Here is a 72,089-nt window from a genome sequence, read left to right on the forward strand (position 1 = left end):
ATTGGTATTATTATTAAATAAATTAAATAGTAGACAATTGTATGGTAATAAAAATATACATGTGTAATAATATGTATGTGTACAAATGTAATATATTTAATTGATATTAAAATAGATATTTATTATTATTTTTATATTAAGTTAAAGATATTTATTAATTAAATAATTAATTTATGAGAATTTTGTTTGACAAACAAATTGAATAATGACAATTGCAAAAAAATATTGGTACATTTGTAATAAATAGATATGTACACTTGTAATAAAAAATAAGTAATTTACTTAATATTAAAGTAAAAGATATTTGTTAATTAAATAATTAAATTATTAGATTTTTGTGTGAAAAATAAAATAAATGGTGACAAATGTATGGTATTGATGGTGTACACTTGTGTGTATATAATTAAATACTTAATAGATGTTTAAAATAAATATATTATAATATATGTTAATTAAATAAACAAAGTAAATAAAAGAATGAAAGAATGAAATAAAAAGAAACAAAGAAAAGAAAGAAACAGAGACATTCGAAACAGAGCAGGAAGAAAAGGGGAAAGAAAATAAAAAGGAAAAACTAAGAGTTTAAGGTTTAAAGCTTTGATTGGTAAGTCATTTTAGTCCTTTCTATTTAATTTTGATGTTTTAGAAGCTTTAAAATAAGATTTTGATGAAATTAAGTTGATAGTTCAAAAGTTCACATGTTTCCAAATAGGGTTCATGTTGGACAAATTATGGAATTAGGGATTTAATTGAATGAATTCTAAGTTAGAATCGATTAAGGGATTAAATTGAAAACTACGCTATAAGTTTTATGTTGTAGGGACTAAATTAAAGGAATTTCGAAATTAGGAAAATAGGCTGGAAATTTTATAGTTAAATATGAGTTTAGACAAAATTTGAATAGAAAAAGAGAGTGAATTGGATTAACAAAGTAAGTAAGTTTAGTTAGGATTAAATTGGGAATAAAGTAGGAATTGTTTAGAAATTTAATTATTTATTATAATTAATACTGTAAATAATAATGTAAATTATTATTATTTTCGTAGCCGACAAAGAACCTGAAGCATTGGCACGAAAAGGGAAGGAGAAAGTTATCGAGGAGTAATCACAAAATTCGGGTTTGTATTACTATAATTTAAATTATTTATTTATTCATTAAATGTTTGATTTAATTTATGTATATGGTAAGTCAATTATAAGGTAAGCATATTTGTTGAATTGTATAAATATTAAATTGAATGATGAATATGTATTGAAATTGAATTGCTTGTGGATTGAAATGGAAAAGTATATTGAATTGAGTTGAAATTGAAATTGAAAAGTGATATGGAATACCCTATTAACTAGTCGGGTTGAGTCGGATATAATTGGCATGTCATAGGATTTGGAAGAGTACGGGAATTATCGGCTTTACCGATCAGACACTTTATGTGTCGTATTTTAAGCACCTCGTGTGTCGTATCAGGCACCTCGTGTGTCGTTTTAGGCACTTTATGTGTCGTATTCTGATCAGGTACTATGTACCGTTTTAGGCACAATGTGCCGTACCAGTGTGTTTGGGTTGGAATCCGTGTATCCGTCAAAGTCCAGATCTGTTAATAGGGTGAACATCTAAAATGAAAAATTTAAAATAAATTGATTGATTATATTATTGAAATATTGAAAGAAATGAGAAAGTTGAATTATGAATTGAAATGAAGATTGAAAATGAAAGGCATGAATTTAATATTCATGTAGTGATTGAAATTGTTACGTGTGATATGTGATGGAAATTGAAGAATAGTTAAAAATTGTATTGTTATTATTAATTAATGAAGTTTAAGAATGAATTGATATTTGAGAAATTGGATAGTTACATGTTCGGTAATTATAATTCTTTATTGCTATTATAATTAGAATTATGGTAATACCACTGAGTATATTCATACTCAGCGTACGGTTGTTTCTGTGCGCAGGTTAGTAAAAGTCAAGTGTCTCGGCTCAGCATCCAAAGCATTCCCGACTCCAACACAACTTGGTGATGTATTTTTTCTTTTGGGTAAATGTGGCATGTACATAGGTGTTGTGTGATCACTTGAATATGTATATTATTTTGGTTGTGAAGGATGAATTATAAGGTTTAGATTGTTAAATGAAATGGTAGAAAGGTATATGATATTTTAACACATAAACATTAAGTTGTTAAATGAATGAAGTCTTCAATCAATTTTGAATGATGCTATGATAGTTATTTAAGTTAAAATAATGTTAATGATATAAATATTAGTTAGGTGAATTTGAAACATTGGTATTGGTTGTTTTTGGTTTGAAATTGCGGGGGGTTTAGGTAAGAATAAGTAGAAATACTGTCGAAATTTTTATAAAAAAATATTTACTAAAATTTTCCAAAATACTCGAACAAATCTCGTTCTACTTTTAATACGTGTTTTGGGCTTCGAGAGTCCAATATAGGGACTTATTTATTAAATTATACTATGAAAGTTATATTAATTGTAAATTATTCCTAAATTATCCGATATGTTCGGTAATGACTCGTAACCCCATTCCAGTGACGATTTAGGGTTAGGGGGTGTTACAAGATAAATCACCAAAATGACCAAATCATTTAAGCAAACATTACTTTCAAGTATTGCATAAAACTTTAAACATGTATTTACAATTATTTACACTTAATATTCATATTCCTTAGAACTTACTAAACAAAAGGAACGCTATCATTAAATTTGCAATCCTAGGTACATGCCAAAAACACAAAAGAAAATGTCACCAACATTGAGTATGGGATTCTTGAGGGATGCTGAGTCCGATTCTACTATTTATCTAACCTGCAACATGTAAATCAATTTACCATTAAAAGGTTTCATTTATTAGCTAAACACAAGAACAATCAATATTAATTGAAATTATAAACAATCAATATTAATTGAAATTATAACTTAACCAAATAAAATTTCAGTTTTTTTGATAATTCAAGTAACCTTATCGCAAGATCTATTAACGTTGAGGCACCCGGTGCCTAGAGGTAAACAGTAAAGGAGATTGCGCCCAGTGCTAGTCGGATTAATCGATAGTATTGAATGTGAGCCCAGCTCTAGTTGGATAAACCAACAATATTTGCACCCAGTGCTATTTGGATATACTGATGATAATAATTGTGAGCCCAGCTCTAGTTGGATGAACCAACGGTGTTTGTGCCCAGCGCTAGTCGGATAAATCGACGATTGTGTGCCCAGCACTAGTTAGACAAGTTGACAAAGATTGCGCCCAGCACTAGTCGAATATACTGACAAAATCCATAGTGAGCCTAGCTCTAGTCGAATATATCGACGATTGTACCATTATTTACTTCCACAAATTCCTCATTCATTTTCCTTAACATTAATTCGATAATATATATACATTTTATATCAAGAGCTAATTTAACATTAATTAATTTAAATAGTAATTAAAAGATTAAGTTCAAGTCCACGAACTTACCCGTGTAGTGACAACCGGTATTCAACGATGTCTACTCAACCACTTTTCCTTTCCCGCGTTTAACAACAGAACCGCTTATTTCTTGCTCTAGATATAATGATATAACTTAATTAATTTAATTGGTTATCTTAAAACATTAGAAAGAAAATAAAATAATTCATATTTAATAGCATTTTGCGAAACTAACCCAAGCTATGGCATTTATGCAATTTAATCTAAATTCCTTAACCTTATCAATATATAGAATTAGAGCTAAAAGAGCTTGTGCTAAATTCCTACTAATTTTAAGTTGGCCTTAAATAACCAAATATTTACTAACAACCCATAAATTTCATAATTACCACAATTAAATCTTTAGCCACAAAACCAACCAAATTACGTGGCCATCTAATCTCACATCATTCAACTTATAAACTCTGCTACTAACAATAAAAGCATTCAAGCATCATTCATGGTACATCCAAAACTCTTAACAATGCCACAAAATATAACTAGTCCATTCAATGTTTATAATAATTTCCTCATCTCCCCGAATATATTTGTATACATATCTATATAATTCCCAAACGATCCTTATACTCTTGAAATTATCACTTAATACCATGCCATTTGGAATTTAACAGTAGCTACATCCTTAACAGTCAATTCCATTTAAACTCATAATACTACACCAAAATGACAATTGAAGTTAACATCCTTTCTTCATTTAATTATTTTTTTTCCAGCACACAAACTTACAAATAAAACAACCCTTGCATGCCAAAAATTCTCCCAACAACATCAAGCTCAATCTAAATATTAAATACATCACTAACTTACAAATTATGAAATTTTCCTTAACAATTTTTCCATAAAGAATCTATGCATAAAAGTTCACCATTAAATCCAAAGAAAACTTAAACTTCATCTATGGCATTATCCACTACTTCCAAAATTTTTAAATTTTAGCATATGGAATAGCTAAATTAATCTATTCCCAACTAAAAAATATAATCAAAATGAAAATCCCTTTGAGAAATACTTACATGCATTCAAGGTTAGCAACAAAAATAACAAAGCTTTTTCCCAAGCCTTCAATGGTTTTCGACAGCAACAAAAAAAGAAGAAAACATCCCTTTCCCCCACTAACATTCTTTTCTTTATTTTATTTAATATCCCTTTATTAACATTTTCCTTTGTTTTATTAATAAAATAATAAATATAATATAACTATCATCTTATAAATGATGATACTCATACTTTTCCACTATCAATAATTTATCAAATTGATCTATTTATTTAGTGATTCCTTTACCCTATTTTCACCATGCAATTTAATATACATTATTTTTTTTTGTCACATACATGATTTGGTCCCGAATTTTAATTGAATATTAACTAATTTAAATTATATGTCTATCATTCAATTCACTTCTAAGGTAACTCTAAAATATTTATAATAAAATAAATAAATAAAAATTATAAACTCGATTCACAAAAATGGAGTCCCAAATGTAATGTTTTCGACACCCTTAACTTTCAGATCGTTACAAAAAATATAGTCGTTGCTTCTTTCTTAAAACGAAAAGGAAAGCACACTAAAAAAGGTAAGACTAAGGTCTCTAGGCCACCACAAGTGGAAAAGAAGAGAACCAGAAAGCCTAAAGCCTTACCTAAGTCTAAATGCTTCTTCTACAGCAAGAAAGGGCATTTTAAGGAAAACTATAAAAAGTGGAAAGAATACCTAGCTACCAAAGGCAAAGGTATGGAACTCTTGGTGATAGAAGCTTGTTTAGTGAAAGATTCAATAGACGAAAGGGTTACTGATTCAAGAGTGTAACACCCCTTACCCGAGTTCAACGCTGATACCAAGTACGAGGCATTAACGTTCACAATTCACATACACATGTACTAAGTCAGATCATATGAGCCCGATAAATTTAAAACTTTTTCGAACTTGTTTAAACTCCTCAATATGGGCCTACGAAGCTTCAAACATCCATTAGAAGCCATTCAGAACCAACTCGGGTCCTTAAACCGACTTTATAAAAATGACCCTTGAAACAGGGCATACGCCCGTGTGGAAGGGCAACACGCTCGTGCGGTTCACTATGACATGGCTGTGCTGATGGCCCGTGTGGTTCAAACGGCCTAAGCACAAGGGGACACGTCCGTGCCCCGAGCCTGTGCGAATTAAATTCCAAATTCGAACCTACAAGGGTTTTCACACGGCTTGACACACGCCTGTGTCTATGGCTCGTGCCACTCACACGATCATGAAACGCCCGTGTTCTAGCCCGTGTCTAAAAACCTTGACATTTTGTTTTTGACGTCACCATCCAATAAATGGGAGGCACACGCCCGTGGCCAGAGGCAGTGTCCTCCACATGACTGAGACACATAGCCATGTCTCTGCCTGTGTGTTTACTACCATGCATACTAACCTGTAAAATTAACGTGCAAGGGACACACGGTCGAACAACACGCCTGTGGGGCTGACCGTGTGTCACACACGGCCTAGACACTTGCCCATGTGTCTACCCGTATAGACAATATAAGGCTATCTACCAAGCCTTTCGCCACCCTGAAATGCCATCTAATGCCAACCAACATATCAAAGTCTAACTTAATATGATTTCTCAACCAAACAACCATAGCTAAGGCCCATATACATTTCTTATATTCAGCCATGCCAACAATTTCACATTCATGAAAGACTATCTTGCATTCATATATAAACTTTCAATATTAGCCATTTTCTATGGCCTTATACAAAATGAATTAAATGCTAAAGTAAGCCAACACATTTGGCCAATTAACAATGACACAAAACTCAAAAGTCAGGGTCCTACACATGCCATATTCAAAATAATAAAACCAACTATACCAAGTGCTTCGGTTGATAGTGTGATCGATTCCTCCAACATCCGATGATCCTCGAGCTAATTAAACGTCACTATAAGAAAATGGAAAGGAAAGAGAGTAAGCATAAAGCTTAGTAAGTTGCATGCAAATAGATATAACAACATCTTTACCATTCATCATCATGCTCATAGTACAAAAGTAGGCATAAGTACAACTTACTCATCACTATCCAATATAATGTACATAGCATATATTGAGCTTACATCTCATACATTTCAAATAGGTACCTATACCACTCACAACATGGTTATACTTTTCTCGTTTAACTCAAACTGTAACCCTCACTGTTGAACCATTTGGAATGCTATCAGATATTCACTAAGCCTCAAACATAGAGTATAATACCGATGCCATGTCCCAGACATGGTCTTACACTGACTATCGAAATTAAGGCCGACGCCATGTCCCAGACATGGTCTTAAACTAGCTCTTACATGTTCGTGCCGATGCCATGTCCCAGACATGGTATTACATTGACATATCTCACAGCCGATGCATGTCCCAGACATGTCTTACATTGGCTTACATCTCGAGGCCGATGCATGTCCTAGACATGTCTTACACTAGCTCTCGTGTAACACCCCCTACCTGTATCCATTGCCGGAATAGGTACGAGGCATTACCGGAGTTTACTGAATATTTTCAGATAATTCTGAGTCATTTATTATTCATATTTTTAAAATAATCATAACCTCTCTCTATTGGGCCCTCGAAGCCCCAAATATACATTAAAAACCAACCGAAATTAAATATGGATCATAAAAAAAATTTCGCAAAATCTTAAATTTTATTTTTATCTAAGTACTTACCATTTCAATGCTTCTTATAATTAAACATGTTACCATTCAGTCAATAGCTTGGCACTTGTCTAAGCGTCAAACAACAATATTGTTAGTATACTTGCACATATTTAATATAAATTCAACATTGATATACTTATTTTCTCAACATGTCACACTTGAGTTTAATAATTGTCTTTACTTACATAATTTCCTTGTATCAACATATCAAAGATAATCATATATGTGAATGTCATGAAATATATCATTCTCTTACCGTTTCTTCATAAGTATATATCAATCATTTCATTATATCAATATTTCATGCTCCATCATTTCCATATATTTTATGTATATTTATTCTAGTAAAGTTTATATCAAACTTAACATAAATTATATTCCATGTACTTATTCTTATTTCGTTTATCTATATCTTCATAATTATTTCATACAACTATTTTGTACATGTATTTCCATATGACCAATTCTTGTAAACTTTTCACACAACCATTTCATATAACCATTCGTCATCTGATACATATTACCTGAATATCAATTGTTCAATAGATGTCATAGCGTCTCCCATCCACGGTCTTATTTATCTTTGACATGATGCCATAGTGTCTTTCAACTATGGTCTTACTCATTTTCTGTCATGTTGCCATGGTATATTTCAACCATGGTCTTATTCATTTCATATCACGTTGCCATGGTATCTTTCAACCATGGTCTTACACATTTCATATTAGGTTGCCATGGTATCTTTCAACCATGGTCTTACATATTTCATATCAGGTTGTCATGGTATCTTTCAACCATGGTCTTACACATTTCATATCAGAGAGCACACTTCTGCGAACCTCATCCTTACAGTGGGATTACCAGTCCAGGCTAAATCCCCTGTAACGACAATTACTCTAATGAGCTTGGATCTGAATTACCAGTCTAGGCTAAATTCAGACCCTGATTCAGATTACCCGTCCAGGCTAAATCCATTTACACATATTCTTCGGGAGGGCTATATCAGGATAGGATCACCCGTCCGGGCCAGATCCTTTTTACCGTCAATTCCTTTTCAAAGATCCATCGAATTTTCCTTTCATTCAACCGGGATTTCTTCCCTTTTTTATCAAATATGTTAATGTTTCATCAATTTTCATACAATGAACATTCAAATCATATTCATATAAAAAACATACATTTCAAGCATTTAAGAATATAATTCAAGTTATACGAACTTACCCAGCAAAATTGCAAAAATATCAAGATTCAGAGACATTTTGGTAATTTACCATTTTCCCAATTTTCACCCAATCTTAAATTGACATTTTCATTCAACTTATTAATTTAGATAATAAAACAATTCATTCTCTTCAATTTGGTCATTTTGACATTTTTACAAAATTGTCCCCTAAAGTTTTACTTTTATTCAATTTAGTCCTTAAACCTAAAACATGCAAATTAGCCATGCTAGCTGAATATTCATATATATTTTCCTCCTCCTCCTCCTCTCCATTCCACATCCTTAATGTATATAACACATTTGTAAGTAACATTATCTATAATATTTATTATTTACTTTTATGAATATTCAAGTTGTTCATCTGTGTCATAGTCACTAAATTATTTATAAATAGAGCTCTAGAACTCCAAATTAATATCCACTAATTTTACATGAAACTAGACTCACATATCTTCTTACCATAAAATTTTCAGAAGTTTTGGTTTAGTCAATAAGTACAGTTTATTCTTTAAATTTACCCTTGTTCTATTGTCTAACAGTTGTGACCCTTCTTCACTAAAAATTAATTATCTCCTCGTACAGAATTCTAATGATGTTCTTGTTTATTTAACTTGAAAATATACTCATTCAAGATTCTAAAAATATAAATTTAAGCCCATAATATTTTTCTCCAATTTTTTATGATTTTTCAAAGTCAGAACAGGGGAACTCGAAATCATTCTGACCTTGTCACACAAAATTTATTATATCTCATGATTTAAAATTTAATTGCTTACATAATTTCTTCTATAAGAAACTAGACTCAATAAGATTTAATTTCATATTTTATTCATCCTATAATTCGATTTATAAAATTTTTGGTGATTTTTCAAAATTAGACTATTGCTGCTGTCCAGAACTGTTTTAGTGCAAGATATTAATTACCATGTTTATAACACCCTCATTTTCTTTTTCTACACTATTTCTTATCACTTTCTCTTATTTTCTCTTCACTAACATGACAAGAACATAACACCATATATAAGAAAATTCTAAATCAACATCAATTCCATGCTTTTTCAACAAAATTAAACTTAAAAATATATTGAAATCTTGATGTTCTTACCTTTTCTTATTGACTTCAATATTTAACTTGATTTTTCTCTCTTCCAACTTCTATTTCTTGAATCCAACTTGATATTCTTGCTCCCCATCATCTCCTTGCTATCTTTCTCTCTTGATGGCTATAGAAATTCTTTCAATTTTTAGGTGAAAATAATAAATTTTTGGTGGAAGGACTAAATTGTAAAGAAAGAAAACTTACTTTCTTCTTCTTCTCTTACGTTGGTTTGCATGGGAAAGGAAAGATGATGATAATTCTTCATCTTTCCTTCCTTTTATACTAAATAAATAATAATATAATAATAATAACTATCTCATAAAAATATTAACAAAATAATATTTATCTAATTAATTAATTTAAAATATCATCAACATAATCATTACATTCTAGAATTCTCTCTCTTACTAATTGACGATTTTGCCCTTCATGATCTTTTAGAATTCCATCCTTGAGTCATCACTTAATTTGGTAAAATTACGATTTAGTCCCTCATAATTTTTCACCTATTCAATTTGGTCCTAATTCATCAATTTTTCTTGGTTTCTAGATCATTCCACCCTTAAAATATTTTCACCATTAGTCCTTCAACTTTTTTATATTTACACTTCAACCCCTTAAATTTTGAGTATTTACTCTTGTGCAACAAAACTTTTCTCATCTTTGCAATTTAGTCCTTTCTTAAATTAATATATCATAATATTCTTCCCAATATTGACATAACTCAAAATTTCCCTTTTTGTCACTTTATTTCCTTATTTTACTATATCACGGATAATATTTTACTGTAAAAATTTTTGGGGTATTACATCTTGTCCCAATGCCGATGCCATGTCTCAGATATGGTCTTACACTGGCTCTCATAATGTGGTCGATGCATGTACCAGACATGTCTTACAGTGGCACACAAATAACCCGAATGTCATGGCATGAATATTTGATTTATTTCCTAAGGTTCAAATGGGAGTTCTACTATCTCAATATTCATCATATATAATCATTTCACCAAACAAACAATTTAGGCTATATCAATTCAAACACATATAAAAATAATTTAGTTGTATTATTTACATACAACTTACCTCGGATTACAAAATGTAGACGACTAGTTCGGCTTAGTCCACTTGTTTTGATTTTCCTCGGTCTAAGCCCAGATTTTGTAATTCTTAATCTAAAATGATAGAAATTCATTTATTTCATTAGAATATTAATCTAGACACTCGAAAATTCATAATTGGGCAAAATGAAATTTTGCCCCTAGACTTTCACAAAATGACCATATTACCCCTAGGTCTGAAAATTAATTTTTATCACATTTTCTCACTGACCAAGCCTAGCCGAATACTTTTTATACTAGAAGCAACCCACAATTCTCATTATTTCACACATTTATCACCTATTTTACAACTTATGCAAATGGTCCCTAATTAGGGTTTCCATGAAAACTATTTCATAAAAGTTGTTTATTACACCACCATAACTCATTTTCTTCCATAAAATTTCATAAAACAACATGAGCACACTCATGGTAAAACCCTAGACTTTCAACCATTTTGCAAAATAGTCCCCTTATTTGGAAGCTCATGCTACAAAGGTTCCAAAAATATAAAAATTATTAAGAAAAGTCATCAAAACCACTTACTTGTAGGGAGATTAAGTGGCTGAAATTTTTTCAAGCTTCCAAAACCCTCCTATGCTTATATTTTCGGTCAAGAAGAAAGGATGAATGAAAAAGATGAAGGCTAGGCTTTAGGGTATTATTTCATTACACATTAGGTCATCAAATACCTAACACTTTGACTATTTTATTTTCTTTGTCTTATGGTCGTCCAAGCTTTTCTAAAGGGTCTAATTATCCTTTAAAGACCCCCAATTCATGATACATGGCAATTTAACACCCTTAGCTATCAAATTGAGACTTTTGCACTTTATGCGATTTAGTCCTTTTTCACAATTGGGCTTACAATCGCTAAAATTAATTCGACAAAATTTTCATACTCTCATATAATCATGCCACAACACATAAAATAATATTAAAAAAATAATTTCTCTGACCTCAAATTAGTGGTCCCGAAACCATTGTTCCGATTGAGCCTAAAATCGGGTTGTTACAGAAAGCCACTAATCATGTTTGTGTTTCTCTATAAGGGTTCGAGGAGACGAAAGATCTTAGAGATAAGATCTTATCGTTGTGAACCAGGAACGAGACAAGTGTGGCAGTTGAAGCAATGGGAGATGTACATCGTTATTTTGATAATTTTAGGAAGATTATTTTAAAAGACGTTTTCTATGTAGCAAGTTTCAAAATGAACTTAATTTCTATTGCATGTTTATATAAAGACTACTTTATCGTGACTATTAATAATGGAATTGCAATATTTAGAAATCACAATCTTATTTTAATGGATGAATACCAAATAATATCTATTTTATCAAACCAAAGATGTACACACTACTTGAGACTGAAATATCAAATAAAAGACTTAAAATTTCTCACCCTAATGAGGCATACCTTTGGTATTTGAGACTTGGTCATATTAGCCAAGAAAGAATAACTAGAGTTGTGAAAGACGACATCTGAAGTTCACTTAAATAAGTTGATCTTCCACAATGTGAATCTTGCTTGGAAGGTAAGATGACTAAGCGATCTTTTAATGCAAAAGGAACGAGGGATGAAAAACCCCTAGAACTTGTATGTATACCTGATGTATTGCAAGAGTGAAACCTTTGATAAATTCAAAGAGTTTCATGCAGAAGTGAAGAAACAATTAGGTTTACCCAAAAAGATACTCTGGTATGATCGAGGTGTGGAATATTTATCTAATGAATTCTTAGGGTACCTCACAGAGAATGGTGTGGAAGAGAAAAGAAATCAAATGTTGTTAGACATGGTACATTCAATATTAAGTTATTTGAACCTGCCAATCTCTTTTTGGGGATACGCTGTACAAATGGCTTGCTATATTCTGAATAATGTTCCAATTAAAGCAGCATCGAAAACCCCATAAGAATTGTGGCATGGCAGGAAACTGAATCTTAGTCATTTTAGGATTTAGGGATGCCCAACAAGCATATCGGATAAAGATGCGAGGAAGTTGGACTTGTGGACAAATTGTAAATGTTTTAGGATATCCAAAGAAAAACAAAGGGTGGTTTTTTTTATAACCCGAAAGAGCAGTGGTTTTTTTTATAACCCGAAAGAGCAAACTGTTATAATCTCAACTCATGCTATTTTTTTTAAGAAAGTTACATGAATGACTTCAAACCTCGAAGTAAAGAGGTACTCGAGGAGATTTCAGGAAATATACAAAACACTATGAAAATGGTTCTAGAAATATCTCCTAATAGTAGTCCTGTAAACAATCATCAGCATAAGGAGCCTCATCGTAGTGGGAAGGTCTCTCGTAAGCATGAGTTCTTCCAATCTGATGGAAGTGTTTTTAACACTGAGTTTGTTGAACATGAAGATAATGACCCGCTCACATATGACAAAGTGATGCAGAGTGTTGATTCTAAGCTCTACGAAATAACTATTAAAGCTGAGATGGAATCTATGTATTCCAACTCAGTGTGAGAACTTATAGACTTACCGGAAGGGATAAAACCTATTGGGTGTAAGAGGATCTACAAGAGGAAAAGAAATGCGGATAGAAAAGTGGAAACTTACAAGTTCAGACTTGTAGCAAAAGGTTATACTAAAAAAGAATGTATCAATTACGAAGAAACTCTCTGTGTGGTTACCATGCTCAAATCAATCCGCATATTACTATTCATTATTGTGACTTTCATTTATGATACAGCATTTTTGAACTACTATCTTGAAGAATGCATCTACATGATGCAGCTCATCGGATATATAGCTGAAGGGAACGACTATAAAGTTTGCAAAATGCTTAGATCCATATATAGACTTAAGCAAACAACCCTCTCATGGAATCAAAGATTCAATCAAGCGATCAAGAATTTTTAATTTGAACAAAACATAGACGAACCTTGTGTTTATAAATGTCTAAAGGATGGAAAGATGGTGTTTCTCTTTCTATATGTCAATGATATTCTACTAATTGGAAATGATGTAGGGACATTCTCATCTGTTAAATTGTGGTTAACCTAATAGTTTAGCATGAATGACTTGGAAGAAACTTAATTCTTTCTAGGTATTCGAATCCTAAGGGATCAAAAGAACAAAGTGATAGCATTATCTCAAGCTTCATACATAGATAAGATATTGGAGCATTATGCAATGACCGATTCGAAGAAGGGAAATCAACCCTCCGTATTGAGATTTCATCTCTCTTTATAAGACTGTCTTAAGACAGATGAATAAAAAGAGAACATGAGAAATGTTCTTTATGCTTCAGTAGTAGGAAGCCTCATGTATGCTAAACTATGCACACGCCCATATATCTATTTTGAAGTGGGATTGGTGAGTCGATATCAGACAAATCTAGGACCAAGACATTGGCAAGAAGTTAAGCATATACTCAAGTATTTATAGAGAATGAGGGATTATATGCTTGTTTATTACAAAGGAGATCTTACTCTTATAAGATATAATGGTTTTACTCTTATAAGATATAATGGTTTTACTTCCAAACGTGTTAGGATTCGAGAAATTTGACATCGAGCTGTGTTTTTATCCTAAATGGCAAGTCTATAGTGTGAATAAGTGTTAAGCAGGGTTACATTGCTAACTTCACTATAGAAGGTTGAATAAGAGGTATGAAAGAAGCTATGGCACTGTAAAAGTACGGATATAGCCAAACCCAAATAAACCACATAAGGACAAAAACACATGAGGAAGACAGTAGTGTTTGATGGAATGGTAGACATAGTAAAAAATTACATATGAGGATAAACCTCAGAGATTTGTTTAGTTGTGAATCTTTTAGCTAAAGAGATTTTTGGAAAACATATGAAGGGGCACAAGAATACAAAACATGACTTATTTACTTCACTACAACAAGTGGGATATTGTTGGATCTGGTGCCCTAAGTGTAGTATTTTCGTCAATATACACTTGTAATTTTTTTGAATAGATTGGTTAATAAAAAAATGCATTGATTTTGATTAATATACTTTGTATTATTGTCCTCAAAATGGTTTTTTCATGCAAAATAAAATGGAAGCAAATGCTGCTAATTGGTTGTCTAATGTTTAACTAACACTAAGCGATATTACGTGGTCGGATCATAATATGGAAAGATAGCTTGTATTAGTAGACGAACCTAAATATGTCCTTAGTCTAATAAAAAATGAGCAAACCAATTAAAAGACTAATATGTTGTCTACCAAGGCTAATTGGAGAGATGCCTTGTCTTATGCATCGGAGTGGATGACTTCCAAAAGATAGAGACAAAGATGTAACTAACAGGATTGACAGTACATTGGACAAGACTCAAGTAGAATAGATCTTAAATTTTTTTATGGATTTATTCACTTGTGATGTTAATAGTGTGACATACCTAAATCATGAATGAATGGCAGACTATGTACGCGTGACTCATACATTTTGATGTAAGTAAAAACCTGAGTTTAAATAGATAAGGAACTGAAAGTTGGTACATTGGGTGTACGATTTCTGTAGTATGTAGTGTCATTTACAATAGTGGAACCATAGCCTAAAACATGGGTAAATGATATCCTTTCATTGGCATTACATGGTTAATGAAAAGTAAACGTGGCCACAGGTCGTCCATTTTTGTGATGGATGATTTGATCACTATTTGATAGTGATTGACTTTTCATGGAAGAAGATGTAATGGTTACCATGAGATAAAATATAATCATATTGGGAGAACGGATATTATCCTAAGGAGATCAATGATATCCTATGAGGGTAACACACTTATAAAAATGTCATTGGACGAGCACTGAGTAGTTACTTTCGTAATGGTACGTCGTTGGGGAGAGCTTAATCACGATACTATAGTGGAATGACTTCGTGACTAAATGAGTTTATAATTAATAGGAGAAACATCAGAATTTAATTATAAATCGTTTGAGCCTTAACTACATATGTCTAATCGGTCCCTTCGTTAGCTCATTGAAATTAGAAATAAATTGCATGTTTGAATAGAAATTAACGGAATGAATATGAAAAGAGAAATAGGAAACATTTAGGAATGATTATGGTTTTCTTCGAAATGGAGAAATGAAATCATTTGGAAATGAATGTAGGTTTCCAAAAATGGAAATGAAAATGGAAATGATCCATTTGCAATCTTTTATTGATTACTTAAAAAATGATCGAAAGAATGAGTTTATATTTTAGGACTATTTTGAAGCAAAAAATGAAAATAAACCATTCGGTTATAGTGAACATGTTGATTTGTGAAATACTAAACATATTTTCTTGAAATTTTACTAGGGGGAAATTGATAAAAGTTTACGAAGAGTAAAATCGTCAAAATTTTGCTAGGGATAAAATAGGGATGAGAAAATTATTTTATATATAAATATTAAATTTTATTTTGGGGAATAGGAAAACTAAATCGAGTTGGATTACATTATAGAGTACTGAGTCAAAAAGGCTTAGAAAGCAATCATAATTGGACCCGATGTGAGAGAGGCCAAAAACTCCTCATGAATGAAGGGGGCGACAACTCTAGTAGGAATACTAGGGTGTGTCGTCGACCTTAGTCCTATTCTAAGTAGGATGTTGTTTTCTTATTTGAACATAAATCACTACAACTCAACAAGGGTTCTACCTTCTCGTCTTATAAATAGATGGCATTGGTAAAGCTATTAACACAACTTTGAAAGATTGTTATTCTACCGAAAACTAGAGGAATTTATTCTTAACTATTATATATATTTTTCAAGAGTAACAATTCTACCGATTTCTATTAAGAAGAGAGAATTTTTGTTTTCACCCTAAAATGAAATAAAATTTTTTCTAGTTCTGTGTTTCGATTCAATTGGTTTGAGCCCGCAGTCGAAGTAGTTTGTGGAATGAGAATAACGAAGAAGATCATTTGGTTGAAAGTCGGTAACAATGAATGTCCGCTAAGTCGAAAACAAAAGTACGAATTTGGTTAAGTTTTATTGCTATAAATATAACAAATCGAGTTGGTTTTCAAAATTTTAATTTTCCGTTGTGCAAGAAATTGTTTTTCAAACCGGGATTTTTCAAACAAGCGTAACTACTAAATTAGTAATTACACTCTCTTGTAATTACAATGAATTATATTCCTTAGACGTGTTTGGCTGACAAAGTGTAATTATATCGCAGTTCCCTATGTCATGTTTGGCAGTACAAATTGTAATTACACCATTACTCAATCTATATTTTTAAAAAATATTAATTACTACAAAAAATTATTAGTACAATAAAAAAATTTCTAAAAAATAAAATCAAGTTATTATATGTATTATGTTAGTCCAAAAAGGTACTTGATAATATGATTACTGATAAAAATAACAAGAAAAATAAACATCATATGCAACTTTACCTAATTGTTCTAGTGTTTCATATTTGTTGAGTTGTTCTCTTTTTAATATTTAACGTATGCTTCTTATCATCATTTGTCTGTCCTTGACCGAGCTCATCATCATCATTTGAATTTCTATCATTAAGATTATCAAAATCTTATTCTTCCATATACTCTTCAAAGCATGGATCATCTCAATCCACCTATGAATGAAGTTATGAAGTATGCAACATGCTAGTACGATCCAACCTTATTTTATAGACTAAGGTGATGTTAATATGTGAAATATTTTTTTAGAACAAAAAATGTCCTTTCATCCACATTTTAAAGCCTAGAATGTCTCAAATTAAAGAGTTTGTGAACCATTCTCTCAAATGATATCATACCCTAAGATATGGTGCAAGAAAATCTATTATATTTGCATAATTATCATTTATCATATAACAATCGGGTACAAGGTGCAAATAGTTTGTAGCTTTAATTATAAAAAATATATAAACATAATTTGGAGAAAGATGACTGTGCCACGGCGTACAAATACCAAGCAGAGAATTAAAACAAAATATAAGGATTTAAAGCGACTTTGACTACAAGTGTGACAAGTCAGGTGTAATTTTTGTAAGTTTTACAGCGGAACACTTTGAGCATTCCAATGATTGAACCCAAGAGAGATCAGGTGATAAAGTGAATGAAATTGATCAAGCATACAACTAAGAAGTCTAGCTACGACAGTTCATAATTCAAAGTTAATTACACTAAACTATACTTAGGAAGACTAAATTGAATAGCATTCAAAAGTATAACAAATATTAATTCGTTGAGATAAAGTGGTTGGTTGTTATCCATGTTGCTAAATTAATTCCAGAATTAGGGATCTAAATTGCTCAAACTCTTGATTGGTCCAATTTTACATCTCAGTCACCATTTTACCCAATTAGATAATTTAGTTTGGTTTATATATCGACCTCACTAAACTAAATCGAGACAATCAAATTAGGTCACAATAGGATCTCCTCTCGGTCTCACCTATCTAAATGTTTGCCTAAGGGCATCAATTATAGGTTTTGAAGATTATTCGATTTAGTTAGTAACTCTAAAATTAATCATGCAACATGTCAATCAACCAACCACCATAAAACTTAGTTCCTTCTCATCATCAAAATATAAAGAACAACCAATCTCATGCTTAAATGATTCATCAAGTAACCAAAAAGAGACAAGGTTTAGAAATGTTTAGTGATTCTTGAAGGAGTCTTCTTTAAAGATAATTACAACAAGAATGATGATAAATCCATAGCCCAAATTAATATTTTTGCATTTTCGATAACTAACAAGATGTGAATCTATTGAATGCTATAAAAGAAAACCCAAAATAAAAATGAATATTATTGTATCTATTTGAAAGAAAACTAAAAGACCAATGAAAACAAAGAAGAAAATAGCAACAAATAACTACCAAGCTAAGAAAGGAAAAGCCTAGAAAGGAAAAAATGGTGAGGGAATAAAATATGTTGACAAAAAGATGATAAAAAATTCCCCCTTTATTGTGGCATAAAGATGCCTTAAATATATCAGATCCCTTAACCTTAACATTGACAAAAATACCTTTAAAGAAAATGATGTGACTTGAGCTAAGTTTGGACACAAAATTGCTCCTGCAGCTTTCTGTACCCGTCAGACTTCAGTGTTGCCACACCCAGGCTTTGGTGTCAGGAAATCCGTGGCATTGGACACGAGCTTGGCTAGGGGTTCTTGGTGTCACGACCTTGACGACAATAGGCATGGGCTTGGCTTGGGGTGTAACAACCCATTTTTCAGCAGCGTCGAAAATAATGATTTCGAGATCACAATTCCGACTAGCGAGTCCATGAACATTAGTAATTAATATTTATGAGTTAAATATAGTATTATGGTGAATTTTTATTGTATATATTTTATTAATTTTTTTGTTAGTCAAGGTACAAGTGGTTATACCGAAAGTCAATGCTTTTGGAAAATAAGGTATTGGGACTTCGTTTTCATAAACTGAGCTCATAAATATTTTTTATTAAATATTTACGGATTTTTTGTATAAGTGGGTTGAAGTTTGGTTTAGTAATTTTTGTGATTTGATAGTTAATTAAAGAAAAATGGTTAAATTATAAAAATAGTAAAAATTAATCATTATGGAATTTTATTTAGTTTAAGGATCAATTATGCAATTGAGCCATATTGCATAAGTGAATGGTGGAAAATGATGGCATATTCCACTTAGTAAAGTTGAAGATAATTAATTAAGTTATGAAAATAATTAATTAAAACATTAAGTTTAAACAAGGTATAAAAGTCAAATAAAAGAAAAGATGGTGGTTGTCATCATCTAAAAAGAGCGATAACTGAAACATGGAGAAAGAAATAAAGGTTTTCAATTTTTAAGCTTTTTTCTTCAATCGGTAAGTGATTTCAAGTTTGTTTTCTTGTATTTTTTATGTTTTTGAGAACGTTGCAATTAGGTTCAGTTAACATGTATCTCCATTTTCAAAATTGTTAAAGTTTGTAAAAGATGTCATTGATGTTTTATTAAATCTTTTTTTGGCTATTTGGTTAGTTTTGAAGCTTAGATATGTTAATGGACAAGTTTATAAAGTAAAAGTTATTAGTTTTGAATTTAAGGACTAAAATACAATAAATTTGAAATGTGCATGAAAATTTTGAAATTATGAGTTCTAAGGGACTATAGGAGGATAGAATTGAGATCCATTTCAAAATCGAAGCTCAAATTTAAAAGTTATAGTATTTTTTATTTTAGGGACTAAATTGACATAAATGTAAAACTTGGAAAATTGTTGTTTAGATAAAATTAATCTATTATATGAATTCAATATGCTATTGAATGATAATTGAAATAGCTAATTGAATCAAATTATGACTTAGATCAAGAATTATAATAGCCAAAGGACGTACGTGGAAAAAGGAAAATTACCAACTAGTCCTTGTTAGCTAACCGCTATAGTTTTGTCAGGTAAGTTCATATTGTATTACTAAATTCCTATTGCTGATGTATTTACTTAATTAGAAAATAGTGATTTTTCGGTGATTATGAATTGTGATGTAATTTGAGGTTAAATCCTGATGAACTTAGTAAAAGTCTTGAATACGAGGTTTCGAGTTAAAGCCCGAAGGTTTCGAGCTCTAGCATGTGTTGTGGACTCAAGAATACATGTACTTTAAGCCTTGACTTGGCTATTTATCATGTATTTTTAACCTAAACGGGTAACCAGACACTTATTCATTATTCATGTAGGACTATTTTTACTATTTAGATTGTCTCATCAAACTTCAAATACATCTCAAATTCATCAATGAGACAATCTAAAACATCTAACATCTTTACAAATTAACCCCCAGGTTAGCTAGATTAAGCTAAAATGATAACAAAAACATAAAAAGTCATTAAAAACGGGCAAAAATTACATACCATGCATGAAAACCAAGCTTGGCCGATTCTCAAGCTAACAACAATGGTGATTTCGGTTCATCAAGGAAAGAAATAAGATGATAGCATTTTTTTTACATTTTTTTACCACTTAAGTCCATCAATTCATATTTTTATAGCTATTTAACACATTTAGCTAATAGAAACTAACTTTTACAACTTTAGCCTTTTTTACCTAATTAACTATCTAAACGTTAAAATTTCCTAACCAAATTTTAGTACGACATTGTAATAACTATATAAATATTAAATAAATAATAAAACATTAACATACTAGTCGAAATTGTGGTCTTGAAACCACTATTTTCGACACCATTGAAAACGGGTTGTTACAATTGTGCCTTGCTTAGGATAATTGTTTTTCATAATGAATTGTGTATGTGATTAATAATTGAGGTAAGTAATCATTTATATTGTATGAGCTTACTAATTATTTTAAATACTTACTCGTGTTACTAATTTTCTATAGATTTTGGATGTTCGAAACATGTCAATTGGCTCAACAAGAAGCACACACCTACTGTCTGTAACACCCCCAACCCGTATCCATTGCCGGAATAGGGTACGAGGCATTACCGGAGTTTACTAAACATTTTCAGATAATTTTGAGTCATTCATTATTCATATTTTGAAAATAACCATAACGTTTCTCTATTGGGCCCTCGAAGCCCCAAACATACATTAAAAACCAACCAGAATTGAATCGGGATCAAAAAAATTTCGCAAAATCTTAAATTATATTTTCATCTAAGTACTTACCATTTCAATGCTCCTTATAATTAAACATGTTACCATTCAATCAATAGCTTGGCACTTGTCTAAGCATCATACAACAACATTGTTAGTATACTTGCACATACTTCATATAAATTCAACAATGATATACCTATTTTCTCAACATATCACACTTAAGTTCAATAATAGTCTCAACTTACATAATTTCCTTATATCAACATATCAAAGATAATTATATATGTACATATCACAAAATATATTATTCTCTTACTATTTCTTCATAAGCATATATCATTCATTTTGTTATATCAATATTTCATGCATCATCATTTCCTTATATCTTATGTATATTTACTTTGGTAATAGTTCGTATTAAACTTAACATAAATTAAATTCCATGTATCTATACTTATTTCATTTATCTATCTTCTTAATTATTTCATACAACTATTTTGTACATATATTTCCATATGACCAATTCCTGTAAACATTTCACACAACCATTTTGTACAACCAATTCATATAACTATTTGTCATCTGGTACATATTACCTGAATATTAGTTGTTCAACAGATATCTTGGCGTCTCTCTTCCACGGTCTTATTTATCTTTGACATGATGCCATAGTGTCTTTCAACTATGGTCTTACTCATTTTCTGTCATGTTGCCATGGTATCTTTCAACTATGGTCTTATTCATTTCATGTCATGCTGCCATGGTATCTTTCAACCATGGTCTTACACATTTCATATCAGGCTGCCATGGTATCTTTCAACCATGGTCTTACACATTTCATATCAGGTTGCCATGGTATCTTTCAACCATGGTCTTACGCATTTCATATCAGAGAGCACACTCCCGCTAACCTCATCCTTACAGTGGGATTACCAGTCCAGGCTAAATCCCCTGTAATATAAACTCATAAAATATTGTCGGGATTACCAGTCCAGGCTAAATCCCCTGCAACGACAATTACTGTAATGAGCTTGGATCTGAATTACCAGTCCAGGCTAAATTCAGACCCTAATTCGGATTACCCGTCCGGGCTAAATTCATTTTCCACATATTCTTCAGGAGGGCTATATCAAGATAGGATCACCCGTCCGGGCTAGATCCTTTTTACCGCCAATTCCTTTTCAGATATCCATCGAAATTTCCTTTCATTCAACCAAGATTTCTTCCCATTTTATCAAATATATCAATGTTTCATCAATTTTCATACAATGAACATTCAAATCATATTCACATCAATAACATGTATTTCAAGCATTAAAGAATATAATTCAAGTTACATAAACTTACCTAGCAAAATTGTAGAAATATCAAGATTTAGGGACATTTTGGTAATTTATCATTTTCTCAATTTTCACCCAATATTAAATTGACAATTTCATTCAATTTATTAATTTAGATAATAAAACAATTCATTCCCTTCAATTTGATCATTTTGACATTTTTACAAAATTGCCCCTGAAGTTTTACTTTTATTCAATTTAGTCCTTAAGCCTAAAACATGCAAATTAGCCATGCAAGCTGGATATTCATATATATTTTTCCTCCTCCTCCTCTCTATTCCACATCTTTAATGTATATAACACACTTGTAAGTAACATCATCTATAATTTTTATTATTTACTTTTATGAACATTCAAGCTGTTCATCTGTGTCATAGTCACTAAATTATTTATATCTGGAGCTCTAGAACTCTAAATTAAGATCTGATAATTTTCACTGAAACTAGACTCATATATATTCTTACCATAAAATTTTTAGAATTTTTGGTTCAGTCAATAAGTACAGTTTATTCTTTAAAGTTACCCTTATTCTGCCGTCTGACAGTTGTGACCCTTCTTCACTAAAAATTAATTATCTTCTTGTAAAGAATTCAAATGATGTTCTCGTTTATTTTTATTGAAACTAGACTCATTCAAGATTCTAAAAATATAAATTTAAGCCCATAATTATTATTATCCATTTTTTTATGATTTTTCAAAGTTAGAATAGGGAAACCCGAAATCATTCTGATGTTGTCTCACAAAATTTATTATATCTCATGATTTACAAATCTATTGCTTACAGCGTTTCTTCTATGAGAAACTAGACTCAATAATATTTAATTTCATATTTTTTTCATCTTCTAATTTGATTTCTACAATTTATGGTGATTTTTCAAATTTAGTCTACTGCTGCTGTCCAATATTGTTTTAGTGCAAGTTGTTTATTACCATTTTTCCCTTAAGCTTTAATAAATAACAATTTCGTCCCTACTCAATTAGCCTCTCAATTGAGCTGATTTTTCTCAATTAACACTTTATTCTATCACTTTAAACTACTTTACAACTTTTGGAAATCATAATTTCAGCACTAGACTTTAATTCCAACATTTTCACAATTATGTCCTCAAATCAATTTCCATTAATTTTACTAACTTAATTCATACTCTATTTCTATTCAAGTTCCATCCCAACTCAAATTTAACTCCTAAATTTTCAGCTTATTTAATTAGTTTCAAAATTTCCTCAAATTAGCCCTTCAACATAAAACTTATGAATTACTTTACAATTCAATCCTTATTTCATTTCTAACTTGAATTTCTATCAATTTAACCCTTATTTCATCATTTTACTCAACATGAACTATCTAAAAATCTAATATCTTTTCAAATTATCAACTTAATTTCATCAAAATCTTGTCCAAAGCTTCTAAAATATCAAAATTAAGTAAAAAGGGCTCAATTGACTTACCTATTAAACTTTCAAGCTTCACATCTTTGATTTTCCCTTTTTTTTTCTTTCTTTTCTCTTTTTCTTTCTTTCTTTTCTCTTTTTCTCTCTTTCCTTCCCCTGCTTTCTGTTTCGTTTGCTTTGTTTCTTTATTTCTCTCCTTTATTTCTTTTTTCCTTTTTTTTTCCTTTTTTATATATACACACATGTATTTATACTTGAATAATAAGTATTATTTATTTATTCATGTGTATATTATTAGTACATTTGTATGCACTTATAACTATACATTTGTCATTATTTAATATATTTATCATATAAAATCTTATAATATAATTATTTAATTAATAAATATCTATTTAATATCTAATACATGTATTACAAATGTATGTATTTTTATCCATACACTTGTATATTTTATTTACTATACATTTGTCTTTATATTAATTTGTTTATCATATAAATATCTTATAATATAATTATAATAAATTAATTTAATATTATTTATTACTAATATATATTAATTAAAATCTAAGTAAAAATCTTAGATTTTTATTTTATATGCTGCCTCACTTATGCTAAATGGCATAATTGCCATTTTGGTCCTTTTTATTTTCTTTTAATCCATAATTAAACTTTCACACTTTATTCAATTTAATCATTTTATCTAATTATCCTTAATTAAGGTAAATTCACTTAATTAAACTCTAATTAACCACTCTGAACTTTTTAAATATTTTTGATAAATATTTACGGATCTTTTTTTTTTAGTAACGAAGTCTCGAAAATACACTTTTCCGATAACCGCAAAATTCGGGTTATTACACTGTCTCTCAATTTGGTAGGTTTTTAATGTTCCAAATTAGTTACTTGTGGCATGTACATAGGATGGCTAAAACTTGTACAAGTTTATGAATGTATTAGCATGGTTGTATATGTTTAAAAGTTCATTTGGTAACCTAATATGTGTGATATGGCTTATGCTAAGTTTGGCATTAGAAAGTTAATGATAATGGCAAGTTTTAAATGATATGTCTACAAAATAGTAAGTGTTTATGTTTGGCATTGTTGAGTTTGTGGTATTAAATGGTTAGGTAATTTGGATTGAATCATAATGATTTGAGTTTGAATATGTGTTGGTGCCAACGAGGGAATATTGGTTGTATGTTTTGGAATAGGTTTGAATGGTATAAAATGGCATTATAGGTCACTTTGATTGGATGGCATGAAACTTGCACAAAAATGGTCATTTATGCTACACATGGTCTACTACACGGCTGTGTGTCACACACGGGTAGATGACACGGTCGTGTGCTCTATTTGTTCAATATGGTTTTGATTCCATACGGCCACGGTTAGTTACATGGCCTGGCGACACGACCGTGTGATCCTGGATTACACGACATCAGTCTGTTACATGATTTGGGGACATGACTCTGTGATATAGCACCACAAGGCCTTAGTCTATCACACAGCTGTGTGACCCTTGTTTTACCTTTTTACCTATCTTTTTGTAAAATTTTCAATTTGATCTTGAATTGGTTTCGAGTCAGTTTAAGAGCTTTCGAAAGCTCGTTTGAGACTCGAATTTGTTTGAAAGGCCTATTAATCATTAGGTTCTACTTGTATTGTTTATATATGGAATATTACAGATAAAAATGTATGTGATTGTTTATGTTTACTGTTGTAGCATCCTGTAGCTCGGTTCGACGATCAGACCGGGTATAGGGTGTTACATGGGGCATTTGGTGTCACGATAAAGCTTCATGACAGTGGCACTAGGTTCCTTCATTTCAACCATTGGTTTGGAGTCGTGACCTCAAGGACTTGTAGTTCAGACTTTAAGGCTTGATGTCGTAACGCCACACATTTAGTGTCGCAACTTCAGTGGCAAATTACTCCAAGTTGATTTTTCGATGAAGTTTGCTTCTTTAAGGTGATAGGGACTCAATGTTGCGACACGCATACACCTATGTCGTGACCCTCACAACAATTGAGGTTCTTATTGATGTTTGCCCTTAGTCATCTCCCTACACAAGTTCAAATCAATCATTAGATTCCTAATAATATAGTTTTACCAATTTGAGTCTCAAAAGAAGTAAAATGTAAGAAAAACTATTATTAACACTAAAAGATAAGAATCAATAAAAAGCATTAAAAATACTCGTAAACTACTTGAGAACAAGCTCATTAAATATTTGAGAGAGCCTAATTTGACATATGAAATTACGATAGATCATAAGACTTATGATAAGTTATAATCTTTTTATAATACGTAAATTAAGTAAAAATAATATAAAATTTATAATATATAACCTTTATAAAAAAAATATAAAGTGTCAAATAACTTTTATAACTCTTCCTTACAAATAATATGATTTTTTACTATAATTTAAAAAAAATATTTTTTTATAAATAAATTATGATGAATAACTATAACGATTTTTTTTAATGAATAAGTATATTATTTTTATAATCTATATTATGGACACATAATTAAGTTATGCCCATACTTCTTGGCCATAATTTTTTATAAATGAATATATTATAATAATATTTTTAGACTAAGAATATATTATAATACTTTTATAACATGTAAATTAATTTTATAATAAACATTTTCACCTTTGAAATTTTTTAAGATTTGAATAATATAATATTTATTATAACTTTATAAAATACAAATAGATTTTTTTTATAATATATTTTTTAGGATTTATAATACAAGAAATTTTTTTTATAACCATCCCAAATACTTAAAACATATTCATGCTTATATTATGTTTTTATAACTTACACTTGTATAAAATATTTTTTTTTAAAATTAGATTCGGGTGTACTTCAATTCTCACCTTTAGCTTAGAATTGGAAAGTTACATGGTTTTTCAAACATGCTACCATTGTGTAATTACAAGTAATTACACCTAAATCTAGTTATTATGTGGCTTCCGAACACTAACTAAATGTTAACTCTGTTGAAATTTGGTATTATTTAATTCTTTGAGACTAATGCTCTGTTTGATAAAGTATTGAAAAAATTCAATCAACCAAAAATTAATATTTTCAGTATTTAAATTTTTTAAAAATATGTTTGATAACCCACAATGAAAACTTCTGGATCAAAATTTCTCTACAAAAATATAGAAAATAATAAGTAGATTACTAGAGAATAAATTCAATAATTTATTTTATTTTTTTAGCATTATATTATATTATATCAAACAATGTAATTATATTTAATATTTAACTTTAAATAAAATACCAAATATATTTTATAACTTAATTTCAACACTGAATTTTCACTACTTATCTCTTTAAAACTTAAAATTTCAATTTATCAAGTACAACCCAAATTAAATAAGTTATGAACTAATTTGATTTTATCCGTATAATGAAGGGACGTGTGAAATACATTCCCCCACAAATAAATGTGGAATAAAATAATCATTACTTGTATGTATTTTCACAACAAAAACAAAAGCCTCCTGCAGGGGCTCTCAGCCAGTCAGCCTTTTAGATTCCCACATTGTATTCATTTTATCCTCGTTTCTCTCCTTTTTTTTCATCCCTTGGCATTTCAGTCCACACGTTTTTCTTTTGTTTCTCATTTGTCAGCCATGGAAGAACTAATCATATCTCCATCTTCATCTTCATCACTAGTTTCATTTTCCCAGGAAACTCCACCTTCAACCCTACAGCAAAGGCTTCAATTCATAGTCCAAAGCCATCAAGAATGGTGGACATATGCCATATTTTGGCAGACATCAACCGACGACCACGGTCGTTTGTTCTTGGCTTGGGAAGATGGACATTTTCAAGGAACCAAAGACACATCTCCCAAATCAACACCCAACAACAACAACAACAACAACAACAACAACATGTACAGCATTCAAGGCTTACATAATGAGCGAAGGAATGTTTTGAAAGGACTTCAAGCACTCATCGGAGACAACCATGATATAAATGGTTCGTTGGTCGACGGCACTGATATTACTGATGCTGAATGGTTCTATGTGATGTCATTGACTCGATCTTTCTCTGTCGGTGATGGGGTTTTAGGCAAGGTTCTTAGTACTGGCTCTTTGGTTTGGTTAACTGGTGCTCATGAGTTGCAGTTTAATGATTGTGAAAGAGCTCGAGAAGCTCAATTGCATGGTATCGGAACACTTGTTTGCATACCAACAAATCGTGGTGTTCTTGAACTTGGATCTTCGGATATGATTAAGGAAAACTGGGAATTTGTTCAACAAGTGAAATCCTTGTTCAGGTTCGATCCAAACCTAATCTCGGGTTCAACCCAGTTCCTTGAGAGGACTATCTCCTTTCCAGATATCGGCTTACTAGCCGGCATTGAAGAAGAAAATGGCGGCCCTGATAATAAAACCATAGAAGATTTAAAGCCAGGGCAGCAATCTTCTTATGTGGACTCAGAGAATTCAGATTCCGATGGTGCATTACTTGCCGTGAATAACACCGAGAAGATCAGAAACCCAAAGAAACGTGGAAGGAAACCTGGTCTCCGACGAGATACACCAGTGAACCACGTGGAAGCCGAGAGGCAACGCCGTGAGAAGCTAAACCGCAGGTTCTACGCTCTCCGAGCTGCAGTCCCTAACGTGTCGCGCATGGACAAAGCGTCGCTGTTATCCGATGCCGTCACGTACATAACCGAGCTAAAGTCAAAAATCGAAGACTTGGAATCACAGCTTCGGAAAGTGTGTAACGAGAAAGTGAAAGTGGAAACCATTGACGCCATGGATAACCAAAGCACAACCACGTCCGAGGAACAAGCAGCAGCCAGGCCTAGCAATTCATCATCGGCTGCAACTGCTAGGTTTAGTGACCTGCAACTCGATGTCAAGGTTATGGGAAACGATGATGCGATCATCAGGGTTCAATCAGAGAATGTGAACTATCCTGGTGCTAGGTTAATGTCAGCACTTCGTGACTTAGAGTTTCAAGTCCACCATGCAAGCATGTCGTGTGTTAATGAGCTTATGCTCCAAGACATTGTTGCAAAGATCCCTTATGGATTGACAAGTGAAGAAGCTATTAAATCTGCTCTTCTCTGGAGGCTACATCAGTGATATTATTATTTAGTGTGTAATATCTGTTTTAATTTTTTTTTATTTGTTTTAGTTTCTGCTTCAAGTGATTTCCCATTGAGCTTTAATATCAAGTAATTAAGGTGAAAATTTCAAGCAAGTGAGCAACCTTTTTTTTCCCCGGTTTAGTTTTCTTGTTGCTGTTCCCCAGGTCCATGAAATGTTTGATCTCGAAAGAGTACGGAAAGAATAGTGATTTTTTAGGCTACTAGCCGCTCAAGTAAATTTTTTTTTTGTCACTAAACGTTAAATCTATTTAATTTTGTTTTTTTATCATGCAACTATATTCGACTTTTGGTTATTTTTATTTTGGTGATAAAAAAAATAAAGTTGAATAATTGGGTTATCATTTAGTATTGTTTTACAGTTAGGTGACAAAAATAATTATAATTGGGTGACATCTATTGTAGTTTGTCTATTTTTTTTAATGTAATTATATTTTGAAAAAAAAGGAATAAGGTAGTATTTAGCATAATTATTTATAGGCTAAAATATGTCATAGGTCTCTGTACTCTTCACAAATTTGGAATGTGTATTTTTCCAAGGAATTTAGTCCCTCGACTTTAAATTTCAAAATTTAAGTCCGATTATTAATATTATTATTTTTTTGTTAAATTTATTAGTGAGACGTTTTGAAATAAAAAAAATACTTACTTGATAGCAATGTAATTTAAAAAATTACGTTGTAAGAGACAATAATTTAACAAAATAATCTTAACAGTTAACAATAGGATTTGAATATTAAAATCTGAAAACTAGAGAGACTAAATTCAAGTAATAAAAGTACAATGACTAAATTTAAAATTTACAAAGAGTACATGAATTTATTACATATTTTAGTATCATTTATAAGGGAATATTTAATATTGTTAGTGAATAATGACATTACATATTATCATTGAATAAAACAAAAAATAGTGGAGGACTTATAAATAAATATTATTTTTTATACAATATTGGGGGTGGAAAATGGGAGTAATAGAGTTTGAACTAACATCAGATGGGTGTCTGACAAGAGTTTTAACTACCGCTCTATGCAAGTCAAGACAAATTGCTAAGGTAAGTCTTTGAAGTGGTTGTCTATGTGCCAATGGAAGTTCCCACTTCGGTCATCACTGCGACAAACATCTTACTTGCCATATTTGAAAGTGGACAATTTTTAGAACAAAACCTTTGGGCTATAATCAATGTTGATTTTTTGGAAGTATTTAAGCCTATCAATAAAGGTCAATCCATTTGGAAAAAACACATCTTAAGGATTAGATCAAATCTTACATATAAAATCTCTTACTTTGTGGAGATTGGATCGGGAGCTTTGAAGATATATCTCTAAATAGTCCACTTTATATTGGTTTTTATTAGTATATTGTAGCTATTGTAGCTACTGTTTAGTAGGGATTATGTTTATGTACGAAGTATCGAAGGCACTTATCATGTAACACCCTAGCTAATTTAATTTTGTTTCTGTGAATTTTGTCATTAATATGTATCTACTTTAGTAGTTAAGTGATTGGAAGGTGTGTATGAGGTCTTGGGTTCAAGTTTTACTTTTGGAAAATTCTATTATTTTTTTATTCTAGCTTTATCCCTGTTGGGTGAGTTTATGTTATATTTTTTTGGTAAACTTATATTAGAATGAGCCTGATGGTTTGAGTGGTAAGATGTTAGCTTGCTCTAAGGTCTCGTGCTTGAATCCTCATACGAGCATAAATGTTAATTTTTTCTTCGGTTGCATGATAGAGTTTGGTGGAAGTGAAACTCTGAGTTAGTTGGGTTGTTAGTGGGATAGTGGGGAGATAAGAGTTAGTAGGAGTGTAGTTCAAATTAAATAACTTTAATTTATCTTTTTTTTTCTTTTCTCAAAATTCCCCTTATTCTGAGGTTTTTTTTTCCTTTTTTGTGCTCTGTCTATTTTCTTTCTTTTCCCATTTGACTCTGCCATAATTCTTTAATCATATTGCTCTACTTCGTAATCGCAGTTCCTTTGTTCGATTCGGTAAGTGGTGGGTGACTTTTTGTATCCTGTTTTCACTTTCGTTCTCTGTTAATCAATTGTGGAGTTTTCTTTTGAAAATGCGTAGGGGTGTGTAGTTAGGAGTTTTGATCGTTATGAATTTTCTTTCGTAGGAGAAGACATTGAACCTGTGAATTTTGCTTCAACTGCCTAAACCATGATAGTAGCTATTGTTAGCGACGGTAAGTTTATGTGTGTTATTCGATTTTATGTGGTTAAATTTGTAAATTACTTGCTAATTAGTCATGGGAATACTGTTTCTAGGTTCTGGTGGTCTTAGGATAGCTTTTTCATTGAAAACGAACCAGGTATGTAACGAAAACATGAGAAAACGAGGTTTGACAAAAGCCAAAAAAGTGGCTTGTCGACGCAACATGACTGTGTGACGGGCAAGTGTGTGGTCATATGGGTCACACGGCCTGGGCTAATTTCGGCGTGTGGGCACACGGGCGTCTGGGCCATGGGCCAGGCCATGTGGGCTACACGGGCATGTAGGCCCAAAATTCTAATTTTTTCCTAGGGCCACACACTTCGTTCTAATCGACTATGGGCCTTCCGTATGGTCTGTAAGGGCAAAATAAATCCTAATACATGAGATCTGCTATTTTGAAAGACCGGTTGAGTATTGAGAAGTTTATATATATGATTTGACTACTTTGTAATAACATGTATGATATCTGTATATGAGTATGCGGGACATGTTAATTTTGTTATATCTGTATATGTGTATTATGTATTTGTATATGGGGTGGGATTTATATATGTGGAGAAAGTGTTCTGTGAGGGACATTTCGTCGATATACTGGCAACTTGGCTGCAAAATATTCTGATAATTGTCGTAAAGACACTATGTGGTGTGTAGGGATGGGTGGGTGTTTTTTCCCCACACGGTGTGTTGGGATGGTCGGAGATAGTGTGTAGAGGATGCATGCGGGTAGGACTTTGCATATCTCTATGTATCTGATAATCTGATTATGATATTATCTAGTTCTGTTAAGGACTTATGTCCGTATCTGATCTGCTACATGAGAAATATGAGTTTATGTGTATGCGTGTCTCTGTTAAGTTACACACTGAGTAGTTGAAAACTCACATCTCTTTGTCTGTTCTGTTCAGGTAATCCTCACACATAGGTGGGTCAGTATGACAGGGGCTTAGCAGTGACCACTAGTTTAGAAACTATCTCTTAATTATCGGTTTTACTTTAATTTCTGGTTTTCCTTGAGAGTTTTGTAATTTTGGGACTCTCCAGACTTTTTGATTTCTTTTGATTTTTGTTGTTGACTTTGTTTTGATTATGTTTTATGCGACGCACAACCAACAAATTTTTTTTGTAAATAACGGTTCTACGCAAACCAACTTTTTGGAAAATACAAACTTGGTTTTCGACGTATAATAACACTTAAGATTTTCGCTGCGAATTAAGTTTTTCGGAAAAAACAAACTATCGACGATTTTAGTAATGAATATGTTAAATAGATATGTTTTATAATATATGGACTCCTTTCTAGCAACATACTAAACGAGGTTTTTAACATGTTAAGATTGGTTTTAAAACCCTTCTTCGTAACATTCCCAGATTCAGCCATAACGTCTAAGTCAGGTTTGGGGTGTTACATTTCAGTTGACAGTAAAAATAATTTGTTGTTTGGTTTTACAACCTAAGTTCTTTGTGATGAATTTAAAGGCGAGAGATCTTATCTTTAGATACAAAATCAAATGAAATTAAAAGCGAGAGATCTTATCTTTAGATACAAAAGTAGTGTTGCTATACCGGGGGTGTGATAGGACTAGATCACTTGTTGTATTGGGATTAAATATAGTGGATTATTCTCATTGAGCCATGATCAATATAGCTAAGAATATAGGGGGTGTAAACTCTATTTAATTATACTAGGGTTTGTCGTCACTCTTTTAAACATAAGGGGCTTTTGGGTCTCTTCTATATTGGGTCCAATTATAAGTACTTCTTGAACTTTTAGCCAGTACTTTATAATTCGATCCAACTCAGTATTTTTTTTCTATTTCCTAAAATAAATATCTCACCCAATTAAATAATTTTATCAACCCAATTATAATTTTGCTAAAATCATGATGACTTTACCGTAAAAAAATTTATGAGAAAATATATTTAATATTTCTACATTCAATGAGTTTACTATGACCAAATGATTTATTTCCATTTTTGAACTTCATTTAATTTGAATTTACTTGTGACGTTCATTGTATGAAATATCTAAATCCTGAGTGGATGAAGGACTATGCATGCATGACTCGTACACTTTAATGTAAATAAAAACCTGAGTTCAAATAGATTAAGAACCAAAATCTAGTGCGTTGGATGTACGAATTCTGTAGTGTGTAGTGTCTTTCACAACTGTGGAATTCATAGCCCAAAACATGGGTAAATGATATCCTCTCATTGGCATTACATGGTTGATGAAAAGTAAACTTGGCCACTGGCTGTCCATCTTTGTGATGGATGATTTGATCACTATTTGATAGTGATTGACTTTTCATGAAAGAAGATGTAATGGTTATCATGAGATAAAATAGGATCATATTGGGAGAACGAATATTATCCCAAAGAGATCAATAATATTCTATAAGGGTAACACACTTATGATAAGGTCATTGGATGAGCACTGAGCGAGTTACTTTTGTAATGGTATGTCGTTGGGGAAAGCCCAGTCACGATACTATAGTGGAATGACTTCATGACTAAATGAGTTTATAATTAATAGGTGAAAAGTTGGAACTTAATTATAAATCATTTGAGCCTCAACTACATATGTCCAATTGGTCCCTTCGCTAGATCATTGAAACCAGAAATGAATTGCATATTTGGATAGAAATGAACGGAATGAATAGGAAAAGAGAAATCAGAAACATTCAGGAATGATTACGGTTTTCTTCAAAATGAAATTATTTGGAAATGAATGTAGGTTTCCAAAAATGAAAATGAAGAGAATTTATACTCAATTATTACATATATTTTTTCAGAATAAGAATTCTATCGGTTTCTATAAATAAGAGAGAATTTTCATTTTTACCCCAAAAGTAGAGAAAAAAATTTTAGTTCTGTGTTTCGATTCAATTGGTTTTAGCCCATACTTGAAGTAGTTTGTGGTATAAGAATAGCGGAGAATATCGTTTGGTTGAAAGTTGGGAACAACAAACGTTCGCTAAGTCGAAAACACAGGTATGAATTTGGTTAAGGTTTGTTGCTATAATTATCACAAACTAGGTCGATTTTCAAATTTTTAATTTTCCCTATGCAAGAAAACCATTTTCAAACAAGTATTTTTCCAACAAATACTTTAGTGGAATGATTTCGTGACTAAATAATGTTATAATTAATAGGCGAAAAATCAGAATTAATTACAAATTATTTGAGCCCTAATTATATATGTTCAATTGGTCCCTCTGCTAACTCTAGATAACCAAAAATGAATTGTATGTAGAACCAACAAATATGAAATGAATGAAAATGATGAACTAAAAGAAATAGATCTCATGTATCACAATCTGTACTGATGCGTTTTCTCGCTAAGTATAAAGGATGACTAAGAAATTAATTTAAGTTCTTCAATTATTATTTAATTAATTATAATTAAATAGTTAAAGTTCAAAGATGAAATTAAATTAATTAGTGATTATGGATTTGCTGAATGAAGGAAATTAAATGTATTTTCTTTATAGATTCTATTATGGTAAAGTTGCTATGAATTTAACAGAATTAAAATTGGATTGAGAAAATTATTCAAATGATAAATTAATTTAGTTAATTTAATTAATTGATTAAATAAATAATATTTTGGGTAATGAAAAATAAATATTGGGTTAGATAAATTAAAAGTGTTGAATAAAAATCTAGGAAGCACATATAATCTGACCCAATAAATGAAAGGCCAAATAAGACCTTATGACATGCAAGGGGCGACAACCTTATTGTTAAGCAATTTACAAGGGTGTCATCGCCTCACTCTTCTACATAGGGTAGAAGTTATATTTTCTATTAAAATATTATTATTTAATCAAGCTTTATTTGAACAGAACTTTTGTACTAATTCTCTATATATAGGAACTATGTTAAAGCAATTTACAACACTTCTCATACGATGTTATTTTGCTTGAAAGTAGGGAAAATTTATTTTAAAGAATAAATTCCATTTTTTGGAAAAAAAGAGGCATAATTTCGGCTATAGAGAGAATTAACTTTCCTAGTGAAAGTTTGTTATACCAAGTTTTATTTGCTAATATGTTTTGATATACAAATTAAAATGTTTTTCAATAAAAGTTAAAGTTGAACAAAGTTGAACAAAGTTGAGCAAAATTGATAATATCATATTTCAAAGGAAGTCTAACAGATATAATTTTGAAATATTATTTTGAAATCTTAGGAAAACTTTTTGAATAAACTTTTAATCAAGTTTAAAACAATTTAAACAACCTCGATTCATTTATTCACACTTGTAAGCTTTCATTGTATTCATTTCAGCTCAAGTATTTTTTCTTGTATTTGTGCTTATTTGCAAATATTCTTATCTTGTAAGGGCTTGTTCTTAGTTTGCTTATTTGTTATTTTCTTTGAGAGGGTTTTGTCATAAGGTTTGGGTAGAAACGTTAAGAGAGTTTGTAAGCTTAAACCTTATCCTTAAAGGTTGTCAAATTAGTGAATTTGAGAAAATTTTTAGTTGTGGAAAGTTAAGGTAGTGGAGTAGGTAAATGGGGCAGAACTATTATATATTGACGTGTTTATTGTCTCTATTTATTTTCTTAGCAACCGCAATTTTTTAAAAAACCAATTCATCCCCCTCTTGACAATTTCGAGTTGATTTGTCAAGCTAACAAAATTAATAATTTTTTTCATTCTGAGTGATTAGTTTGATATACTTTGAACTCACACTCAAAGCAGTTCATAGTTCAAGAATAGCAGAGAAAGACGTTCAATTGAAAGCCGATGTCGACTTTAGACTACCTCATACAAAGCACAAGTGCTTTTTGGTTAAGTTTATTGTTATAGATAACATAACGGCTCAGTTTTAAAGAAAAATTTTAAACTTCTGTTATACTTGTTGATATTGTTTTCTAAATTGATTTTTCCAACAATGAGTGGGGAAGTTATTAAGCTTTAGCTTAGATGGCATCGTTACTATTACAACAATTAGGAGTACATAAATTCAAACGCGATTAAATGTGTTTTTTTCCTTTAATTTAAAGTTTGAGAAAGATTATAAATAGATTTACAATATTGGTTATATTATTATTTATTTAGTTGAGATGTCACTTGATTTTGATATCCAACTCAGTCAAGTATACCATTATTAATATAGATTAATTACTAATTTAATATGTAAAAATATTATCATATATATTTTATTGTAATTTCAAGAGTAAAAAAAAAGTCAGATATATTTAATTGATTCTATTCTAAATTTAATTTATTCAAACTTTATTTTATTATTTTTTTTTTGAAAATTTACTTTTTGTTTATCCTTCAACTTGATTCGATTCCAAATTTAATGGATATTAATATAAATATCAATACTTCAAGTAAAAAAAATTATATTTATATTTAATAAAGTAAAAAATATCAAATTGGTGGACGTATAGTTTTTACTTTGAAACTGGTATATATTGGTACACAGGGGCGAAGCTAGGGGGCTGGCATGTGCCTCGGCCCCCCTAAAATGTAAAATTACATTTTATGCCCTCAAATTTTTTTAAAAATTTTAAATTAGTAAAGGTAAAATTACACTTTGGTCCCCCTAAAATTATAAAAATTTGATTTAATCTTTTACAAATTATAAAAATATAAACTATAAAAAATTAAAAATTCATCCGGCCCTCCTAAAAAATTTTTCTAGTACAATTATATTTTGGTGTACAATTTGAAATATATTAATAATTTTAAATATATTTTTGTATATGACATATATATGGAAATATATCTTAAATGCATACATATAAATATGTTTATATAAAAATATTAATTTTAGAATAATTAGTTATGTCCAATAATTTAATTAAAAGTAATTATTAAAAATAAAAATAATTAAAATATTAAAGTTTTATACTAATCAATACGTACCGATGTAGATGGAAAGCCTGCATCAATATAGCTAATACCAATAAAAATTTAGACCAAAATAAAAAATAAAAATAACGTTTTAACAATCATTAATACACATACCCAGATTGTCTCCTAAAGGTCCCCTTTTCCGTTTTGTCCTTTTTTGGAAATAAAATTTAATTTCCCTGCCCAAAGAGATAAACAAGCACAGGCAGATTCTTATGGCGGCTTCAAGGTCTTGGCTATCAAAATTTTGAGAAATTTTGATTTTTTTCTTGAAATTTTAAGGAAAAATTTAATTAGGTTTTTCAAATTCTTTTAGAAAACTTAAAACTTTTGAAAATTCTCATTAATCATATAAAATTTTTAATTAAACTCTTAATAATTTTTTTTAAAAAAATTCATTAAACTCTTAAAATTTTTAAAAACTTTACTAAATCTTCTTAAAACTTTATCCCAAAATTCGCCAGCACGGCAAATTGTGAGGATATTGAAAGGAGAAGAAGTATTCACCCTAAAAACAAAATAAATTCTGCCACCATATCCTATGTATCCAATTGCTTAAAAAATGGGTCACTTTCTCCAGCTTTTACCTTATAAATTTTAAATTTATTTTAAGAAATATACTGAAAAAAAATAATAAACGTGTTAATCCTGCTTATTATTGCCTTGTAGCTATGAACCGAAATCCCCTCCCCTGCATCGGATAGTTGTCACTATTCGTAACCCTTCAATAATAGAATGCCATATCATTTTCTTAACTGTAAAGTATTTTTTCTCAGTTGATTTTTAGGATTTTATATTTGCTTTAAAAGAATTCTCAAAAATAAAAATTGTAATACCAATTAAATACGCTTTAATATTTTTTTAATTTATACAAATTAAAAATAAAAATAGTTGAAAATTGCCTCAACAAATTTAATATATCAAGTTTTGAAAATTTTATGTTCCAATTAAATTTGAAATATTTAACCAAAAAATTAATTTTTTAATTTTTTTATATATAAATTACATAATAAATATAATAAGTATTATATAATTAAATCAAGCTAGATTTAAATATTCCTGTTCAAAGATTGAGCTATCCATCCAAACTCAAAAATCTCTACAAAATTTGAGAGGATTTGAGTTAAAATATTATGACAAAACAAAATTTAGGTGAATTTGAGCAAATTTTGAGGCTTATATCCCGAGTCAAGTTAGGCTTGAACAACTATATATAGCATTAACACTATGCATAGGCCCAACTTGAATCTAACTTGATTCAATTCATAAACCTCTCCAGATTTAAAGTTCACCATATGAATCTCATCTTTAAAAATATATATATTCAAATTTAATTTTTTTCAATTAATATATACTTTAATCTTTTTTAATTGATGGAAAAAATATTGAATCTGAAAAATAATTTTTAATAAAATGAAGTTTATAGGTTAAAATTTTTTTTAACCTAAAAATGTTTATAAGTCGAGTTGAGCTAGATTCAGGTCAGGCCTATACATGGTGTCAATATCATATATAGTTGTTCAAGCCCAACTCGACTCAAAATAAAAAGCTCAAATTTTACAAAAATCCATGTATATTTGTAAATTATTAAACTTTATATTTGTCACACTTTTTATTTTTAAAAATACCTAATTATATTTTACTACTATTATATTTTTACTTTTATTAAATTTCTAAATATAAATAACTTAATATATATTTTTATTTATATTATAATATAATATATTGAAATTTTTATATAATATAAATAATATAATATGTAAACCAAATAAAAAGTAACATACTATAAACATGAAAATAGGTAAGTTAGGTCTTGGGTTTTAAATATGAAAATCAAACTGGCCTAATCTTTTTTCTGTGTTTTGAAAATGTATGTTTATTTAATTGAAAATAATTTTTATAAGATATTTTCAAGAAATTTACTAAACAATAAAAAATATTTTACACAAATTTTTCTAAACACCAAAAAATATTAGATTTTTTTGAAAAGTAAATCATTTTCTATAATTCATTTTCTAGAAAGTCATTTTCAGTCAAACAAACAAAGCTTAAATTTATTTTTTTAATGTAATAATTATAAATGTAACTTTTTTAATCATACAATACTTATTATATTTATTATGTAATTTATATATTAAATAAAAACTTAATGACTTGAAAAATTAATTTTTTAGTTTAATATTTCAAATTTAATTGGAAAATCAGTTTATCAAAACTCAATGCGCTAAATTGATACGAGGAAATTTCAACTATTTTTATTTTTATTTTGTATAAATTTAAATATTATGATGTACTTATTTTTTATTTCTAATTTAATATCAAAATTTTTAATTTTAAAATTTAGATTCTTTAATCATTAATATAAAATCTGAAAAATGAATTGAGAAAAAAAACATTTTTTATAGAAAAAAATACTTCACAATTGAAAGAAAACGTGGCATCCCACTAAAGAAGACGTGGCATTATGTTATTCAAGGGCACTCATCCGGGCAGGGGATTTCAGTTCTGTAGCTATGCTCTATCTGTACTATTTCAATAAAATAAAATAAAAACTACCATATTTACCACCGAAAAATTTATGGTCAGATCAGGGACCATTAAGATAGTAAAAGTGGATGTAATTGACGCCATGGATAACCAAAGCGCAACCACGTCGGAAGAAGTAGCAATAGCCAGGCCTAGCAATTCATCATCGGCTGCAACTGCTAGGATTAGTGACCAGCAACTTGATGTCAAGGTTATGGGAAACAATGATGTGATGATCAGGGTTCAATCAGAGAATGTGAACTATCCAGGTGCTAGGTTAATGTCAGCACTTCGTGAATTGGAGTTTCAAGTTCACCATGCAAGCATGTCGTGTGTTAATGGGCTTATGCTCCAGGACATTGTTGCAAAGATCCCTTATGGATTGACAACTGAAGAAGCCATTAAATCTGCTCTTCTCTGGAAGCTACAGTGAGATTATTACTGTGTTTGTGTAATAGCTGTTTTTAGTTTCTGCTTCAACTGGTTTCCTTTTGCGCTTTAATTTCATGTAATTATGGTGATAAATTCAAGCAACTCTTCTTTTTTTTCCCTCCCATTTTCTGCTTAGTTTTCTTGCTGCTGTTCTCCAGGTCCATGACATGTTTGATATCGAAAGGCTAGGGAATCTACTCTTATTGTGTTTATGTGAACCTGCAACAGCAATATATAGATATATATATATATATGTATGTATAATACGAATAGAAGGGACAATAATCAACATATATAGATATATATATGTATAGCAGTATTTGTTTTTTTTTTTAAAAAGTGGTTAGACTTAACATAGAATGTTTAAAGGTGTAAATGGTTAGAATTATAAATAAATACTAGTTATTAATATTTATTAGTATTTATTTATAATTAATTATATTTAAATAAAATTATTTGTATTTATTTTTAAATTTTTTATTTTATTTAATGATAATATATTAAATTATTATTTACAAGTTGTAAGGAGCTCAATACGTTTCAATTTGAATATTGTGAAAGAAAAAAGAAGCAATGTTGAGAGAACTTATTTTCCGTCTAGGGTAATTTAATTCTAAATTTAATCAAATCTAATATAAATTAACATCCAAAGAAAAAAAGAAATAATAATATCTATACTTATCGAAATAGTCAATAATATAGGGATAGATATATCATTATTGTTGTGTTTTAACATACTGTTTAGAATTTATTAATAATTTCTAAATATTTTTTTATGTATATGATATATATATATAATTCAAGTATATATTTATATGAAAACTAATTTTAATTAAATTTAATTATACAAAATAAAATAATTAAGATAAAAAATTTTTAAAAATTAATTTAAACTATTAAAATATTGTATCAACCAATGTAAATCGATACGCATTACTATAAATTGAAACGAATTGAAATATACAAATAGAATCGATAAGTAACCAAAATTTATCTCGAAACAAAAATTAAGGATCCCCTCAAGGTCCCATTTTCTTTTTCTTTTTTCTCAAAATAAATTTTGGTCCCTCAATTGATTAAAAGATATTGAAAAGGAGAACAAGCAATTACCACAAAAAAGAACAGATTTAAATTCTGCCACCGCACCTTATGTCCAATTGCTTAAAAGATGGGTCACTTTCTCCCAACTTTCACCTTATAAAATTTAAAATTATTTTACAACATAAAATTTTTAAAAAAATAAATGAAAAAAAGGTGTTAATATTATTTCTTATGAAATAGTATTTGATACATTTATTTTTAAAGTACATAAAAATAGAAGACTTATAAATAAATACTAATAATTTTATTTAAATATAATTAAATATTGATAGTAATTATTATAAATAAATATTAATAAATTTCGGATTTAAAATTTTAAGATTAAAGTTTAGATTTAAGGATTTTAATATTTATTTATAACTACTTTCCTATTTTTTGTTTTATTTAATGATAAAATGTTATATCATATAAGACTTATATATGAATGGTACATCAAATATAATTCCACCTGTTATTGCCTTGTAGTTATCCTATGTCTGTATTATTTCAATAAAAAAAACCTGATAATAATAAATTTATTAAAAAAAAGCAAAGGAAAATGTGTGGTGAAATCAGGGACCAGATAATAAATGCAAATAAAAAAGGTTTTTATTTTTTTCAAATTAGATTTTTTTATTCAAAATCAGATATAATTAACTTACAAGTTTAGTTCCCATATTTCAATATATTTTGATTTATTCCTCATACTTTTTTTAATATTAAAATTTTAATTCAGAATCAAATAATATATATTAAATTTATTAAACTAAATATTTATTTCTAAAATTTTATGCAACAAAATAATATTACATATAAAATGTTATATTAACTGATTATTTTTATATAATATTAATAAAAATACATTAATTTAATTAATAAATTTAACGATAAAAATTTAATTCATAAAGGTATAAAAATTAAGAGTCAAAACTACAACCTTAAAATTCAAAATGTGGTTGCAAAATTTGACCTTTATTTTGTTTTTCACCATTATAAGCTTATGCAAAATGTGATTGCGAAATTTTGCCTTTATTTTGTTTTTCACCTTTATAAGCTTATTCAAAAATAACTGCAAATTTTGACCTTTATTTTGGTTTTTTTACCTTTATAAGCTTATAATTGGGCTAAGGAAATATGAAGCCAAGACTTAGAGAGGTGTAAACACAAAATTTTAATCATTTGCTCCTTAAGACTATTCGCCAAATTAAATAAGAAGTAACATTGCAATGAATGAAAATGATGAAACAAAGCCATATAGACAAATGCAACAAGAAGCAAAAGCTAAAGTATCCAACCTAAGAGAAAACCAGAAAATGATTCTTAAGCCCACCAAGCAGCCACAAGAAAACCCATTACCACCGAGCATAGAACAGATTAAGATTAAAGAACTCTTTGGATAGGTGCTGCGTTTACTTATGGTTAACGTAAAGATAGTAATGGTGGTGAAATTAGATACTATAGCTTGAGACAAAAAGAAAGCTAAACGCACAGCACCGCATTGAAAGTAAATGCCCATCCAAAAAGGCTTTAAGTTTGTCGATACCAGTCTTTGCTATGAACAACACATTACTGATATTTGTCTGATAGAATTAAAAATTTTTCAATTAATAGTTGTTTGCAATGTTAGTAATTAGACATTGCTAACGTATATAAAAAATTTAAATAGAAAGTTTTTTATGACTTAGGCAATTGAGTTGAGTGCCTAATCTTCTGGATAAGTGGGTTTACTAATTAAGTTTTATTTACACACACATAAGGTCAAAAGTTGGGAATTTAAGCATTTTAAACAAATTTATTTGAATAAATATAATTTTAATTTTTATCATCAAATATATAAATTCTCTAGAATTTGTTAATTTAAATATATAAATTTAAATAATTATTTAAATTATTTAAATGACGGAAAAAATCGATGATTCAATGTTAATTTAAATAATTTATATATCATTGTAATTTATATTATATTTGAGATTTTGATTGAGTTTATGTTACCCACTAATAATTCAATCGTAAAATTACTATAAATTCCTTATAAACAATCTAAAATCTATAAATCCGCTTGTGCTAATAAATTTGTGGGACTCATTGTATATAAGAGAATAGCTTATATTAATATAATCATAAAATATATAGTTTTTAGGTACTAATAAAATAATGTCACATTATCAATTTTTAAAGACATATAAATATTATTCTACACTCAATCACATATGATATCATTTCTAATTTAATTTAACTTTAATTAAAACAATTAAAATTTAGAGGAAGTTGAAACTATATACCAAGAAAAAACATAACCAAAAATAAATAAAATTTGAAAATACTTAAATCAATAATTAAAAATTAAAAAAACTGATAAAAATCATAAGCACAAATTGACCCATTAAAAATATAGAAAAGAAAAACACTAGTAAAAAATGAAAATTTGAAAAATTATAACCACCATGGTTTTATCAAAATTTGAAATTTGATTAAAATTAAAAAAGAAAAAAATTATCTGCCTAAAATTTAAAAGAATTAAAAAAAAATTGGCAGCATAAAAATAAAACACGATATGAAAGCAAACAAAGCCTAAATATCAAACTTTGATACAAAGTATGGGGACTGATAGGAAATTTTAACCAAATAAAAATGATTTTTTTCCGTAGGTTGAAATATTTGTCTTTTAGGAATCTATTTTATGAAATTAAGAAATGGGTTTCATGCATGAATGGCTATCTTAAAACGTGGTACATAGTTTTTATACAAGGATAACCATGTGAAATAATTGGCCCATTGTGATTATGGGGCCATGTGGTCACTATCCACGCCAAACATGCAAACAAAAAGAAACATTGAACTCTTTGTAAAAGACAGCCATTACTATTGCTATCCTTAGTCCTACACAGGATTGCTATTTAAGTGATTAATGTCTTTTTGGTTACGGTTACAATACAAATGATAGAAGTTGGGAAATAAACAACAATCATGCATGTATAAGGTTGGATTTTAATATATATATAACAAATAAATTAAATTGATGAATGTGTTATTTCACGAAAGAATGTGTGTTTGATGTTTTGATTGTATCGGTATTGTTATATTCAAGTTTCTCCATCATCGAAGATAAAGTTTAGTACAGTTCGATATAATTCGATCTCGTCAAAATTTTAGTCTTAATCTCGAGCATGATGCTATATGAAATAGGCTCATGCAATCCCTATAAGATATATAAAGAAAAGCATATTTACTTGTACAGTTGTTGATACCTATAATAAATATATAGATCCTACTCAAAAATATAAATTTAGTATATGGCAGTGAGTAAGTTTGTATCCACATAGACTGATGATAATTTTATTTCGTTAATAATAACAAATCAAGCAAAAAAAAGTTTATGAAATTAAAAATTAAAATTATGTAAAATGAAAATAATTAAAATTAAAGGAAAATCAATGATATAAAGCTCTAGTAAAAGGTAAAAGCTCTCCATTTGGTTTATTAGTTTGATTATCGATGCAAAGATAATTTCAGTATTTTTTAGTTGTCAACGTCTCACGCCTAACAACTATTCTCTCCTTAGCCTGTTGATAACCAAGAAGAAACTTGTTGGAATTATTCCCTTTATCAATAAACAACCCTATAACTTAGTGCCTAATATTTAGCTTACTAATTAGTGCCTAATATTTAGCTTACTAATAGCATTAAGAATATGAGAGACATAATTCTAACTAACAAACACACACAAGTGATGACTATTTAGATTAGATGGCATGTCCACACAACTAGATTGGATACACATAGCTTACATCCAATTATGTTGTTTTTCACAAGCATAAGAATCAATTAAACAATTATGGGTTTAACTATTCTAATTGACAAGGCAAATATTAAGTTACCAAATATGGGTCACATACTTAACACATCCGAATATTTGTAATTAAATCAAAAAAATGAAAAATACTATATATATATATATATATATGAAGAGCAATTAGATCTCGCAAACTTTAAGAATCAAACCTTGAAGTTCATTTGACTAAAAAGAGAATTTAGCAATGCAAAAAATAATGAAAATTGCAATAAGATTAAAATTGGTCAAAAGTAAAATTTGTCTCCCAACCTCCTAGTAAAAGATCTTGTTCATAAAGTTTAATTGACCTAGATTAGGTTTACACGCTTCTGTGAGCTAAAAGTCTTGAAAAAAGACGAAAACACACTTGCTTTTCAGAGTTGGAATGGTTAATTTTGCCTCACAAACAAGCGCCGGCGCTAGGGCTCACAAAGACTCACATCCAGCACCAAACCTTTCATCCAACTAGGTCATGGCTCCAACTCTCTAAGTTACAGTCAAATTTCCTTCCTTCCATATTCCGTGTTTTGCTTGGTTTAAATTCCATACTTGCTTCCAATGGTTCCCGAATTCCATCCCAAGCTCGGATGCACCTGATTAAAGTCTTAAAACACCTAATTAATTAACAAATACTAAATTATATAAAATTAAAGCATAAATAATTAAAAATGCTAATGTATGCAAATGTGACACTAAACATGCAAATTAAGCTAAAACATGATATTTTACTTGAGAATCAATGAAAAGTAAAGTAATAAGGACCTAACATATATGAATTATGAGTAGTTATCCCCAATACTGTCAATCCATCACCTTTTCATTCCCGACATCTCTCCAGTTAGTTACCTCACATTAACTAAAATAGTATTCCTAGCTAATAACCCGCCAATGTATCGTTTGTAGTTATGGGGCAGTGTACTTGATGACTAAGACCCACACCAAGCCACTTATTATACGATCACATTGTAAGAACTCTCTCCCAACCTCTATATATCCTAAACCTTCGTCATCAGTGGCTCTCCACACCACATACAGTGTGAACCACTATAATTGTAACATCTCTGGCACCCCTTAAGTCGGGAATAATATTATTTCAAGAATATACGTGTTAGAATTTTTAAAGTAAATAAAATATGAATTATTAGTGTTAGTAGAGGGTAGTTGGAGACTAGTGGGAAATGAAAAGACTAATATATTGGAAGAAATTAATCTAGAGTATAGACTAAATTGTAATAGTGTGAAAAGTGTTAGGGAAAAAGTATGAAAATCAAAAGCGTAAATGATTGAATTGAATAGAGTGGAAATGGGGGAAGGACTAGGAGTGTAATTATAACATGAGAATGTCATGAATTATTGAGGGAATTGTAGAGGAAGTTCAATGGCAAAATAGTCAATATATAAATAAGTATTTATGAGAAAAAAATCTTATAAATTAGTGGAAAATTTTGAGCCATTGGATGAAATTAGAAATTGAGAACAAACATGGGCCATTAGATGAATATTATGATGTTGGGATTATTTTATTATATTCTTATAATTTAATTATTTAATTAATAGATTTTTATGATGGAAAAATCTAGAATTTTCCATCATTTTTCCTCCATTCTCACACCACCTTCATTCATATATGAAGGAAACTTTCATTTTATTCCATTTTAGTCCTTTCCACCATAATTAAGAGATTGTCAGCAGTAAGATACTAAATTGGGATTGAATAGGGTATTTCCGTCTTCTATTATTTTGTTTATTGCATATTCATTCCTTTTACTCATTACTAAAATCTACAGTTCCATCTTCAATACATTTCCTAACAAATTTATTTCACTGACAATGATACTGTATAATCATTTTGTGGCCTAATTGAATATTTGCTTTTCCCCGAATGACTATCTCACCTTCAAGGATGCCATTGAAATAAGTGTAAAGAGGGGACAATTAGAAAGATTCATGGAACAAACACCTCACTCCCAGGAACAAGAGAAAGGGGAGGCATCAAAGTAAGAAGGGTCCTAAACGTCTCAAAATATTGAGCAGACAAACTCTCCCCCTCCATGGCGTTTCTGTTCTGCATGTTGCCAATTTACAAAGGAATTTACACAAGCAATACCAGGAAAAACCAATGAACCTTCGACTGGATCACAATTTAGATTACAAGCTGCAATTTTTTTAGGTTATTAAAAAATGACAGCTCCAGAGGTAGTAACCACATGCTTTTGTACCTCCTCTTACAACAAAACTATCCTTGTCTTAACAGCCTGTTTCTTTAATTCATTAGCATGCCAACAACCTCTTAAAAAGAGTTAAAACTACCTAAACTGCTACATTAAAAAGCAATAAGAAGAATTTTCATTTTACAACAGTCTATGAGAAGATCACCAGGGGAATACAAATCCTATTGTAAGAGAAACCTACTATCAACAGCCACATGGTATCCAAACAAAATGACTGATTAGGACAGTCACTTTGCCTCATCCGCTCCATCACCGCCACCATGCCCACCAGTTGTGCTGCCCTGCCCATTACCACCAGCTTCGGAGCCCTCTTGCTTGTTTCCAGCACGTCCATCACTTGGGCCTGAAGGTTGAGGGGGACCACCACTGCTGCCGCCTCCAAGGCTAGCCTCTGAATGCATGGGATGCATGCTATTATTGGGTCCCCCAGGCCTGATTCCCATTTGACCTTGCATTGCTTGTTGATGCTGCTGATATAGGAGGTGCTGAGGGTCCTGCATTTGATGCGGACTATTGAATTGCAATGGCACCTTTTGAGGGTACATGCCAGGTTGCTGTGACATTGCAGCAGCTTGAGGATGTTGCATAAAATATCCTCCGGGTTGCATTGCTGGATGCGGTGCCATCTGCATGATGGTAAACATGTGACGAAACAGTTTTACAGCAGATAGATTAGAAGAAACAAGTTATCTTAACACTCACCTGAGGCGACATTGCTGGCGTTGATTGAGGTTGAGCATCCGCAATTGCAGCTAAATACATCAAATTCTTTTGCAGCTGAGCTTGATACCTACATCAAATACACTGCCTAAATATTGCACATGTAAGCATGTGTGCACGTGTGAATGTGCCAAACCAAACATGTATAGGAAGAAAAACCGGCCAATAGGAGTAATTCTATGGGATAAAATTAAACTGCAACAATTTAACATTCAAAAGTTTCTATTACATCAATTTGATAACCTATTGTCCGTCTTCCTGGTACTGTCTTGGTTGAAAACCCGCTAAGAACATTGGCTACATGGACAAGGGGAGAGAGGCAGAAACCAGGCAAGGGAAAACCCACAGCATTATCAGTGACACTGTAGCATAGGCTAATGATTGCCAAACAGTGAACATACTAATGCAATAAACTTGGTTCCTATCATGAATCCTTGATAGCAAATTACGCAGAAAACAAAAGCTAATGTTATCAGGATGATAAATAATATAGCGATCATTAGCTATAAATGCTCCTGAAGCAAGTAAGATAGATGGCAACAATCACCAAATTGGGTTTGGAGTAAGGATTTTACCTTCCATAAATGCATTACAAGCCTCAAAACATATCCATGGAAGACTTATCTCACTTTGGATCTAGAAACATCTCAGTTCTAGCCCCACTTTCTACTAGAAACATCTTACAGTTATCTAGGATGAACAATTTACAACTAATTGACAGTAACAATAAAAACTTCAGTTTGAGCTACATGAACAGCAATATAAAAGTAGAAACAGCTGTTAGAGAAACAAATGTTTGGCAACAGTTCTGACATCCTATGGCATCTAGCACTTTCAACAAGCCACTTCCAACTTAAAGCAAACATATATTATAAACCTCAAACATCAACTTAAAGATGCTGCAAGCGCCACTAAGGTAGATAAAAGGAAAAAAAACAGAAATCTATAAATTACTTACTGGGCGCATTCAGCGAGTTTTCCAAGATTCTGATTGTCCAAAATTGCCAAAATCAACTTCTTATTCTCATCAAGGTACTGTTAAGAATGAAAATCAGAACACAAGAACTTAATGACTATTATATTTATACTAGACTCGATTCTTCAGCATTAAGTGACAGATATTGTGAATATGGACAACACATAGCTACAGAGGATGAGATCATTACAGTAAACATCACGTAGAATCAAAAACAAAAGAAACAGTAATGCTATAAATTACAATATCTAGGGGTTTTATCGAGTTTATCCACTTCTTAAATTCTTCTCAAGTTTTCTCAATCTTGGATTCCAAGGACCTAACAGAGGAAAGGATAGCCCCATAAATAGGAAGTTCTGGATAAACAGGATAGTCGGATTTCAAGGATGCCTTTGAGCAGATCTTTCGGTTTTTGTTTTCAGATCATTAGATTCAAAAAAGATATTTCATTGCATTAAAGAGTTAGAAGTTATATCAACTTTCTAGGAAAAAATATAAAAGTTCCATGGTGGTACCCAGTAAAATAATGGCAGCAAATCACCAGTTTTTCACCAAAATGGAAAATAAAAAAATAAATAATCTCGTTCAGTGTAATTATGTAAAAGAGAAATAATGTTTAACTCAAAAACTAACACAGAGATTATTTTAGTCTGACAATTTAAGCCTTGAAACTCCAAAAGCAAAGAAATCGAAGGTCAAGGTGGATATCGTAAATTGAATCTAAAAGACATTAGGAGACTTTCAAGAAATTTACACATGCCATAAACGACAGAAACTATAAATAGGAACCAAAAAGAATCTATAGATAAAACACTGAGAATGAAAACAACAAGGGTAATAATACCGTTCATTCTCCCTCAACATCAAGCATAAACATTTCAAGCGCCATATGCATCTCACCATTCAAGATAGTCCAAGTTTCTAGCTCTCCACAGAAGATACAAAATGACAGACAAAAGCCCCAATATAATCAACAACATCGCCTCTAACAAAAGGGATAACCATATTGCCATGCATTACCATTAACTTCAATTCCTTCTAAAAACGAATACCAAACCGCCGTTATATCTCAAATAACTACCATTAAAAGCGCAATCAATTCACAGAAAGCACAACAACAACACTTCCATATCATAAAAGATATGTTCAAAAACATCCAAGAAAAGGGCTTCATTTGTTTTTCTTTCAGAACAAGTAAAAAAGGGCTTCTTCTATCTCATACATAACTTAAGATTACCCAAAAAATATTAGCAGTTAGAGGTCAGAATCACCTTCCTCAACAACCCCATAACTATATCATACTAGTATTAAACACAATACAAGAACAATAAAAGGGAAAAAAATATAAACATAAATATATATATATACATATACCTTCTGAATCTGTTCAGTAGTGATATTAGTAGGTGGATATGAAGGCATCACAGGAATCATTTGCGGTGGCTGCGGCATCTTTGTGTGAGCTTTTACCTTACTCCAAAAGAAATCCTAAACCTAATCACCCCGAAAAAAAACCCAAAAAACGAAAAAAAGAAAACCCTAAATCAAATATAGCTAAATATTAAGAAAAAAAAGGAAATAAATTAAGGGCATGTACTATTTTTACCTTGTTTGAGCTGATGAGTATGAAGGAATTCTTGTTCCTTTTTAAAATTTAATTTAATTCTTGAAATAGAGTTTTTACTTAATAACAACGATGATTCAGGAATTTAAGAGCAGGCATATATATAGAACCTAAACCAAGGGCAAAATGGGATAAAATCGAAGAAAAGATGCTAGATTTGGTCGATGTTTTGTTGTGTTGTATGTTTGTCGAGGATGGAATCAATTTCTAACGATTTAATTAAATAAATTATTAAAATTTAATTTTTGTAGTTTGATTTACAATTTAGAGGATGTTTGTTTACACGGAGAAAGTTTTACAAGAAATACTTTTTGTATTTTTTTATATTTGTTTTAAAAAATAATTTAATCAACGAAATAACTTATATATCAACGTAAAATAAACTATTTTTCGAAGAAAAACTTGAAGCCCAGAAAAAATTGTTAAAGTGTTGATCAGCTGGGCTAGACAATTTTTTTTTATGTCAATATTATTTCGGATAGTCAATTTGAGTCTACTGTTGGAGTACCCGCAAGTGAAAAATGTTTCTTAATAATGGTTTTGTCTCTCTACAATCTGGAAATGCAACTACAGGAAAAATAGTACGTGATAAGATCTAGTGATGTGTTTTTGGTTATAACAATTTTCTAGTGAAATGCCCGATTTTTTATTTAGAACTTTGGGGAATCTTGGAGGGTATTAAACTCACTCAGCGTGGAGGCCATGACAATGTAATAATCCAAACAGACAACTTGGAAGTAGTGAAAGCCATACAAGGAAGCTCCTCCAGATCTATGAATTCTGCATTGATCAGGCAAATACAATGCATTTTGGCACAAGAAAATCAGTGGCGTTTCCATTATATTCCTAGAGAAAAAAAATCAAGTTGCGAACTACTTAACGAAGTTGGCATTGGTTAATAAAGAAGATTTATATGTTTTTTATTCTCCCTCGAAGGAAACTTTGGCTTTCATCGAATCTCACAAGATTAGGGATTCTCTTACCATCAGTATCATTTTATGTAATTTTGGCTTGTATCTCTTTTTACACAAAAAAAAAATTCTCTAAAACTCTTTTGAAAAGCGTAAATTATTTTTCAGAAAAAAATTTATCTATTGGTAATTTTATTTTATATAAAAATTAACTTAAATCAAGCTTAATATTATTATAGTAATAATAATTTTTATTTTTATTTTTAAAAATATTAATATATTAATATAAATATTATATTTTTCAATATTGTTGAACATACATATTTAATTATTTATATATATTTAGTCATATAAGAAATTATTAATATAATTTATTATTTTAATAAATTATTTGATATTTTAATTTTATTTTAATAATAAATTTTAAAAATAATAATTTTAAATAATATTCTTCACATATTATTGCAAATATTCAATATTAATATTTTAATAATAAATGTTTTGTAGTATAAAGGTTAAAATATGTTATAAGTCTATGTACTATTCACAAATTTACAATTTAGTCTCTGTACTTTTATTTTCAAGAATTTAGTCCCTCTACTTTTTAGATTTGAAAATCAAGTCCAATTGTTGACATTGTTAATTTTTTTTTATTAATTTTGTTGATGTCATATTTTTAAATAAAAAATACTCACTTGGTAGTCATGTAACTAAAAAATGACTTGTAATGAACCTAAATTTAACAAAATATTTTTTTAATATATGCAAAAACAATATAAAATATAAATTTATAGATATAAAATAAACTCGATTAAACAATGAAAAGATAAGAAAATCTCAAATGTATGTTTGTTTCATTAAAAATAACTTTTATGAAATATTTTTAAGAAATCTGTTAAACAACAGAAAATATTTTACACAAATCCATCCGAACACCAGAAAGTATTAACTTTTCCAAGTAAGTTATTTTTTGGAAAACTATTTTCAGTGAAACAAATAGACCCTTAATTACTCTAAAATCTTTTTTCAAATCAAATTTTGATTTAATTGATTGATCTAATCCAATTAAAGATAACCTGTGGAAAACTCAAACTTATTTTTTTATTAAATAATTAAAATATAATTGATAAATGATATATCATCAAAAGATATTTGTTAAATAAAACTAGAGAACTTTTTTAAAATAAAAATTTGGTGGCATGATGATCAATATAAATATATAACAAGTAAAAAGAAACCTTTAACAATAGCAAACACCACTTCTAATTATATTTATCCACTGATCCTTAAACCAACACAGAATCTACTTCCAACTCATCTAAAAAATGTTTGATTTTAGGGTTTAAATTAATATTATTTAATAAACTTTAAAAAATTATAAATTTTCACATCTATAAATTTATTTTTTATGGTCACCATTTGGCTAATGTAAAAATAAAAATAACTAAAAAAATTAATATAGTTGGCTGCCCAAAAAAAGATAAAATGGAATAGTTGAGTTAAAAAAAAAAACATTGTTGAATGTGACTACTAAAACTGATCAGTTTTAAGTTTGCTCGAAAAGTGAGAGGATTTGAATTAAAAAATATGGCCTATTTTCTAAATAGACCGGGTCTCGGGTAGGATTTTTTTGCCCGACCCAGCTCGAATCAACTTATATTCTTTTTTGTTGTTATGTGTTGTTGTTATTTTGCTGCCATTTTGTTACTATATTACTACTATTTTATTATTATTTGGGTATTGTATAACTCTTATTTTATTATTAATTTTTCTATTTTTTAGAGGCATTTGCTTGCTAAGTTGTAACTATCTTAGTATTATTTAAGTATGAAGAATTTTTTTAAAATGTATTTTCAATTTGTTGAAAAACATTCATTTTAATGCTTTTAGTATATTCGATGTATTATATTTTTAAAAAAATATATAAAAAAATAATATAAAAAATTAATATGAACAGATCGAGTCACACACGGGTAACATTTTTAATTTGGGTCAGGCTTGGAAAGAATTTTAGGTCCATTATCAGGTCAGGTATAAACTTAAAAAATGGGCTTAAAATTTTGTATCAACCCGACTGACTTGGATGTAGTGACTACTAATGTAATTTATCTAAATTTTAAATATAGAATGAGTATAGGGATTGGAAACAGAATTTAACCTTTGTTTTGCACGGTGCCACGGTTGCGTGTTTTTTTTATATTTTTTTTAAGAAAAGAAGATTATAATGTCAATTATTTGATTATAGGAATTTGTTAAAAATTCACTTCACTCGAATAAAAACGATGATTATGCTTTCAAATTTTTCAAAATTAAAAAAAAAAGGGACAATATATTTAAAGATAACATGAAGAAAACATAAAAACTTAAAAGTGCCATTTATGTTAATATTCAAAATTCTTAAAATTAAAAATAAAAACAAACTTGTAAAATATTTAATAGTTTTTGGAAACATGTGAATCATTTATGATGTGAATTAAAGAACCCAACTGCATTGGTAGGGCCTAACGGTTCAACCAGGACCTAGCTAGGTCCCTACTTATATTCATTTATATAAATTCAAGCTTGGTAAAAGTTATCATAGCAATCTTTATATTAGTCCTTGTTTGTTAGTTAAATGAACAAAATGGGAAAATATTATATCGGTCCTTTTATATTTTATAAAATTATAAATTAGTAAATAATCAAATTACATTTGGGGTCCCAAAAATGATAAAATTTTAATTTAACCTTTTAAAAATTACAAAAGACATAAGCTAATACAATGATAAAAATTACATTATAACTCTCATAAAAATACATAACTCAATTTCGGTCCAAAAATAATTTCTAGCTCCTTCCTTGTTCTACTTCCTTTTCATATTTATTGTTCGTCATACATTGCAATACATTTTTCTAGACCAAAACCTTGTAGAGTGAATCAATTCCCTTAAACAAGCAGTTTAATTTGTTCTTAGATTTTTCAAAGAGAGAGTGCTTGAAAGACACTTGTGTTTAACCTAAGTAAGATGTTCTTTTTCAATAACCTCATATTTGTAACGATTCAATTTTTAGTAGTGTCAAAAAATACGATTTCAAAACCTTATTTTCATAAATCGAGTCAGTAAATATAAAATAGGAATATTTACGAGTTAATATAAAAATACAATAAAGATCGGTAAAATAGTTGAGCCAAAAAAATAGTTAATTAAAGTTTATGGACTAAATTGTAAAAGTACAATCGTTATTAAGTTTTAATTAAGAAATAGCTTGGGGACCTAGATGAAAATTATCCAAAGGACTAAAATGGTAATTATACCATTATTTTCTTATAGTTAGTGGATGATGATGAAATTTCTATTTTGTTTAATTGATAATTAAATTATTATAATTAAACCATAATTAAGTTAACTAATTAAGATTAAAATGCTAATTATGGTATAAATATTAATTTTAGTGGAAAAAGATGAGAAATATCATCATCTTCTTTAGTTTCTCCACCATCAACAATTAAAACAAAAGAAAAAAAGCTTCAACCTTTAGCTAACTTTCGACCATCAATTCAAGTAAGTCCCTAAGCCATTTTTCTTTGATTTTTATAGATTTATGATAATGAGAGCTTGATCTAGCTAGCCCATGTATCATTTGTTTTCAATTGTTAAGCTTTTAGCAAGTTGTCATTACTAAGAAATTGATGAATTAGGCTTGAAATTGATACAAATTAAGCTTAAATCATGATAATGACTAAATGTAAAGCTAAATAATTTGCTACTTAAATTTGTAACATTAGGGACCAAATTGAATAAATTGAAAATATTTTATGAAATTGTGCTATGAATAGATAGTATAGGGTCCCTAATGAAAGAATGTGAAATTAAATTTTGATTCGATGCTAAATTTCGAAATATATGCATATCTTAAGTATAAGGACTAAATTGAATAAAATATAAAATATGCTTGACTTTGTATTTGAATACGAATTGGATGAAATTTGATATCGTTTGTTTATTAAATTATCATATATAGCTAAAGGTAACGTAGGGCCATCGAGAAGGAAAGGAAAAGATATATTCATCTACGAGTGACGCAATGATTCAGTTTGTACTTTTATGATTCGAGATCATTATATTTATATTCATATACATATTGAAGGCACGATTGACTATTGAGGTAAACCTATGATTGTCGTATGAATTGATTTGCATTGAATGATATCAAATATCGGCATATTAGACTGAATTGAATATAGTAGAAAAAAAGTATGATATATTTGATAAATGGTTTGTGATACAAAATGGTGATGATAATGCTATGATTTATGTTGTGTGGCATTGGATGTATATATCTATTGATGATGAGATGAATTGAGAATGATGATATATGAATTGGATTATATAATGTAATTAGGACATTGGTTACTCCATTAGATGTTCGAATGGGGTCGGATATAGTTGGCATGTCATAAGGTCGGCTATAATGATTTGAAACCATTGTTGCCAAGCAACCTGGGGTGGTAGAAAGTACATATGCCAATAGTCGTCGTTCTCGGACAACTCGGGATGACAATATAATTAGATCATGGAAGTCATCGTTGTCGGGCAACTCAATATGATAGAATAATCAGATTGTGAAAGTCATTGTTGTTGGGTAACCTGGGGTGGTAGTATGTACATGTTCCAGTGGTCATTATTGTCGGGCAACCTGAGATGATAGAGTTATAGATTTATGTATTCATTCAAAGTCTGTGTCTGGTTAATAGAGTTATAAAAATATGATTTGGTTATATGATAATTGAGATATATGTGATTGAATTAATATGCTTGTATATATATAAAATATGGAAAATGACAGCATGCGAAAAATCATGTGAACCGGTTATAACGAGCTCTAAGGGATGAATTGAATTTGAACAAGTCAATAGACTCAAGAAAGAGAACTGAACCGTCAAATGAATGATTAAATACTATTGGATGAAAATGAGATTGAATGTCATATTGATGCATACATGAACATATGAAATGGAAATGGAAATTATTACATTTTTGTTGATAAGATGCATAGTATAAAATATTTAGTTTGATCATCAATTGAAATAGTGTAAGAGAATGATATTTAAGTATTGAACATGTAAATTGATATGGCTGAATTATAGCATATATTGATTGAATTATTATAGTGAGTATGCTCATTTTATTACTTAAATCATGAAAGTATCACTGAGATTTACCACTTAGTGTACGATTTGTTTATTCCGTGAGTAGGCTTAGGACGATCTCGATGTCTTGTGACATGATTCAACATCTAGCTAGTAGTCCTTGACTCAAAAATGTTTGTATAGTCCATTTTCATTTTAATATATGGCATGTACTTAGGTTTCGAGTCAGTTTTTTATATTAAGTGATCATGTTTATATTTATATTAGTAATGGTTAATTGACATGGTTAACCGGTAATGTATATGCTATGTTTTGAAATTGTTGAAGTTGAAATGAGTTTGATATGCATATATGATATTAGGTTGAATGTAATGAGAAGGTACCAAATGGTCAAATGGTTAAAATGTAGTAATTTTCATAGGTAACAAAGTAAAAATGATGTGTTGTATAATGTATATGTATTGTTAAAATGGTTAGAAATTGGCATGTGGATATGGTATTTTGCTTGAGTGACTGAATTAAGGATGCCTTGGATCTTTCTAAATCAGATTCTAGAATATCAAAGAATCTAGACTCGTTACCTATAAAAAGATATGAACCAAAGGTATAAGAAAGAAAGTAGTCGCCACACTCAAGAAAAGAAAGGTTTTGAGTGATAAGACATAGGTTGAAACACCATAAAAAAGATCTTAATAAGTTCTAAAAAGTTCGTTAAAGAACCAAAAGAGAAAACACTCCCTAAATATTTTAGGTTCAAAATTGTTGTTGCAAACTTATATCCCTTTATTTATACTTGGAACAACTCTCCAAGAATAGGAAAAATCATATTTAAAGCACTAAATTAATATGTGCATGAATCCAACCATACAATGAATCTGACTTAACTAGCCATACAATGCATCTAAAAGCAACTAAATGAATTTAATAAAAGATAAATATGTCCTATAGATGATTTGAACAAAGGCCACAAATTTAGAAGCTAAATAGCCATTTCAATTTTCCTTTAAAACATTAAATAAGCCTTGATTTTTTTTGGTCCAATCTTGGACTTTTTCTTTTCAAAATTAGCTCATATCCTTTGGATTAGCTTATTAAGTACTTCCTTGAACCATCTAGCTTTTGCTCTTGTAATTGACCCATTTGGAACTTGTAATGGATCTTTAAGTGTTGCTCATTTATTTTCATCATTCATTTCCTCTTGAAAAGGATTTGTCCTCAAATCTTCACCTACATCAAAAGGAGATAAATTAGAGGCACAAAAACTTACACTCACATTATACTTACATTAAACTTTATCACATTTTTCATTATATACTTAACACCACCATCCATTACTATTTTCATAGTGGTTTAATTTCCACTTAAGTCCCTTGTACATGTTTTACTTAAAGATTCATTAACAATTGAATTTTTACTATTTTTACAATTTAGTCATTTTACCTTAATTAATCATTAATTAGATAAAATTAATTATTTGAAACTCAATTTACTTCTAAAATAACTCCCTAGATATTTAATAAAATTATTTATGACTTTAGTTTACGGAAATGAGGTAATGGAATCATGTTTTCTGACATTATAGACTTTCGGGTCGGTAACGTCCCCTAACCCTATACCATCGTCGAAACAGGGTTACGAAACATTACCAGTCAGTACAGTCCAATTTCAGTCATTAATTAAAATAAATATTCATACTCATCCTAGTTTTAAGATGTCGTCCCTTTAATGGGCCCTCGCGGTCCAATATGGACAGTAAATTCAATTTGGAACTAATTTAGAATCAATACGATTTTTTTTATATTTCAAAATTCATACTATATACCGTTATCAACCATAATTTACTTAGTTCATCAATACTTTTACAACTTAAATGACTCTCATTAAACATCCTAGGTACATGCCATTATCAATACTCAACATACTTTACCTCATTGAATTCGAGATCGGCCTGGAATGTTGATTCGACAGTCTAGCCTTAACTTCACCTGCGCACAGAAACAAACCGTACGCTGAGTATACACTCAGTGGTATTTCTATAATCCGAACACTTGATAATATAACAATTAAACTTAAAATCACAATAACAAATATAACTATTCATTTATTTATTTTATAGATAAGTTTCATTTAGTTACCATAAAAATTCTATACAAGCCATATAACAAACACAACAACATATTTGCTCAATTCTTTTCATTTGCTTACCGTATAAATTCTTTACAATATATTCACAATTCATTTGTATTCACACTTTACTTCTTAACAATATACCATTTTAATTCATTCTAACATCAATCATCATCCATTTGAACTTCACTCATTTCATGAACCTTTTGGTTCATGTTTTCAATCTCATATCTCAATTTCAATTCTCAATTCAATTTCTCATTTCATTCCAATAGCTCAATCAATCAAATTCACTCGATTTATCTTTTCACTTATTTACCCCTATTAACAAGACTCGGACTCTAATAGATACATGGATTCCTCCCAAACACACCAGAATATCCAACCCAAACACACCAAAATATCCAACCCAAAAACACCCGGAATATTATAAATCCTCCATAACACACCAGTATATCATATCCTCCCAAACACACCAATAAGGCATTAAATGCCTCTTCAGATAAACCGAAGTATATAATAACAGAAACATCTTCTCGGCCGAACTACAAATCTCCTCATCACATCATAAATCCAATGGCATGCCATTTGTATCCAATCTAGTCCGATACTGTTAATAGGGTATTCGATTCACTTTCTCAATTTAATAAATCTTTCATCAATATACCATTCTAATAATCACATATATTCACACATTTTCATAATTTCATAAATTTTCATTCAATTCAACAAATATATTTCAATTATTCACATTAATTCATAATTCAATGCAACTCAATTCACTTTTCAATATCAAATATTCAATTATCACAAATCTCATATATTCATATCAATTCCCTCATATTCCAATCAATATAATTTTTCAATATAACATTCATTCAATATTCAAATTTTTACATAAATCATATATATAATATATATTTCAATCAATATAAATTCAATCAAAATGATTTCAATCAATATAAATTTGATAAATTCATCACATACCAAAATCAATCCATTTCGATTGTAAAACATCATAATTCTAACACTAACAATTGTCATATGTATATAAATATAACAAATAATGACTGAGTTCGGATTATAGAAATACAAACCGTAATTTTTGAGCTAACTCCCGTCGACTTTGTCTTGTCCTTCCTTAGCCGAGATTTTCGGTACCACATTGACTACGAAATTAATACATTTCATAATCATTAATACATTACTAATTTATATCTTGAGTTACAGAATTCTAAATTAAGATCCGTTAATTTTTCCTGAAACTAGACTCACAAATCTTCTTACCATAAAATTTTCAGAATTTTTGGTTTAGCCATTAAGTACAGTTTATTCTTTAAATTCACCCCTATTCTGCTGTCTGACAGTTTCGACCCTTCTTCACTAAAAATTAATTATCTCATAGTACAGAACTCGGATAATATTCCTGTTGATTTCTCATAAAAATAGACTCATTAGGGATTCTAAAAATATAAATTTAACCCTCTAATTATTTTTCTCTAATTTTTGGTGATTTTCCAAATTCAGAACAGGGGAACCCGAATTCATTCTGACCTTATCTCACAAAATTCATTATATCTCATAATTTACAATTCAATTGCTTAAAACATTTCTTTTATAAGAAACTTAGACTACTGCTGCTGTCCAAAATAGTCTTAGTGCAAAATGTTGATTTTCTACTTTTAATTTCAATTTAATCCTAACTAAATTCACTTACTTTTCTATCTTAATTCATACTTTATTTCTACTCAATTTTTAACCAAACTTAGACATAATTATCTATTTTTCATCATAAAACCATAATTTCGAAATTCTTTCAATTTAGTCCTTAAAGCATAAAACTTATGAATCACTTTACAATTCAATCCTTATTTCATTTCTAACTTGAATTTCTATCAATTTAGCCTTTAATTCATCATTTTACTCAACATGAACAATATTTATAAATCTAATAACTTTCAAAATATTAACTTAATTTCATCAAAACTTTGTTCTAAAGCTTTTAAAACATCAAAATTAAGTAAAAAGGGCTAAATTGACATACCTATTAAAGTTTAAAGCTTCAAAACCTTGATTTTTCCTTTTTTCCCTTTCTTTCTTTCTTTCCTTTCTTTCTCCCCTGTTCTTCTCTGTTTCGTTTGCTTTGTTTTTCTTTTTCATTTCTTTTATTTCATTTATTTCTTTATTTTATTTCTTTATTTTATTATTAAACTATTATAATATTTATTATTTATACATGTGTATATTTATTAATACACATGTATTAATTTTTCACCTTACACTTGTCATAATATTTATTTATTTATTTATTTAATATAAAATAATATTAATATAATATATTTTAATTATTATTATTTTACTTATATAATAAGTAAATACACATGTATAATACATGTATAATACATGTGTACCATTTATATTTGTACACATTTAACTTATTTTAACCATACATTTGTCACCTCTTTTTGGCTTATTTCTTATTTAGTCCCTTCACTTTTCTTTATTCTATAATTAAACTTTCACACTTAATTCAATTTAATCATTTCCACTAATTACTCTTAATTAAGCTAAATTTACTTAATTAAAGTCTAATTAACCATTCAATTGACTTCATAAATATTTTTAATAAATATTTACGAATCTATTTTTTTAGAAATGGAGACCCGAAAATTCACTTTCCCGACAACCGTAAAATTTAGGTCATTACAGTTACGAATTCCAAGCTCTAAAAACAAGTCATGGATGCCAAGATGAATTCTATAGAATCCAATACGGTGTGGGAACTTGCAAGCTACCAGTTGGGATTAAACCCATAGGGTGTAAATGGGTCTACAAGAAGAAGATAAATGTGGAAGGAAAAATGGAAACACATAAAGCTAAACTTGTAGGAAAAGGTTATACACAGAAAGAAGACATTTATTACGATGAGACCTCTCTGATAGTCATGTTCAAGTCTATCTACATACTCTTATCCATTGTCGCTACTCTCGATTATGAGATCTGAAAAATGGGTGTCAAGACAACATTCTTGAATGACTATCTTGAAGAGACCATTTACATGGCTCAACCCACTGTCTATATTGTCAAAGGAAATGAGCAGAAAGTTTGCAAACTGCTAATGGACTTAAGTAGGCATCCTGCTCATAGAATAAAAGATTTGATCAAACGATCAAGATTTTTGGGTTGAGCAAAAAATTAATGAACCTTGTGTTTATAAGCGCATAAAGGACAAAAAGATGGTCTTCCTCATTTTGCATGTCGACAATATTCTACTTATCAGAAACGATGTAGGAGAATTGTCATTGATCAAACTATGGTTATCTCAGCAATTTAGCATGAAGGGCTTGGGTGAAGCCAGTTATATTCTTGGAATTCAAATCTTTAGGGATCGAAAGAATAAAATAATAGCTCTATCACAAGCTTTATACATTGATAAGGTACTAGAACAATTTGCAATGATAGATGCAAAACCAAGCACTCAGTTGGCCACATATGGTTTTCATTTTTCTCTAGATGACTGTCTTAAGACAGTAGAAGAAAGGGAGCATATGAGGAAGGTTCCATATGCTTCGACAGTTAGAAGCCTTATGTATGCGATGCTTTGCACACTTCCATATATCTGTTTCGCCATAGGAATAGTAGATGTAGTGAAAGTAGCTTCTAAAGATAACCTTATGGATCCATTTGCTAAGACTTTTGTAACTAAGAGTTTTAACAAACACGTCGAGGATATGGGAATGCGAAACATGACACATTTACTACACTAAGACAAGTGGAAGATTGTTGTGAAATGTGTCCAATTTGTAGTAAACATGTAACTATTTTCTGTGTATTTGAACGATAAACGAGGTTATTATTTTTCACACACCTGAATTCAAGAGAAGTTGTATAGGAAAATTCTATGAAGAAATTATTTCAGAAGATTTCTAGAGATATTTTTCTTATTTACAACTTGACCCAGAAGTGTAGAGAAATTGTGAATTTACCCCACTGGTAATTTTGTGGAAATTTATGATTCGAAGCGAGCCCACACTCAGCAAACGTGAGCTTAAGGATAACAGAGAGTACTACTCGACCGAAGCGTTCATCCTAGACGAATAAAAAAGGTACAATTTTAATTAAGTGTATTACTTCAGATATCACAACCAAGTTCTAGTTTTTGAAAAAAAATTAAAACTCTAATTTTTCCTTAAATTTATTTTTTGTTGCGTTTTCCAAACCTTTTTTTTCAGTAGTCCCTTCCCAAATATTTAAAGCATTTAACATCTTTATTTCTAAAAGGTTCAAATTCAATTTTACCTTTGTTTTGGGGGTCTCTATTTTTATTGTCTTTGGAAACTTCAAACTTGTTCTTGGATTGAGGTTTCTCATCCTTCTTGCTCCAATTCTAATTCCATGCTAAAGAAGAACTTTGTCCCATCCTTGTGGAATCCTCCTCTATGTTAGCCTGAATCATAGCTATCTCCATCTCTTTATGGTAATCTTCAACACTTTTAGACCCTTGAGTGAGGCTTTGCAGTTTTTGAAATAAGTCCTTCTAATAGTGACCTGGAATGAATCTTTTTCTCGTGATAGCTTTCATTTCCTCCCATGTCTTAATAGGCCTCTAACCATTTCTTCTCCTGCTCAAAATCATTCGATCCTACCAAATAATAACATAGTTAGTGACTTCAATGGTACCTTTTTCCTCTTAGAATAGTTGTGGTAATCAAAGACCAACTCAATCTTCTTCTCCCACTCTAAATACGCTTCAGAATCATTTTTTCCTTAGAAAGATGGAATCTTCATCTTAGTATTTCCAAAATTGTCATCAATTCGATCTTCAGCTCTTCTACCTCTATTCCCATGACCGTATCTTCCCAAGTTAACAATAGAGGCGCGATCATTTTCATCCTCATTATTGCCATAATAATCATTATAGCCATATCTATTGGGATTCCTTTATCTTTGTTGCATATTAGGAGCTATAGGTGGTTGCCCTCTTTGTGTTCTTTCTTCTACCCTATTCATCCTTTATGTAGTTGTTCTAATTTCGCCCCCATCATCCGTCTTATCTTTCCCACTAAGGCTTGAATTTGTAAATTTGGAACACCACATTCTTCATTTGTGTCTTTTTCTTAATATTAGGACATGATTAAAAAAAATCAATGTTGAAAATTACCTCATCCAATCCCTTACGTGTCTCACTCAATAATGATAACACTCATACTCGTGTTTGCTCAAATTTGGATTTTACCCTCTTATAATCTCACACTCTCTTGCATTTTCCATTCTTAAGTTCCCTCTTTCTATTCTTTATTGAACTTAATTGTGAAAAAATAAAATAAAATATAGAACACACAGATTTTTACGTGGAAACCCTTTCGGGAAAAAACCACGGGCAGAGGAGAAGAAAATTCACTATGCCAAATTTGAATGATTACAAGAGGATTAGACTATATCTATTTATAGGCTTGTAAAGCTATATTCTAGTAAGACTCAAACACATTATTCTAATCAATATAAAATAGATGGAGTTTAATAAGGTTTAAAAAAACCTTATTCTAAAATAAAATAAAAGAAGTGTAGTTCTGTATGGATTTTACTTTTATTTTATTTTACCACTGTATTTTATTTAAATAAGGATTCGGGTCATTTAATTCTAACAATCTCCACCTTCACACGAATTCTCAATGAACAAGTTCTTCATCGCGAACTCTCAACGAACAAGTTCTCCACCTCTTCCATAAAACCCCTTAAGGGTTAACTTCAACAATGAACGCCAAACAAGTCTAAACAATGCTCAAACTTGGTTATAGGAAGTGACTTAGTCATCATATCTGCAAGATTTTCATGAGTACTAATTTTGCTCACAACAATATCACTATGAGCAATAATATCACAAACAAATGATACCGAACATCAATGTGTTTTGTTCTCTCATGAAACATTTGATCTTTTGTAAGGAAGATTGTAGTCTGACTGTCACAAAATACTGTACTGATTTGAAGGCTTTCATTGAGTTCACTAAAGAGTCCCTTCAACTAGATAGCTTCTTTACAAGCCTCAGTAATTGCCATGTACTCAGGTTCAGTAGTAGACAAAACGACTATAGTTTGCAAAGTGGTTTTCCAACTAATTGTACAACCTCCAATTGTAAAGACATAACCTGTGAGAGATCTTCTTCTATCAAGGTCTCCAGCAAAATCAACATCAACGTACCCAATGACTCCATCTCTAGTTCTTCCAAACTATAAGCAAACATCAATAGTACCTCGTAAATATCTTAAAATCCACTGAACTGCTTTCCAGTGTTCTTTACCAGGACTTGCCATGTATTTGCTAACTGCACTAACTGCATATGATAAATCTGGACGTGAAAAAACCATAGCATACATGAGAGATCCCACTGCACTAGAGTATGGAACATGTGACATGTACTCAATCTCATCAACTGATTGTGGAGACAAATCCAGTGAAAGTCTAAAATGGGCTGCTAAAGGAATACTAACAGGCTTAGCACTCTGCATATTGAACCTGCAAAGAACTTTATCAATGTACCCTTTCTGACTTAGGTACAATTTACTTACTTTTCTATCTCTGAGAATCTCCATACCAAGTATCTTCTTTGCTGGTCCTAAATCTTTCATCTCAAATTCTTCATTTAGTTGGGTTTTGACCTTTCTTATCTCTCCTTTATCTTTTGCTGCTATCAATATGTCATTAACATAAAGAAGTAGATACATAAAAGAACCATCACTATTTTTCTTAAAGTAAACACTACTGTCAAAACTACTTCTTTTGAAATCATGAGAAGTCATAAAGGAATCAAACCTCTTGTTGTCTTGGTGACTGTTTCAAACCGTAAAGAGACTTTTTCAGCAAGCAAACATAGTCCTCTTTTTCTGAGACTGTAAAACCCTCTGGTTGTTGTATGTAAATCAAGTTCTTCATGCAAAAATGCAGTTTTTACATCTAACTGCTCAAGCTCCAAATCATGCATGGCCACAATACCAAGAAAAGCTCGAGTCGAACTATGCTTAACAATTGGGGAGAACACATCTATGAAGTCCACTCTTGGAATTTGACTGTAACCCTTTGTAACAAGCCTTGCTTTATATCTGGGTTCTTCAACTCCTAGAGTCCCTTCTTTCTTTTTAAACAACCATTTACAATGAACAGCCTTTTTACCTTTAGAAAGTTTCACAAGATCCCATGTTCTATTTTTGTGGAGTGATTCCATCTCCTTTTGCATAGCAAACATCCACTTTTCTGAGCCTTCATAGCTAACCGCCTTAGAATATTAGATGGCCCTTGATTCGCATCTATATTTTCAGCCACGTTTAAAGCATAAGCAACTAGATCAGCCTCGGCATACTTCTTTAGAGGTTTAATTTCTCTTCTAGTTCTATTTTTGGCGATAGAGTATTGCGGTAAAGAAGCAACTCTATTCTCAATTTTTGTACTGGCTTGAGGAGTCGACTCTGTATTAATCTGATGCTCCACCTGCTTTTGATTTTCTTTATTGGAAGAGTCTTTAAGAGATAAGTTAGGTAGCATAGCAGTTTCATCAAAAACAACATCTCTACTAATCACTACTTTTCTATTTTCAGGACACCATAACTTATACCATTTTACACTAGCTTTATAACCAAGAAAAACACATTTAATGGATCTCGGTTCTAATTTTTCATTATCAACATGAGCATAAGCAGGACACCCAAAGATCTTTAAATCAGAATAATTAGCAGGATTACAAGACCATACCTCTTGTGGAGTCTTTTTCTCAATGGCAACGAATGAGGATCAGTTGACCAAAAAATATGTAGTAGCTGCTTCGGCCCAAAACGACTTTGGTAAGTTGGCATTTGACAACATAAATCGAACCTTCTCCATGATCGTTCTGTTCATTTGTTTTACAACGCCATTTTGCTGTGGAGTATGGCGAACTGTGAAGTGTCTTACGATCCCTTCTGACTTGCATAATCTATTAAACTCATCAGAACAGAACTCTAAGCCATTGTCTGTGCGGAGGTATTTTATTTGTTTTCCCGTCTATTATTCAATCATAATTTTCCAATACTTAAATGCAGAAAACACATCACTTTTCTGCTTCAAGAAGAACACCCAAACTTTTTTGAGAAAATCATCAGTAAAGGTTAGCATATAATTAGCTCTACCTCTCGAAGGCACTCTAGATGGCCCCCACAGATCAGAATGAATATATTCTAACGTTCCCTTTGTGTTATGGATTCCTCTGGTGAATCGAACTCTCTTTTGCTTCCCAAAAATAGAGTGCTCACAGAAATTCAGTTTGTAAATTCCTTGCCTATTAAGAAGTCCTCTTTTGCTCAATTCTGCATTCTCACTCATATGCCCTAGGCGCATATACCAAAGTTTAGTAATATCATTATCTGACAAGGAAAAAGAAGCGACAGCTGCATCACCAGTAACAGTAGACCCTGCAAAACATATAACTTGACAGTCTTTCACTGCCCTTTTATCACAACAAGGGAACCTTTGGAAATTTTTAAAGCCCCACTTTCAACTGCGTATCTGTACCCTTTTGAATCAAGAGTACTCAATGAAATTGAATTTCTTTTCAATTCTAGAACATGTCATATGTCACTAAGTGTTCTGACAACTCCATCAAACATCTTAGCTTTAATTGTTCCAACACCTGTGATTTTACACGAAGTATTATTTCCCATCAAAACAACACATTCAGACACTGTTTTGTAAGTTGTAAACCAATCCCTATTGGGACTCATGTGGAAGGTGCAGCCTGAATCAAGTATCCACTCCTTGCTCACTTTAGAATTGTTAACTAAAGCGACTAGAAGTTCACCATCGTTGTAGTTTTCTACAACATCAGTTTCACCAAAATTTTTTGGTTGCTTTCCATTTTGATTCGTAGCCTCCCTTTTAATCTTATTCTGTAGCTTATAGCACTCAGATTTGATGTGCCCTTTCTTCTTGCAGAAGTTACAAGTTTTACCTCTGCTTGAAGACTTTGATCTACCCTTAGATTTATCGCGAGGATTCCGTTCCTGTGTCCATCCACAATCATCATCAGTATTCCAATCTTGTCTCCCACGAATAATGAGACCCTCTCTCTGAGAGTCGGGTTTAACCTTTCATCTTATCATACAAGGTCAAAGAATCATAAACCTCATCAACTGTGAGAGACTTGCAGCTATATAAAATCGTGTCTCTAAAGGTTAAATAAGACAGGGGTAACGAACAAAGTAGAATCAACCATAGATCTTCCTTATCATACTAAACCTCTATGGCCTCCAAGTTTGAGAGAATTTTTTTTAAACACTGTTAAGTGTTCGTGTACAGACGCACCTTCCTCCAAACGATGAGCATAAAGACACCGCTTCATATGCAACTTGCTTATTAAAGTTTTCGACATACATATTTTTTCTAGCCTCTTCCATAATGCAGCAGCGGTCTTCTTTTTCATCACATCCTGCAGAATTTCGTTGGAAAAATGCAGATGTAATTGTGTTAATACCTTTCGATCCTTACGCTCCTTCTCTTTATCTATTAATGTCGAAGGCATCTTATCCATCCCTAGCAGGGCATCCTCCAGATCCATCTGCGCAAGAACTGCTTGCATCTTAATCTGCCACAATGCAAATCTGGTGTTGCGATCCAACAGCGGAATTTCATACTTCAAAGATGCCATTACCGTGATCGAGATGAACAACCCGAAAGTTCTGATACTAATTTGTGAAAAAATAAAATAAAATAAAGAACACACAGATTTTTACGTGGAAACCCTTTCGGGAAAAACCACGGGCAGAGGAGAAGAAAATTCACTCTGTCGAATTCGAATGATTACAAGAGGATTAGACTATGTCTATTTATAGGCTTGTAAAGTCGTATTCTAGTAAGATTGAAACAACTTATTCTAATCAATATAAAATAGATGGAGTTTAATAAGGTTTAAAAAAACCTTATTCTAAAATAAAATAAAAGAAGTGTAGTTCTGTATGGATTTTACTTTTATTTTATTTTACCACTGTATTTTATTTAAATAAGGATTCGGGTCATTTAATTCTAACATTAATGAACCTGAATAATTATTTTTATAGCAATAAACAACTGAACAAGCAACTTACAAGAAATGAGAAGTAAAGAAAATTTAAGATAAGATAGAAACACACTTTTGAGAATGTAACTTCAACTGATTTTTTTTTCGAATAAAGATAAATAATAACCTAATTTTAACACCGTAAGCTATGATATCAAATGGTGCGATTTTTAAGTAATTTGAACCCAAAAAGAGTAATGAGACCCAAAAATTCAATTTAGAACAAGGATGCCTTTGGATTGTTCTAAACCAAATTCTAGAATATCAAAGAACCTTGACCATTATAAAAAGATATGATCCAAAGGTATAAAAAAGAAAGTAGCTGTCATACTCAAGAAAAAAAAGGTTGTGAGTGATAAAACATAGGTTAGAATGCCATAAGAAAGATCTTAATAAGTTCTAAAAAGTTGGTTGAACAACAAAAAAAAAAAGAAAATACTCCCCAAATATATTAGGTTTAAAATCGTTTGTTGCAGACTCATATCCCACTATTTTTACTTGGAACAACCGTCCAAGAATAGAAAAAATCATATTTAAAGCAACAAACTAATATATGCATGAATCCAACAATACAACGAATCTAGAAAGAGATAAATGGTTGCATATGACGAATATGACTTAACCAACCATATAATGCATCTAAAAGCGACTAAATGACTTTGATAAGAAATAAATATATCCCATGGATGCTTTGAGCAAAGGTCGCGAATTTAAAAACTAAATAGTCATTTCAATTTGCCTTTATAACATTAAATATGCCTTGATCTTTATTTGGTCCAAAATTGGACCTTTTTTTTTTCATAATCAACCCATATCCCTTGGATTAGCCCATTAAATGTTTCTCTGAATCGTCTAACTATTGCTTTTGTAATTGACCCATTTGGAACATGCAATGGATGTTTTAAGTGTTGCTCATTTATTCTCATCAGGGGTGACATACTTGAAACCGTATTTAGTTAATCCAAACTCGAGAGAGTACTTGGTGTATCATTTTCAATCACAATTTATATTTTTTTTATTCATATAATAACAGGAAAAGAAAAAACCGATCATAGTTGTCACTGGTTTTTTATTTTATTTTTTGCAGTTATTCATGTTGGCTTAGCAAGCTTGAGAGAAATTTTTTTTTTTTGGCACTTATCAACTTATGGGAGAAATGGAGAATCTTATTTTACGTTTGAGTTCATTCAAGCTTTATTTTACAATGAAATTTCATAACAAACATAATTTAGTAAAATTTGTATTTAAATATTATATTTTAATTAGGTAAGATAATATAACACACTTTATATTCCATCTCGTAATTTTATATTATCATAATTCCTTGAATCATGTAATCTTGTAATAATACACTATTAAATCTATTGCAAGTTGCAACAACTAACAACAAAAACAAATAGTATTGAATTTGGATATCTTTGGCCAATTAATATTTAAATTCCAAGGAATATGATGGACCACCCGACTCATGTAAAAAGCCAGAAATGTCCTCCATTTTCTGTTACCATTAATTAAGTACTAATTAATACTTAATAAATAACTATTGTTATTATTATTTGGAGGTGTGCTTTTCAACACGTACCATCTTTTGTATTCAAAGATTCAAGAGTAAAAATAATAATAAATGAATTTGATGTAAAAAAATAAAAAAAAAATCAAATTTTCTAAAAATCGAAATCAAATTAACTTTATTTTGATAAAACCAAATCCATATTTTTGGATGGGTCCGATGAAATTGAAATGAAAAGAAATTTAAGATTTGAAGATAACATGGTATTAGGGATTAATATTTTTGGGTTTAATTTAATTTTTTGGTATTGATATAAATTCTAATTTAATTTAAGTTTTTCAATACCAAAACTTATCCTACTTCACTGCCTTCCTAAACTGTTTGGTTTAGTGTATACAAATTAATGGATAATTTAAAAAATTATTTTTTTTATTCTTGCTTTGTTGAATGACTATGAAGGCCAAGGTAAATCCCATTATTACACAATCAACCCCAAAGTTTTCCCATTCTTTTTTACATGGATAAAAATATCAAAAATTTCTTACTAAAGCAGTATCAATGACCCAATGTTGACCATCAGTTCGGATGTTGAGATGATTCATTTGCGCAAACAAATTGACTGCCCTTCTTACCCCATGGTTATCCGCGGCGGTAAAATAATCATGCCCAAAAATCACCCCACCGGGTTTCAATATCCGATACGCTCCGTTTATATCTCCCCAAGCGGATATGAAATCATGACCCGCATCTATTTCTAATAGATCCGCCATTATTCCCCATTCACATAGCTTCTCTAGACCCGATCTTGTCGAAAACGGTACGGGTAAAACCGACCCGGTTGCGTTGAAATAAACCACATTTTGCATGAACTGTTGAAGCAACATAACGTCGCCGTTTATGTCGTTAATGTATTTGAACCGGTCTCTGAAACCCGGCCATCCACGGAAATCGTCGAGGCATAGTATCTGTGTTTGGAGTCCGAGTTTCCGAGTCACGTTCACCATGTGAAGAGCTGACGCGCCTAAGAAAGTTCCCACTTCGACGATGAGTTTGGGTTTGACTCGTTTTATTAAGTGCTCGAAAACGTCACCGTTAGATCCCCAACCTCTGATTCTTTTTGGTTTTAGGATGGAACGGAGGTGGGGTGGTGGGAAATCGGTGTAAGGGGAGGAACCTTTGAAGACTCGTTGAAGAATCGTTGGGAAGACGAGATGGGGTGGGAGAGGTGAGTTGGAACAGTGAGGGGCGACTCGGAAGTTGTCGAGTTGGGTTGGTAAGCTAGCGAGTTGAAAGACAGAAGGCGGCGGAGGAAGTGGTGGTAGTGGTGCAGGAGGAGAGGAGTGAGAGAGGTAGCCCAAGGTGTAACTGAGCAAGACGATGATGACATACACGGTGGTATAAGTGAAGAACTTGGTGGTTATAAAAAGCTTGTTTCTTTGGTGGTTATGGAGGTGAACAGGGCGTTGTTGGTCTTCTCTCATGGCGGTTTCTGGTTTTTGCTTTTTCTTGCTCAGGTCTTCTAAAATCAAAACACAGAACAAGAAAGTTAAAGAAAAGGCCTTTCCTTTTCCAGCATTGGTTCCGTGCCAAATGTTTTGAGAGTGATTTTTGTGCTTCATTTTCACCATTGAAAGCTGACATCTAAAGAATATGTTAAAGAATTTTCAAGTTGATTTTGTTTTCTTCTTTGTACTTTGATTCTAATCTTAATTGTTAAGAGACATAGCATCTATAGCTCATTTTACCATGCTCGATGCGTTTGTTTTACAATCAATGAAGTTTTGCTTTTTGCTTTTTTACTAAAAGATGCATTTCTAAAGGCCGAATACAATGGAT

At 30.4% G+C, this 72,089-nt stretch overlaps 3 protein-coding genes across 3 annotated transcripts; 1 reads left to right on the top strand and 2 right to left on the bottom strand.

Annotated features, from left to right (window-relative positions):
- Positions 1 to 27,289: 27,289 nt before the first annotated feature.
- On the top strand, positions 27,290 to 29,076 carry LOC121210908 (transcription factor bHLH14). The gene has a single exon (XM_041082847.1). It carries the CDS (start codon positions 27,297 to 27,299, stop codon positions 28,956 to 28,958), a length of 1,662 nt encoding a protein of 553 aa, XP_040938781.1. The 5' UTR covers positions 27,290 to 27,296; the 3' UTR covers positions 28,959 to 29,076.
- A 17,970-nt stretch (positions 29,077 to 47,046) lies between these two features.
- LOC107923263 (GRF1-interacting factor 3) lies at positions 47,047 to 50,988 on the bottom strand. Its single transcript, XM_041082848.1, has 5 exons — positions 50,476 to 50,988; positions 50,244 to 50,363; positions 48,852 to 48,928; positions 47,876 to 47,963; positions 47,047 to 47,799 (listed from the first exon to the last, which is right to left on the bottom strand). Exons 2-5 carry the CDS (start codon positions 50,319 to 50,321, stop codon positions 47,401 to 47,403), a joined length of 642 nt encoding a protein of 213 aa, XP_040938782.1. The 5' UTR covers positions 50,322 to 50,363; positions 50,476 to 50,988; the 3' UTR covers positions 47,047 to 47,400.
- Positions 50,989 to 70,661: 19,673 nt separating this feature from the next.
- On the bottom strand, positions 70,662 to 72,080 carry LOC107923274 (uncharacterized). The gene has a single exon (XM_016853488.2). The coding sequence runs from the start codon at positions 71,879 to 71,881 to the stop codon at positions 70,784 to 70,786; it is 1,098 nt and encodes a 365-aa protein (XP_016708977.1). The 5' UTR covers positions 71,882 to 72,080; the 3' UTR covers positions 70,662 to 70,783.
- Between the last annotated feature and the right edge of the window lie 9 nt (positions 72,081 to 72,089).

This window comes from Gossypium hirsutum, chromosome A12 (genome assembly GCF_007990345.1).
Source record: "Gossypium hirsutum isolate 1008001.06 chromosome A12, Gossypium_hirsutum_v2.1, whole genome shotgun sequence".
In the NCBI taxonomy this organism is placed as follows: domain Eukaryota; kingdom Viridiplantae; phylum Streptophyta; class Magnoliopsida; order Malvales; family Malvaceae; genus Gossypium; species Gossypium hirsutum.

Excerpts from the sequence above, each read along its gene's own strand:
- LOC121210908 (XM_041082847.1), top strand. The coding sequence starts at position 27,297 with ATGTGGAATAAAATAATCATTACTTGTATGTATTTTCACAACAAAAAC.
- LOC107923263 (XM_041082848.1), bottom strand. The coding sequence starts at position 50,321 with ATGCCGCAGCCACCGCAAATGATTCCTGTGATGCCTTCATATCCACCT. Across the intron at positions 47,964-48,851 it reads AAACTCGCTGAATGCGCCCA|GTATCAAGCTCAGCTGCAAA; the intron begins GTAAGTAATTTA and ends TATTTGATGTAG. Across the intron at positions 47,800-47,875 it reads CGCCAGCAATGTCGCCTCAG|ATGGCACCGCATCCAGCAAT; the intron begins GTGAGTGTTAAG and ends ACCATCATGCAG.
- LOC107923274 (XM_016853488.2), bottom strand. The coding sequence starts at position 71,881 with ATGGTGAAAATGAAGCACAAAAATCACTCTCAAAACATTTGGCACGGA.